The 72089-nt window shown below is 33.8% G+C and overlaps 1 protein-coding gene, 1 long non-coding RNA gene and 1 other non-coding gene across 3 annotated transcripts in view; 1 reads left to right on the forward strand and 2 right to left on the reverse strand.

Annotated features, from left to right (window-relative positions):
• LOC107951115 (uncharacterized) overlaps positions 1 to 3672 on the forward strand; it is an 8954-nt gene extending 5282 nt beyond the window's left edge. The window contains exons 16-23 of the mRNA XM_041083414.1: positions 22 to 189; positions 267 to 372; positions 626 to 763; positions 996 to 1157; positions 1249 to 1449; positions 2018 to 2212; positions 2310 to 2381; positions 3265 to 3672. Of these exons, the coding sequence (XP_040939348.1) occupies positions 22 to 189; positions 267 to 372; positions 626 to 763; positions 996 to 1157; positions 1249 to 1449; positions 2018 to 2212; positions 2310 to 2381; positions 3265 to 3393 (1171 nt within the window). The 3' untranslated portion in view covers positions 3394 to 3672. The remainder of the gene's footprint in view (positions 1 to 21; positions 190 to 266; positions 373 to 625; positions 764 to 995; positions 1158 to 1248; positions 1450 to 2017; positions 2213 to 2309; positions 2382 to 3264) is intronic.
• A 26337-nt stretch (positions 3673 to 30009) lies between these two features.
• Positions 30010 to 35286, reverse strand: LOC107951114 (uncharacterized). Its single transcript, XR_001698327.2, has 3 exons — positions 34408 to 35286; positions 34076 to 34202; positions 30010 to 30328 (listed from the first exon to the last, which is right to left on the reverse strand). It is a non-coding gene; the product is annotated as an uncharacterized lncRNA (long non-coding RNA).
• Positions 35287 to 44039: 8753 nt separating this feature from the next.
• Positions 44040 to 44146, reverse strand: LOC121216849 (small nucleolar RNA R71). The gene has a single exon (XR_005913059.1). It is a non-coding gene; the product is annotated as a small nucleolar RNA R71 (small nucleolar RNA).
• Between the last annotated feature and the right edge of the window lie 27943 nt (positions 44147 to 72089).

Genomic DNA, 72089 nt, shown 5'->3' on the forward strand with positions numbered 1-72089 from the left:
TTGTCTTCCTTCTTTGTGCAGTTTTATAGACTTACCAAATCTGTCAGCATCTATATACAGCACCGAACTTTGCAACAGATTACGTGCATTCCTTCTTGCATGCCCACCACCTGGCCCTTCACCACCTATGGTAGAACTTGTTATCGAAACTGCTGATTTCCACCGAGATCTTGCCAGCTGGAACATAAGGTAACTTTTTGGTAACAACCATTCTTTTGAGTAATTTCTCTTTGCACTATCATGAACTTTATTTATTTTTCTTCTAGTCATGTGAAAGGTGGAGTTGATGCAAAGGAGTTGTTCCACTTGTACATCATGATATGGATTCAAGATAAGCAGCAGTCTCTACTTGAGTCATGTAAATTAGAAACGGTACATTCTTTAAACTAGATTTCCTGCTTTGTAACTCATTAATAATATGGGCCCTAATTGATTTTAGTCAGGAAGAGCATATCATCGTCACCTTCTCTAAGCATGTAATGATTCTCTTTATTCTTTTTATATGATTAAAATTGAAGTCTGCAAAATGAAGACAGTCCTAAAGTATTTTATTCTAGAAGAATCTTGTAGATTTTATCAAACTGGTCTCCACAGAATTGTTTTTTCATTGTCTGAATACTTGCAGGTTAAGTGGTCAGGAGTTAGAACACAACATTCTACAACTCCTTTTATTGATGAAATGTATGAACGACTCAAGGAGACATTGAGTGACTATGAAGTCATCATCTGCCGGTGGCCTGAGTATATTTTTGTGCTGGAAAATGTACATTATCTACTCATTATATTTCACCTTATAGGTTAACATGCATCAAATATTACAATGCTTCTCCTCCAAATACTAGCTTGTTTTTTTTATTTTTTATTTTTTTTTTGGGGGGGGGAGGGGGAGGAAGAGATTTGGAGTTTGCTCAAGTGATCTATTAATCCATGTCATGAATTGTTTAAACAGTTTTTGTTTAACAAGTAATACACTTTGGGCTATGTTTCTATACCAGGCTATTTCAGATGTTGAGAAAGCTATAGTGGAGGCTCTCAATAAGCAGTATGTAGATGTAGTATCTCCTTTGAAGGAAATTTTGACACCAAAGAAATTCGGCCTTAAGTACATGCAGAAACTTACTAAACGATCTGTATGCTCCTATACTGTTCCTGATGAGGTAAGCCATAGAATTTTAGCTAACAAGCATCTCTCTCGGATTTGCATACTCTATGGAGTCTTTTGATTAAAAGCTTGATTGCTACATTCAGCTGGGTATGCTGTTGAATTCTATGAAGAGGATGCTCGATGTCCTACGTCCCAAGATAGAGACCCAGTTCAAGTCATGGGGTTCTTGCATCCCTGAAGGTGGAAATACGGCTCCTGGAGAGCATCTTAGTGAGGTGACAGTGATGTTGAGAACCAAGTTTAGAGGATACCTGCAGGCTGTCGTTGAAAAACTTGCCAAGAATGTGAGTGTCATTTTCACAAAGTGGCCAAGAATTAGTGTCATACATGTCTAAATGCTGAAATGAATTGTTATATAAGCAAAAATCTTAGACTTCAACAAGAAATAACATCGATGGATAAATTTATTTGTGGGTGTCTATATTATCAGACTCAGGTTGTCTATCAAATTAAGTTTTGATGCATCAGCAACATCAATGGCTGCTTTTATTTTCCAAAGCAGAAATCACTGTTCCTTTCGGAATTTAATTTCCCCTGAAGGGAAAATAGATGAGGATATAGTTCCCCACCCCCCCAACCTTTCGTTCACACACAGACATATCTTTCATTCTATGCAGACTGTATGCATCTGTGTATATTATATGTTCTCAAAGTTTCAATTTCAATCCGAACATGTGTTGATCTATCATTTTATTTGAAGATTGTATCAGTCAGTCAAATTTTATCATTATAGAAGCAGTACAGTCAATAGTATATACTCGATGTTTCTCATTCAATCATTATGAACTTCTTTGAGAAATATTTTGGTTATGCTGTGAAATTAATTTTCTTTTATTTCCTTCTTTTCTCCAGACCAAATTACAGAACTCGACAAAATTGAAAAAGATTCTCCAAGATTCTCAAGAAACTATGGGAGAGTCTGATATTCGAGGCAGAATGCAGATGTTAAAAGAACTGCTGAGAAGTACAATAAATCACCTTCATACAGTTTTTGAGACTCAAGTTTTCATTGCAATCTGCCGATGGTACTGGGATCGGATGGCACAAGTAAGTTATAGGTGAATGATGCTGTAAATTGTTTGAAATTTTCAATTCAAGCAAATATTTTGCACAAATTACATGATTTTTTTTTTCGCCATTGCAGGATGTTCTTGGCTTCTTGGAAAACCGGAAAGAAAATAGATCATGGTACAAAGTTTCCCAAATTGCTGTATCCGTAAGTAAAGGCCTAACATTCCTTGTTGAAAATAAGATCCTGAATTCGTTACTATAATGTTTAACCAATGGGACACTTACTGAGCTTTGCATCTCTTAGATGAACATGATTACAAATATTTGCATCATCTTAGTGAACAACAAACAGATCATACACAAACAGATTAAAAATAAAAATGATTCAAATGATATAATAAATTTAGGAGTATTATTACTTTACTATTGTCGAACACTAATGATGTTTAAACGAGCTTTAAACGATTGATTAATCTTGTAAATAAGCTTATACATGAGCATCGGCAAACTAAGCAAACTAATGTTTGAGATCATCTTGTTCAGGAAAACGAGTCCTAAAATTTTATCTCTAATCATTTGTGTAGCTTAATAAATGATTAACTGAATTAGTTTTGAAGAGCCAAAATGAAAGGGGAAGACTTTTTTCGTTTCAGTTAGAGAAGTAAGAAGTGACGAATTACGTTTACGGTCTGATTAGTCGGTTCTCGGTTAGGTTAGTTTGTTTTCTGATATTTGTGATCTTACCCATAAAGCATGAAACTTTTTTTGGGAACATGCTACTGCTGTTCTTTTATAAGCCATCATTAGTGTTAAAACATTGGATTGATGAGACAATATAGATGGGTTGAAATCATAATATCAGAATGAAAATTCTAAAGGATTAGGTAAGAAGCTATATTGTTTACTTCAAAAGGCTGATGCAAGGTTTTTCAAAACACGGCATCATAAAGGTATTTTGACTCGGATTATTGGGATATTAAAATGTTTGATGTTGGTTATTTCGTTTCTTGATTTTACCAGTGACATCCTCAAGACAGCTTCTTCAGTTTAGCCTGTTTTTAACATTGTACCCTGTTGTTAATTCGCAGATTCTGGATGATACTTTCACATCACAGATGCAACAGCTCGTCGGCAATGCACTCCCAGCAAAAGACCTTGAGCCACCAAGGTCTATCTTGGAAGTGCGGTCAATGCTTGGTAAGGATGCTTACTACTAGACCATTATTTGTGCAGATTACAATGAGGTACTGGCACACACACACATTAGAACAAATAAAAACCTTAGCTAAGGTTGAAAAAAAATGGAAGATGAAAGTTGCCACCAACATAAGATCATCTCAATGACCTTCTAACCCAATAAAAAAGAAGAAAAAAAAATGAAAAGAAAAGAAAAGAGATGACTGAATTTGCTCTATATGTATATGATAATTCCTTTGGGGCTATTAGCTCTTACAGTTTTGAATATTTATATATAATTGAAATTCTTTGCCCGCAAATTTTTTTTCCTATATGTATGCATGTGTCTACTCTTGAATCTTTTCTTTTCTTTCCTCGCCCCTCTGCATTTTCTCTTGCTCAACATGTTTACAGACTTTCCTTTGTAATCCTAACTTTTCATTTTTTCTATATTGCCCGCGTGTGACATTTGTATCCGAAATACTTTCGGATATGGGTGTAGGTGTATAATGACTTAAAAATATGGCATATATCCATGTCGGACACTTATGGCTTACGGCTATGCGCTTCTCCCATAACAAAGGAATAAAGTGAAAGAGATGCGTTTTAAAAATCTTATAAACTTTATGTGGTACCATATGAATAGACTTAAGGCTTGTAATTCTGAATCTTTGACGTTTGCACCACTGATGAATTATGAGTAAAAACACTCGTACATATAAATTTGGCAAATTATTTACTCTCCAGTTTTTAGCTTTCTCGAACCTGTTAAATGTTTTTGGCCCAGGAAACATGTTAAAACTGTTATTCGTATGAAACCTTGAATCTGATAATAAAGAGAACGATTCAAATCTTAGTAGAATATCATTATAATCTTACAAGAAAATCTCATTTTAAATGTAGGATTAATTCCTACGTGGTAATTACCATTGCCATTTGGCGAGAGGTTGTCACGTGTTATCGCTAAATTGATTATCAATTTAACATTAGTACAAATTAACATTGGTAGAATATTAGTTCAAGTATCAACTAAATTAAAAAAAAAATTGGGTATTAACTAAATACTTTAAGACAAGATATTAACTAAATACTTTAAGACAAGATAGGGGCAAATTACATATTAATTCAAAATTTTAAACACCAAAATGGAAAAAAGAACGTATAGTTGGGGGCAAAAGGGAATTATTATTTTTCATGCCACACTCTTTCTTACCAAATTTTAGTTATATTTTCTGCATTGTGATCATGTTATTTGATCTAAGGTTCTTAGAACTTGATCGGTGGTTAAACTAGTTAGGCTATTGGTTTGTAGTTTACTCTGCCCGATCGGTTTAATCAAATAAATTAATAAAAATTTCGTAAAAATAAAAAAAATATTAAAAAATATAGAAAGTTGATTCAATTGCCTGTTAAACCATATTTTTTTAGCATGATTTATCTAGTTAATATCGTTTTACAGGTCAATCTATTCAATCTCTCTCTAAATTAGTACTTCGATTGGTTTTCAATTTAACTGCCTAATCCAATCTGATTATGAAAATAATGATGTGGTGATGTGATCTTATCATACTTAGTATAGTCAAAATTTACTATAAATTTATATATTTTTTGAATTTGTTTTACTTTTTATTATAATTATCTTTAAAATAATAATATATATAAACCATGAGTTTAAAGAAACTTTTGAATTGATGAAAATGCTTTTTGTCATTTATTATATTATTAAATTGGTATTATATAAAAAATTATGTATTTTTTAAATAATAGAGTTGTTATAAGTTAAATTTAATGTATAAGAGTAACTAATATTAATTAACTATTAGTAATAGATAAAATCATAATACTAATTTTTATTAGTTTGAACTACATAATTGAGTATATCAGTTATTATTTATAAAAATATTATTTTAAATTAATTATCATTTAATTAGCCTTAAAGTTATAAACAAATTAAAATTAAGATTTACCATTATAACTAGCCTTTTACACTAAAATATTTTTAAACAAATAGCATCTAAATAATATAAAAAAATATTATTGGCATTATTGGCAAGTAAGTTTCAAGTAAAAATATATTATTAGCTTTAGAAGTTGGTCTAAAAAATAATGGAGTATTAAAGTATTAGTTTTTCGAGAGGAAATTTTAACTCATTCAAATGACAATTTCACATAAGAGATGAAAGATCATTTTCATAGATGGTGAGGCAAATTTATGATATTATTCCAACACACGTATATTTATTTATTATACATATTATATTAAATTTATTTTGAATTCATCCTTATTCACTTTCTCCTCTTGTTCTATTGTCCAATATGAAAGTTTTACTTTCTAATATCACGTTTTTTTATTAATTTTAATTTTATTTTATGCTATTTTTTAATTATTATTACAATTATAATTTTGTAAAATTCTCCAATTTGCATCAATAAATTCTTACTGTTTACTATTATAATTTTATAATTTTTTGGGTAATTTGCAACTCCAAATTAATTAATTACATCCGAAATTTAATTGTTAAACTAAGCTTTATTTGATAACATGTTTTGATATATCAAATCAAAGTGTTTTTGAGTAAAACTTAAAGTTGAACAAAATTGGGCAAAATTGATAAAATCAAGTTAAAATGATTTCAATTGAGTTAAACATTTTCAATCATGTTAAATTATTTTTAAACAAGTCAATATTGCTCTAGGCCAAAAAGTTTCGATAATTTTCAAGATATCGGTACTCATTCTAAAATTGATACCAAATTGACATTTTGTTTTCAATTTTCAAAAAAAAAAGTATTAATACTTTTACAATAAGTATCGATACCTTTTACCAGGTATCAATAATTTGTCTTTGATATTGTTGTAAACTAAATTTAACGGTCACTGAATCAGACATTAAATACTAATAGTATCGATACTCGTAGAAAAAGTATCGATACCTTTTGTTGCAGGTGAATTTAATGACCTGGTATTTTCATCCCCAACAACTTTATTCATGTTTGCGACAACCCCAATGGTTGGAAATGTATTAGAGGGTATAAATACCATCTTCCAAAGGTCCTACAACAGGAAGAGAGATTAGCAAGCTTAAAGATCAATCAATACAACCTAAATGCTTAACTCTTTAATACTTTTCTTGTACACACTTGAGAATTTTCATTGTTACTCTTTAGGTCAAGTGTTCTTCATTGTAATTGTACTTAATTGGCAAACATTTTGATCTTGTAAGGGTTATTTCTTGTTTGCTTCTTTGTTATACTCTTTGAGAGGGTTGAGTCTTAAGGTTTGGGTAGAAACCTTAAGGTAGTTGAAATTTTAAGATTTTAGGTAGAAATATTAAGAGAGTTGTAAGGTTAAACATTGTCCTTAAAGGTCGATCAAATTAGTGAATTTGATAAAATCCTTAGTTATGGAAAGCTAAGGTAGTGGAATAGGAAATTGGGGCTAAACCACTATAAATCGTTGTGTTCATTATTTCTTATTCATTTGTTACTTCCACAATTTTTTTAAGAAACCAATTCACCCCTCCCCTCTTGGTAATTTTGATTTGATCTTTCAAGCTAACAATTGGGTTCAGAGCTAGTCTCTAAAGACTGTTTAACAACTAAGAGAAGATCATCGAACAAGCTCAAATGATAATCAACATGACATCTACTTCCGGGTTAATTTTCTTTGGTGAGTCTCAATCTATCTCCAAATCTCCTTATTTCAATGGTGCTCACTATTCCTAGTAGAAGACAAAGATGATGTTGTTCATCCAAGTAAATAATCTTGTCGTAAGGTACATTATTATGGATGGTCCTTCAATTCCATCCAAACAAGAAGAAGAGCTTTTAGTTCCAAAAAGAAAGAAGGAATGGAATGAGAAAGATAGGAGAAACATTCAACTCAATGCCAAGGCAATGCACATTCTATTTTGTGCACTTGGTCTGGGTGAGTATAGTAGAGTTTTGTCTTGTTCAAATGCCAATAAGATTTAGGACAAGCTTGAAGTCGCCCATGAAGGCACTAGCCAAGTGAATAAGTTTAAACTTTAAATCCTTACTCTCAACTATGAAACTTTCAAGATGAAGCTCGAAGAGGATATCAAGAAGATGTCCTATCAGTTTACAATTATCATAAATAGATTGAAATCTTATGGGAAGACTTATCCAAATGAAGAGGTGGCAAGGAAGATGCTTCAAAGTTTACCTACATCATAGGAAGCCAAGGTGATTGCAATTGGATAAGCAAAGAATTTAGAAACTTTGACATTGGATGAGCTCATCAATTTTTTACTTACACATGAGATGAGACTTAACAAATAGGGTGAAAAAGAAAAAGTTATGAAGAAGAATGTTGGTATTGTTATAAAATCCACCACAAATGAAGATAGTGAGTCAAGTGAAGAGGTGGATGAAGACAAAAAGATAGAGATGTTTGTTAGGAGATTCAAGAGGTTCATGAAGTCTAATAAAGGAAAAAAATCCAAAAGATGGAGGAATTGAAGCTTGAATCTACCAAGGAGAAAGATCTCATTATTTGCTATGAGTGTAAGAAACCGGGACACATCAAGTTTCATTGTCTTCAATGGAAGAAGAAAGGGTCTAGCAAACAAAAACACAAGGCCTATGTTGTTGCTTGGAGTGATGAAGATTTATCCAATTATGAAGATCAAAAAGTAGCCAACCTATGCCTTACGGCCATTAATGATTCTAAAGTAACTTCTAACTCATCTATTTCAAATTCTTATTCTTTTCATGAGTTATAAAATGCCTATGATGAATTAGGCTTGGAATTTGAAACTATGGTTTCAAAATATAAGAAAACTATTTCTAAATTGAAAGATAGTTCACTCTCCAAAGTCAATCATGAACTTGAAAGTAAAATTCATGATATACAAGCTATTTTAAATGATTTAGCTAAAAATTACCAAGACTTACATAATTTGCTTTCTAAAATTCATGATGATCATTAAAAGCAACTTGAGTTGCTTAAGAGTGAAAACGCTCACTCTAACAAAGTTTTTGAAAAAGAGTTTGAAAGAGGAGAAAATTCAAAACAAAATTTTTTTTAAAAATAACTTTAATCTTTATTAGTAATGAGTCTCCTATCTTCCTTAGTGCTTAACTATTTCATACATTTCTTGTACACACTTGAGAGCTTTCATTGTTATTCTTTAGCTCAAGTGTTCTTCATTGTAATTGTGCTTAATTGGCAAACATTCTGATCTTATAAGAGTTATTTCTTGTTTTCTTCTTTGTTATAATCTTTGGGTGGAAACCTTACAGTAGTTCTTAAGATCTTGGGCAAAAATCTTAAGGAAGTTGTTGTAAGGTTAAACCTTATCCTTAAAGGTTGGTCAAAATAGTGAATTTGGAAAAATCCTTAGTTTTGGAAAGCTAAGGGGGTGGAGTAGGCAATTGGGGGCGAACTACTATAAATCGTTGTGTTCATTGTTGCTCATTCATTCGTCACTTCCACAATTTTTTTAAGAACCCAATTCACCCCCTCTTGGTGATTTCGAGTTGATTTTTCAAGCTAACATAAATTTTGATCGAAAATGATGACAATAATTGATAAATTAAAGAAGAAAATCAAGATAGAAGGTGATAACTAGAGGTGTTCATGGGTCGGGCTACCCGACCCAGCCCGAAGGCTCGCCCAAAATGTGGGAGGGTTTGGGCAAAAATATAGGCCCAAAAAATGAGTTTGGACAAAAAAATAAGGCCCGTTTAAAAAATGGGCCAGGCCTCGGGTAAGATATTTTTAGCCCGGGCCCGGACCAGCCCGACCCGAATTCACTAAGGACAAAAAAATAGCATTTTTTTTATTTTTGAATGTTATTTTCTTGTTGTTTTCTCCCTATTTTGCTACCATTTTACTATTATGTTGCTACTATTTTGTTGTTATTGTTTGGATATTGTATAAAACTTATTTTATTGTTAATTTTCTTATTATTTTCAAGGCATTTGTTAATTTTTTTATTATTTTAGAGGCATTTGCTTGTTAAGTTGCATTTATCTCAATGTTATTTAAGTCTACATATTTTTTAAAATTTATTTTCAATTTATTGAAAAATATTTATTTTGATATTTTTAGTATTTTTGATGTATTATATATATTTAAAAATAATATAAAAAAATTAATACGGGTGGGTAGGGCCCAGGTTTTAGTATTTTTATCCGCATTGGGCTTGGGAAAAAATTTTAGGCCCGTTTTTAGGGCCCGACCTGGCTCGATCCCTATAAATGGGCATGATTTTTTAGTTGAGCCCGACCCGAACCCGGCCTGACTCGGCCCATGAACACCTCTAGTGATAACAAGAATTAAAGATTGAAGCAATGATTAAAAATAGGTTAAATATATTTGTAATATGATTAGTATCATTATCTAATTAGATTTTATTTTAATTTTTAGGGGGTTGGATTTTTTTGTTTGTGTAAATATATTTTTATTTTAATTAGGAAGCTAAAGTTTTCTAAATAGTCTTTAATTTATTTCTTATTTTTTAAATAATACAATTAAATGATTTAATAATGTCAATAGTTGTTTTACTTATTAAAAAATATTAGAAATTTAGAAAATATATCATAATAATCTCATCCTAATTAGATATTTTGATCTTGAACAAAAATCATAAAATTTAATTTGATTACGTTTGATACAATTTGAGTTTGCATTTTAATCTGTAACATTTTTATTTGGTTTTAAATTAAAAATTACAAAATTTTAAAAATAGTTTCTAATATTAAAACTGTAGAAAATTGAATTTAATATTTTAACATTAAATTAATAGTTATTTTCATAATATTAATATAACTATTAGTTTATACATTCAAATTAAATCCACATCTAATCTTAATTTTCAAAATACTAAGTGAATGTCCATCAAGATCTAGATAAATTTTGGTATATTTTAAATTCTAATAGTCAGTAGAAGTGGAGTTCTATTTTATTTATATTTTCTATGTCTATAAATATAGACTTTAGAGAAGCATTGTAAATTATTCCTATTGATCAATAAAAACACGCTCTCTCTTTGCTATCCCATTCTCTTTGTTCTTTATTCTCTGTCTTTTATTTTATAACACGTTATCAACATGATTCGCTTTTATTTTATAATATGATCACTCCAAATTTGCTGCTCAAGTTGTTATCAATTGCCTTCTAGAGCTATTGCAATTTCAGTCTTCAATTGAGGCCTGCGCACTATGGGTAATTATTATCTAAAGAAATTTATATAATCCTTACGAGGGTGATGACGATAATGTTAAAGATCTTCAGGTATATTTTACTATGACTTATTTATTATATCATGTTTATTATAATTGGAGACTAATCATGACAACATGAATAGATAGATTCTAATTTGAAATCCATGTATGTTTATGATGGTCATTATGAAATAAAGAATCAATGGAGACATTTAGAAGTTTGTCCTACTAGATTTGTTGCATTCCTCAAAGTGAATGCAAAATAAAGAAAATAAAAGATATAATCGTGGACCACTAAAAGTGGGAACACACTAATAAATAAGAGAATAATGAGAGTTATCAAGATAATTCTTCAAAGGGTAAAGATAATTTATGTTATCAATGTGATATGAAAGATTATTGGCCACATATGTAACATATGCCCAAATATTTTGTTTCTGTTAATATTCTTTAAGGAAAGATATGAGAATGTAGTACTGAATTCTATCATTACAAATAGAAAATATTTATCTTATTTGGTACTGAAACAAACAAATATTATTTCAATATTTAATAGTACAAAATTAGTTGAAAGCTCCATAAGAGCTGATATATCAATATCTAAAAAAACACAAAATTTATGATGGTTAATGCATTAGTTTTAAAATATATTCATTATAATAGATATTATATTGAGATTGTGAATGAAGAAAAGCATATATTTCATATGAATCACTATATCTATAAATATTTATTTTGAAAGAATGAAAAAAAGGAGAGGATTGAGTTATTGATTATACTTGTTATTAAATTGAATTGATTGTGACTATCTTTCTGATCTTTTGTCATCATCCCAGCAAAATATTTGACTGTAAAATATCTACTTATGAGTAATAAAATATGGTAATTCTATCCAAAGCTTGTTATGGTTGGATGCACCTGAAGTTGCAAGTTTTTTTTACACTGCTAGTATAACTCTATAGTATTCAGAATAAGTTCTCAATTAAAATTACATGAAAAAATATTACTGATGAGAATTTGTAAGAGAGAAAACTTATATATGAAAAGTCATTGGTTATGTACCTGTTGTACACTTGGAAAATAAGATTCACTCTCAAAATTTGCTATTAATATATTTTGATTGGATTTAAAGTCTATTACTGGAGTTTGATTTGTTTACTTCTTGATAAAATCGTCAAGACTCAATGGAGAAAAAAAAAAGGTACATATTTAAATATTAAATCAACTTGATAAATGGTTTAAATATTTGAGATGGTCTTCTTTTTAAGTTTTGATTACATGAGTTACATATTATTTTAAGTATCTCATTTGTTCATGAAAATGAATATTAACTTATTTATTTATGCCGCTATAGTAGGTTTTATAATTAAATAATATATTTGATTGAAACATATAGTATGCAAATTTGTGTTAATAAACCAATGAATTTTATGATTATTTGATTTGATTTAGTTCAAATAATTGTTAAATTTAGTAGTTCATACGTTTTACATTATTTCATTTGTTAATTATTTAGAGAAATTATATGAGCAATTGTAAATAAAAAGTTTTATGAGCATGAATGGTTGGATTTTGAATTAAATTTAATACATGATTATGATGATGGTTATGAAAGAAAAAAAATTGCTAGTTTTTCATTATTGTCCATTTTTTTTTGCATATTCCTTGGAGTGAATGTCCACGATAAATCTTTTATAATCACTTTTGATCATTAAATTCAATTTAGGCATTTGAAGATTTTGACATATCTCTTGAAGTGAATATTGCATATAATTATTTGCAAATTATATTTCTTTTATTGAGTTAATGACATTATGGACTTCACATTGATTTAGATATTTCCAGTAGTAAATGTCGCAATAGTACTTACATGTGGTTACAAAGTAAAAGGAATGATAGTAAAATTATCAATTTGTTATAATTTATATTGACATTGTTAGTAAAATTGAAATGCATGTTAAAGTAAACCAGAAGTTTACTAATGCAAATACATTTACTACTTGGCGTGACCAGTTAGATCATCTTGGATCATATATGATGTGAAAATTAATTGAGAATTCATATGGACATTTATTAAAGAACCAGAAGATTCTTTAATTTAAAGAATTCTCATTTGTTGCTTGTCCTCAATGAAAATTGATTATTAGAAACTCACTAGCTAAAGTTGAGATTTAATCTCTTGCATTTCTAAAATGAATATGGGCTCATTCATCCACCATATGGATGGTTTTGATATTATATGATTTGGTAGATGCAACTACAAAATAATCACGTATGTGTTATCAACTTGCAACCTATCGCTTGCAAGATTACTTGTTTAAATAATTAATTTCAAATCATGCAATTAAGATAATTCATCTTGTTAATACCGATGAGTCTATATCTCAGTCTTTTATTGATTGAGTTTGAAAATTTTTTGTAAAATTTTGTTTTTTATGCGGATAATTGTTTAGAGAAATTATTGATTGAACGTTTTTGGTTAATATCTAAACCATTATTTATGAGAACTAAACTTCCTATTTCAACATGAGATTTTGTTGATTTGCGTGTTGTACACATCATAAGTTATAAATACTCCCCATTACAATTGAATTTTGGTCAAGAGCTAAATATCTCATCTTTGAATTTTTGTATGTGCGTACATGTTCCAATTGCTCCACCATAACGCACAAAGATTAGTGAATCCACAAAGAAAGTTGGAAATATATATTAATTATGAGTCTCCTTGTATTATTATATGTTTTAAATGTATTAGAGATTCAATTATGACATAATTTGTGATTACTATTTTGATTTGATAGTTTTCTCGAAATTAGGGGGAGAGTAATTTGAATCAAAAGTTCAACAAGGGTAACTCATTACAAGTTCCAAATATGAAAATTATCATAAAAGAAAATAATAAATCTAGATGGTTATATAGTGAAGGCGAGTGCTCTAGAAAAGACCCAAGACATAATTAATAAGTAAAACTCTAGAAGAGATTCAAGTACTTGAAACTGAATATTAAAATAATAAAAATAAGATATTTTAATAAGTTATGCCAATTTGAGAAATGTTGAACCGATAATAAAAGTGGTCGACAATGGTTTTGCATGCAATATTATTGTTGAAATAATAAAATAAAAGGAGAATCTTGAATAAATCTAGTGAGAAATATAGATATTAAATAAATTGGTCAAAATAGAAAATGCAATTCAAGTGCAATTAAATTTGTGGAGTTTTTGGACCAATAGTCCAAATATCTAATGGTATAAAGCCAGTGAGGGTACAAATGAAGTAGTTTTGCAAAACGGAATAAAATATGGAGTTTTTGCTAAGTTTTAGAATTGGTTATGAAAAGATATAATAACTTTTTTGGTAGATGCAATATCCTTTACATATATTATTAAACTAACGGTTCATAAAAGGTTTAACTTGCATCTAATTGTTGTGGTTACAACCTTTTATGAATCACTATATAGTAAAGTTTATATTTAAATCCTTGAAGGATTTAGAATGTCAGAAGCATATTGAAATTCTAGAGAAATTGTTCATTTATATGAATTGAAATAATTTGAACATATGTGGTAAATTTGACACAGTGAATAGTAGTTGAGAGAGGATTATAAAATGATCCAAAATACGTATTTGTGTTTTTATAGAAGAACCATGATAAAAGTTTGCTAAGATTATTGTGAAACTCTTGAAGAAATTAAAATATATTTCCCCAAAATTTTCCCTCACTCATGACTTTTAAAAGAATGGTGGTATAAATGTTTAGCAAATACATTCAAGTAGCCATTTGAAAAACTAGTATTCAAGATTGAATAAGTAGAATTTGAGAAAGTATGTGAAGTTTTCATAAGAGGGAGTAAATACGCACTATACTCTTTTTCCCTCAAATGAGGTTTTGTCCCATTAGGTTTTCCTGGTAAGGTTTTTAACAAGGCAGCATATTATACATATTATAGATATGTGTACTGTAACGCCCCAAATTTGATAAATTTGTTTCTATGAGTTTCTGACACAAATCTATATATATTTCAGTGGTTAAGTGTTCTAGGTGTGTGTGAGAGATTCCAGCTTCAAGTCTTGCATTTGGCAAATTTTGGGTTTTTATTAAATTAAGCCTTAACTCCTAGGTAGCAGGCTTATATTAAACTATTTGTAATTCTATATCAGAATGGGTCTACTGGTTTGGTGGTTAAGTGGTGGGACTGATTACTGAAGGTCTGGTGTTCGAATCCCTATGCGAGCGAGAAAGTAATTCTTTTTGCTTTGGGCGTGTGACGTCTAGGGAAGTTCGATAAGAATTGAAATTCTGAGAGGTTGTTGGTGTCACACCCCCTAACCCCAATCTGTCACCGGAATAGGGTTATAAGGTATTACCGAACTTATACCCTAACATTTATATAAAACCGAGTTACAAATTTGGATTTTAAAAATAAAAACCTTTCAAATTCCACCATAAAGACCCTGATATGGGCCTACGGGGCCCATTACATACTTTAGAAATAATTTGGAATTAACCGGTATCTTTAGAAAACTTTGAAAAATTTTGCTTTAAGTTAGGGGCACAGGCCCGTGTGGTTCCCATGGCCGTGTGGCCAGCCCGTGGGCAGATCTGACTTGCAATTTCTTAAGCATCAGAGGGGCACACGACCTAGGCACACTCCCATGTGGGTAGGTCGTGTGGTATACTAATTTTTCACCATTTTTAAGCCATTTTCACATGTTTTTGACATACGACCATGCTTAAAACCCGTGTCTTTCACACGGCCAAGACACACTGTGTAACACCCTAAACCCGGCCTAGACGTTATGGCCGAATCTGGTGCGTCACATCAAACCATTTTTCAAATTTGATCTTTCCGGTGAAAATCCATTACTGAATCTAAATTCCTTTATTATTATTAAACTAAAGTTCTCATCAAAACGTTTACCAATTTGTTTGCCTTTGGTATATTACCTCATTTAAAATCGAAGAAACAGAAAACTTTGTTGTTGGAAGCTCATGTTCCTTAGAAAAATCATGCCATTTTGAAATCTCGAGTTTTCCTAGACTAACAGTTTAGTATAAGAAATCACAATCCAAATTAAAACTTAAAACCCACCAACGGCCTTATTACATAAATTAAAAACCCAAAACAAAATCTAATTACAATTAAAAGAAACAGAAACAGTAGTGTGGCCATCTCCGAGTCACTCGCAGCTCCAAACCATTTAAGCTTAGGGATTACCTGCACAGTTAGAAATGGGGCGAGTTTACAAAAACTCAGTGTGTAATCCCAATAACAAACAAACGGTGAATAACACAATATCAGCACAATCTGGGCCAAAGCCCTATTCATTCTCGACATATACTGGGCTGAAGCCTTTAATTTAACGGTTAGTGGGCCGGAGCCTTTTCATAAATCAAATTACTGAGCCAGAGCCTTTACTTCAAATGGTATGGCCCATAGGCCCATTTCAAAATCACATGAAATACCAATGAATGTATGCAAGCCCATTTGGGGAGACTACTCAACCCACCATCCGCTACTCTCCACCCGTACCAACCAAGCTCTCCATGTGGGGAATAACTCAACCCACCCAACCAAACTCTCCACTGGCAGCATAGCTACTTTATCATATAACTGGAGGCCTAGCCTCTTTTAATAACTGGGGCAAAGCCCTTTTTGATAAACTGGGGCAAAGCCCTTTTCGGTAAACTGGGGCATAGCCTTTTTAGCACTTCCTCCATTTATAAAACGCAACCCATGCAACATGTCATGTATGCAGAATGTCATGCCCATATTTGAATCAAACAATCACAGTCAAGTCATTCATATCACCAACATATATATTCACAATCAAATCCATCAACCACACAGTCCAAGTCAGTCACTTGTCCACAAGGGCAAAACAGTCATTTTTCATATTATAAGGGTAATTTCATAATTTTACCAAATATCAGGGTTTTCCATGTTCATTAACAATTATCAATATTTTCGAGTGTTTAAACAATGATCTTTGACCCACTTTATCAAATTCGGGCTTTTGGGCCCAAAACCCCTAATGGGCCCTACGAATGCTGATTTAGCCCACTAAGCCTGCTTAATCCAAATTTTACAACAGTACTAACCATGTTAACATGCAACTTTTTTAGATTCCATTTTCTATCAGTTTTACCCAAATGGGCCCGAAAGCCCATTAGGCCCGATTCTAGCCAATTGAGGCCCAACTTACCATCGTGCACAAAATTGCGCTCTTACCTGCTCCATCGATCCAAACACCGATCATATCGTATCTATCACATCTTTAAGCAAAGACAAAATCACAAGTTCCCGAAATGCCAAAATTTTAGCATTTCGGCTTTTCGGCGAATATTAATCTAAGCTACTGCGAGGGTTATTACACACCTGTTATGGGTTGAAGTAGAAACGTTTCCAAAATCAATCACCTACGATAACCACCACCTATCACTCAAACTTAACTAATCCAATATCAATATATGTAAAACCTAAGCACATCAGTCATACGGAACATAAGGGCATATTCGTCATTTTACCATACAGGGGCTTTACGGTCTTTTTACCTATTAGGGGTATTTTAGTCATTTCATCCTACAAGGGTGTTTTGGTAAATTTACAAACCAAGGGTATTTCAGTAATTTTGTAAACCAAAGGTATTTCTATAATTTTTAGAAAGTCAAGGGTATTTCTATAATTTTGTAAATCAGGGGTATTTTGATAATTTTACAAATTGAGGGTATTTCGGTAATTTCACAAACCAGTGGTATTTTGGTAATTTTACAAACTAGGGGTATTTTGGTAATTCTATCCTACAGGGGTATTTTAGTAATTTCACAATCGAGGGTAAAACGGTAATTTTATAAATCAAGGGTAAAATGGTAATTCTATAAATCAAGGGTAAAATGGTAATTCTATAAATCGAGGGTAAAACGGTAATTCTGTAAATTGAGGGTACTTTGGTAATTTTACAAGTTGAGGGCATTTCAATAATTGGTAAACTAAAGTATTCTAAACAGGGATAACAATACAAATGGCCTTAAAGCCCATTCTCGGCCCAAATGGGCCCACACACTCGTGTGACCCTTTTAGCCCAAATCTAGCCATGAATATGAGATTCACCTAGCCTAGTCCAATATTTACTACACAATCAAACAACTTATCCAATTGGGCCCGTAGGCCCATTGGGCCCACATAGCCCATTTCGGCCCATCGCGGCCCGAAGTAGCCATCCAACAGCTAGAGTAGTGAGAAATACACACTTGATAGGAGACTGGAGTTAATCCACGCTCCGAGCACTCTTAGCTGATGCCCAACCCAAACGAGCACGCCATACAGCGAAAGGGATCAGCCAAGAAAGGTACATTTACTCTCCTCATGGTTCCCTCTATTTAAAGCCAGCTTCGCAACCACTCTTATGTTAGCTTCCCGATGTGGGATCCCTCCAACATTAGAGTTTAAATTCAACACCAACTATTGCCGCCCCCTGTTAGCAAAATAAATGCTCCTTGTTTGCCATGGGATTCGAACCCATGCCTCCCCTCAGATGCTCCACACGCTACTTGCCATTAAGCCACAAGGCTTTTTGCGTCATATTTTATCCCCAATTAATTATAAAGTCTAAAGGCCAAAGTCCAGGTTCCTTTAAAAAAACCCAAAATAAATTGCAAGAGCCAAGGCTTGAACCCAGGCTCCCATACAACCTTAATGACGCCATAACCACTAGACTACAAGCTTCCTTGTGTCATTTATTTAACACAATAATGTAAAAGGCCCTCATGCAAGCATCCAGATTTTTTTTTTCACTTAATACCAAAATTTTTGCTAAAACCCAGGTTTGAACCCAAGATTTCTCCAACACTTTTCAAGGCCATTAACCACTAAAGCAGACATTTAATTGTGTCATTTCATTGCACAATTAAATACCTATATACAACCTCCTTACGAACCCACACTCAAGGTTCAATACTTCTAGGCCCAAATTCGGGGTGTTACACACTGCCTTGTCTTTTGCCCGTTTACTATCCTGACTTTACATTTAAGGATGCAGGGGACACAAGGGATAACAACACGCCTATGTGCAAGCCGTGTGTCTCACACGGTCTGGACACATACTCGTGTGTCAAACCGTGTTGTTTTGGTCACACGCCCGTGTGTCAAACCGTGTGGGCTCTAAATAAACTTTAAAATTCAAATTTACCAACCCTGCAAACTTTACACAACAAGCAATCTAATATTCAAACTTTCAACCAATCCAAAATATGATAAACACATTTAATACTCATTAACCATCATACCATAGACTAACTCTTATATTTAATAACCCTTAAACAACCTACTTCAAAATTTGCACTTAAATACCATTCAATTCAATTCAAAAAGGACTATATTATAACACACACATTACATTAATTAACTATCTATTAACATTCTTCACCAACATCACTTATAAACAAAATAACTTCAAAAATAACCTAGGTACATGCCATTTCTCAAGATACGATACATCACCAAGTATTTGAGTTCGGGAGTTGGCTTGGGTGCTGAAACGATATCTACTCTGTACCTACCTGCGCACGGAAACAAACCGTACGCTGAGTATACACTCAGTGGTATTTCTATAAACTAAGACTTAAAGTAATAAATAGCCATATACATATTTGGACTTGAAGTTTCTATTTCCACCATCTTAAAGGTTCTTTTACTTATCTTCATCTTATAGCACTTAAATCGTGTTAATCACTTTCAGTATACCTTTCATATCATTCGATAACAGTCAACATTTAGTAAAATCACTTAATTAGTAACAGTCAGTCTTTAGTGCCTTCATTTACCCCTATTAACATAACTCGGACTTGAACGGATACACGGATCCAACCCACACACCGAGATATCATATAATGTTTCATCGGTCGAAGCTGAAATACACCGTATATGTAGCAGTAACAGTAACAGTAGCGGTACACAGAGTACCTCATTGGAACAAATCTGAAACAGTAATAGTAATAGTAACAGTAAGGCCACACTTATAGTGTCTCATCGACACAAAGTCGAAATATCCCTTAACACTTCCAATCCTATGGCATGCCAACTATATCCGACTAGCCCGACTCTATTAATAGGGTTTTCATAATTCGATAATAAATGTACTTTCCTTTATGTTCAGATAATAATAATTATGCATTAAGTTTAGTTTATAGAAATACAAACCGTAATTGATCGGGTTTACTCAATATCCTCATTTGCTTTCTCCTTTCCTTTCTTTGATAATGTTTCTGGTGCTACATTAGCTACGAAAAAATTAACATTTAATTCCATCAATACATATCATTTAATAACACACTCTTCTATTTTTCCATGTAACTTTTACATAAATTCCAATTAGTCCTTCCACCATAACCATTCTTTCTCTTTAAATAAATCTCATATTTTCATTTAATACCTACTTTAAACAAGTTTCAACTCTTATTATTCAATATAAAACATCAATTCTACAATTTAAACAATTTAGTCCCTACTATAACAAAACTTATATCTCTTTTTACAATTTAATCCTTCTCCCACTTCTAAATTGAATTTTCTATCATTTTATCTCATAATTTACTCAATAATTCAACTTAATCAACATCTAAAAGTTCACTATCTTCCTAAATTTCAACATAATTCAAGTAGGGCTTTGTTCCAAGATTCCAAAAACATCAAAATTACAAGAAAAGGGATCAAATTGACTTACCAATCAAGCTTGAAATCTTAAAACCCTAATTTTCCCTTTTATTTTTCTTTGTTTTTATTTCTTTTATTCATTCTTTATTAAATTAATATATTATAATTGTATAATTTAATATAATTTACTTTTTATAATTATTTACTTATATAATAAGTAAATTCATATATATACATACATTTGTACCAATTAAAATATTACATATGTATTTTTACTTACCACCCACTTGTCTCTTAAGGTTTATTTGCTAACTTAGTCCCTTGGCTTTTCTATAGTTTATAATTAAACTTTCACGCTTTATTCAATCTAGTCCTTTCACTAAATTAACCTTAATTAAACTAAATTTGTTTAATTAAAATTTAATTAACCTCTCACTTATCTTCGTAAATATTTCTAATAAATATTTACGAAACTCATTTTCATAATCGAAGACCCAAAAATTCACTTTTTCGATGACCTTAAAATTTGGGTCATTACAGTTGGGTAGTGGGATAGTGGGGAGAATTAGGGGATACTCTATCAGTCTTGGAGTTTTCTCAGAAATCTTCTTCTCCCTCTTATGCTTTTCTCTGCTTTTCACTACCAATTTTTTTCGGCTTTCCATATTTTTGTTTCCATTAGTTTCGACTTCTTGCCGTCATCTTTTTCTATTTCTTCTTTGCTACTACGATTTTCAGTTTTACTATTCGTCAGAAAGGGAAGCATTATTCTTCCGTAATTTTTTTGGGGGGGTTGATATATCGTTATGCTAAGGGTTTCAGTTGGTGTTAGGAGGTATTCAAGGGATCGAGGGTCTGGAATAGACGCGCTAAGTGTGCGAAACTCCCTTTGTTCAAGTGAAGGTAATGATTTCCGTTGGTTTAGGAGTTGGCCATCTCTTTGTGTTTCTGTTTAAGAATCGTTTTAAATGGCTAATCGATGAATTATTGGTTAATTATAGGTTTTAAAGGTGTCGGAATTGCAATATCAGCGAAATTGAAACCAGGTGTGTACTCACTTGCACAGAAAATAAGAATCGACAAAAGTCGAAAAATGAATCCGTCGAAGCCACACGAGCATGTGGTCGGCCCTGTGATTGACAAATTAGGTCGTGCGCACGTGACACAGGAGCATGACACGGCCGTGTGATGGCTGAAGAGGCCGTGTGCTAGACACGGGCTTGATGAATTAGGCCGTGTGGGCCACACAGGTGAACCACACGGGCTTGTAGAATTTTGGGCCAGGTCGTGTAATCCACACGGCCATGGCCAAGTTAGGCCCTGTGGGCCACACAGGCGTGTGGCCCACACGGTTGGCCACATAGGCTTGTGGGCCCACACGGTTAGGCCACATAGGCGTGTGAGCCCACACGGTTAGGCCACATAGGCGTGTGGGCCCACACGGTTAGGCCACATAGGCGTGTGAGCCCATTATTTCTGAAATGCTTTGAAAGGTTACTCGGGTCGCATAAGTTGACTGGGACCTACTGTAGGGTCGGTAAGAGATACTTGACCCTTGATTATGTGATCTAACTATGTGATATATATGCTCTTAACATGTAGACCGATATGTATGTATGATCTGTTAATTGTATAATTGCATTTCATGTATTGTATGTTGCATTGCATCGAAGATGGGTTAATGTATATGGAGGAAGTATTCTAAAAAGCTCCTAAGCCTGATATCTTGTAACTCAATTGCAACTATCTGACTATGTACCGCTTTCGGTACAGCATGGTGTGTAGGGATGGGTGGGTCAATTTTATCCCCACATGGTGTGTAGGGTTGGACGGAGTTGGTGTGTAGAGGCTAACGAGTAGGACTCTCTTTAATCTGTACTATTCTGCATACTGCATCTGATGTAGGCCAAGGGCCTAATATATACCTGATTCTGCATCTGAATGGGCTAAGGCCTACACTGATTTCTATAAGGGGTTACGGCCCAGATTGATTACGATTACATTTAATATATGCTTGCATGCATGATTTTTTTAGGGATTACACACTAAGTTGCCAAAACTCACCCTTTTTATCTTGTTTAATCTGTGTAGGAAATCCTCAGACTTGACGGATCGGTGAAGCGAAGGACTTAAGGGTGGCCAAATGTAAATGTAACTCCCTAAACCTGGCCTGGATGTTATGGCCGAATCTGGCGATGTTACATGAAAGTGTTTTTGGTAACGCATTGACCTTAAAATCGTTCCAATAATTAATTTTACTTAGTTCGAGAAAACGTCTTCTATTTGATTTGATTCAAACATCTTTCTTTTTTTCGCGAAAGCTTTAGAAACCCAAGTAATTAATTTTAGGTAAAATAGTTTTATTTACGAATATCTTAGTTTTTAGGAAAACCGTGTTTTGGTGAGTTGCAATTTCAATTAATCACAAAATCGTAATAAGTTCCAAATTAAACCAAACAGTCTAAGTCCAAAATTACATCAAAAACCTAAATAAGTAATAAAAATTGGATGTAATCGAAAAGAAAACAATCTAAAAATTTACATGTGGCCAACCTGAAGTCCTCCGCTTCACCGATCCGACAAGTTTGAGGATTTCCTACACAAATTAAACAGAATAAAATGGATGAGTTTTCACAACTCAGTGTGTAATCCCCACAGAAAACATGCATACAGGCATATATTAGATCATAATCGTAATCAATCTGGGCCAGAGCCCCTTACAGAAATCAGTGTAGGCCTTAGCCCACTTAGATGCAGAATCAAGTATATATTAAGCCTTTGGCGCACATCAGATGCAGTATGTAGAACAGTACAAATTAAATAGAGTCCTACCCGCCAGTCTTTACACACTAACTCCGTTCAACTCTACACACCATGTGGGGATAAAATCGACTCACCCATCCCACACACCATGCTGTATCGAAAGCGACACATAGTCAGATAGTTGCAACTGTGCTGCCAGATATAAGGCTTAGGAGCCTTTCAGAATACTTCCTCCATATACATTAACCTAAACCCGATGCAATGCAGCATGCAATACATGACATGCAATTATGCAATTAACACATCATACATACATATCAGTCTACATGTTAAAAGCATATATATCACATAGTCAAATCACGTAATCATGGGTCTAATATCTCTTACCGACCCTACAGTACCCCAAACGACTTGGGCGACCCGAGCTACCTTTTAAAGTATTTCATAAATAATGGGCTCACACGCCCATATGGCCTACCCGTGTGGGGCCCACACGCCGGTGTGGCCCACACTGCCCAAATTGGCTTTGGCCCCACACGGCATGGCTTAGAATTTCACATGCCCATGTGGTTCACCCGTGTAGCCCACACAGCCCAATTGATCAAATCGGTGTCTAGCACACGGCCTCTTCTGCTATCACACAAATGTGTCATGCGCCAGTGTCACACGCACACAGCCTGATTCGTCAATCCCACGGCTATGTACTGCTACACGGCCTACCACACGGGCGACCACATGCTCGTGTGGCTTCGATAGATTTATTTTTCGACTTTGTCGATTCTCGTTTTCTGTGCAATTGAGTACACCTGGTTCGATTTCGCTGATATTGCAATCCCAACACCTCCAAAACCTATAATTAACCAATAATTCATCGATTTAGCCATTTAAAATGATTCTTAAACGAAAACACAAAAAGACGACCAACTCCTAAACCAACGAAAATAGTTACCTTCACTTGAACAAAAGGAGTTTCGCACACTTAGCGCATTTATTCCAGACCCTCGACCCCTTGAATACCTCCTAACATCAAACGAAACCCTTAGCATAATGATACATCAACCCCCAAAAATAAAAATTATGATAGAACAATGCTTCTCGTACTAAAAAATAGCAAAATCAAAAATCGTAGCTGCAATGAGGAAATAGAAAAAGATGACGATAAGAAGTTGAAACTGATGGAAACAAAAATATGGAAAGCCGAAAAAAATGGGTAATAAAAAGAAGAAAAAAACGTTAGAGGAAAAAGAAGATTTTTGAGAAAACTCCAAGACTGATAGAGTATCCCCTAATTCTTTCCACTATCCCACTACCCAACAACCTCTCAGAATTTCAATTCTAATCGAACTCCCCTAGACGTCACACGCCTAGAGCAAAAAGAATTACTCTCACTCGCACGGGGATTCAAACACCAGACCTTCAATAATCAATCACACCACTTAACCACCAGACCAGCAGGCACATTCTGATATGGAATTACAAATAGTTTAATATAAGCCTGCTGCCTAGAAGTTAAGGCTTAATTTAAGAAAAAGCTAAAATTTACCAAATGCAAGGCTTGAACTTGAGACCCCTCATACACACCCAGAACAATTAACCACTAAAGTAGATACACAGTAGTGTGTCAGAAACTCATAGAAACAAACTTATCTAATTTGGGGCGTTACAATTCTACCCCTTAAAAGAAAATTTTTAGCCTCGAAATTTACCTGATCAGAATAGGTGAGGATACTGCTGATGCATCACATCTTCAAGCTTCCACGTAACCTCTTTAGTGCTATGATTCCGCCATAGCACCTTTACTAAAGGAATAGATTTCCTTTGTAGTACTTTAATGTCACGGTCCAGAATCTTAACCGGCTCCTCCTCAAATGTTAGGTCTTGCCTAACCTCAATTTCCTTCACAGGAACTGTGTGCGCGGGATCAGAGCGATAGCACCTCAACATAGAGATTTAGAACACATCGTGAATGTCATCCAACTCCGGAGGTAGCTCCAACTGATATGCGATTGGCCCCACTCGCTTCAAAATCTAGTACGGCCTAATAACCCGAGGGCTCAGCTTGCCCTTACGACTAAACTTAAAATTTTTTTCCATGGCGTGACCTTGAAAAAAACTAAGTCCCCCACAGAATACTCTATCTCTCGACATTTTAGATCCACATAAGATTTCTACCTATCAAAAGCCATTTTCAGTTAATCTCGAATCAAACAGACCTTGTCCTCAGTCCCAAAAACCATATCTAAACCCAGAATGCGTCACTCACCTAACTCAGTTCAGCATAAGGGAGTGCGAAACTTACGACCATACAATGCCTTGTAAGGTGCCATCTGTATATTAGAATGGTAGGTGTTATTATAAGCGAACTCTGATAATGGCAAATACTCCTCCCAACTACCTCGAAAGTCAATCAGACAACTCCTCAACATGTCCTCCAGTATCTGAATCACCCTCTTCGACTGACCATCTGTCTGGGGATGGAAAGCAGTACTGAAGTCTAACCTTGAACCTAGAGCTTCATGAAGCTTCTTCTAGAATCAAGACGTGAAACGTGGATCCCTATCAGAGATGATTGACATGGGTACCCCATGAAGTCTCAATATTTCTGATATGTAGAGCTTAGCCAATTTCTACAGAGAGAAGTCTGTCCTGACCGAAATGAAGTGAGTAGACTTGGTTAATCAATCCACGATCACCCATACAGAATCTTTCTTAATAGGTGTTAGAGGCAACCCACTAACGAAGTCAATCGTTACTCGCTCTCATTTCCACATTGGTATCTTAACCAGTTATAGCAAACTTGAAGGTAACTGATACTCAGCCTTAACCTGCTGACAAGTCAAACAGCGAGCCACGAAGTCAATAACCTCTCGCTTTAACCCTGGCCACTAATATACATCTTGCAGATCTCGATACATTTTATTTTCGCTGGGATGCATAACATAGAGGCTATTATGTGCCTCTCTCAGAATCGACTATCTCAAATCATCATCATTCGGTACACAAATTCGACCACGAAAACACAGTACCACATCCTTATTAATCCCAAAATCTAAAGTAATACCATTCTCAACCGGACGGAACCGCAACTTAAGAGACTTATCCCCCATTTGTTTATTTCTGATCTAGTCAATCCACGTTGGTTTCACTTGAAGTTATGCCAAAAGTCTCCCATCGTTGAAAAGACTCAGTCAAGCGAACATTGCTCTCAGATCGGTCATAGCCCTACAGCTTAAGCATCGGCCACTACATTAGTCTTACCAGAATGATACTCGATAGTGCAGTCGTAATCCTTAAGCAGTTCAACCCATCTATGCTGCCTAAGGTTCAAATTCTTCTGAGTGAGGAGATACTTGAGGTTTTTGTGGTCAGTGTAGACGGTACATTTCTCACCGTGCAGGTAATGCCTCTAGATCTTCAGAGCAAAGACAACCGCCACTAATTTCAAATTGTGCGTCGGGTAATTAGCCTCATGAATCTTGAGCTATTGAGACACATAAGCAATTACCTTCCCATCTTGCATCAAAACACAACCCAAACCCACATGCGATGCATAGCTGTAAACCACGAAGTTTTTATTGGGCTCAAGCTGTATCAGAACAGAAGCCTGAGTTAAAACCGTCTTGAACTTATCAAAGCTCTCCTACTGTGTATCAGTCCAAACGAAAAGAAGTCTCTTACGCAATAGCTTAGTCATCGGAGCTGCGATCAAAGAGAACTCTTCTACGAAACATCGATAATATCCTACCAGCCCTAGAAAGCTACGGATCTCAGACACGTTCTTCGGCTGTTTCCAACTAACACTGCCTCAATCTTACGAGGATCAACTCGTATTCCCCAGAAAAAACTACATGCCCAAGAAATGTCACTTCCCGAAGCCAGAAGTCACACTTGCTGAACTTCTCATACAACTGTTTCTCACAAAGAATCTGTAGAACCACTCTGAGATGCTCATCGTGCTCATCCTCTGTCTTAGAATATACCAAGATGTCGCCGATGAACACTACTACAAATTGATCTAGGTAAGGCTGAAATACTCTGTTTATTAAATCTATAAATGCTGCCAGTACATTAGTCAAACCAAAGGGCATAGCTAGGAACTCATAATGTCCATATCGAGTCCTAAATATCGTCTTATGCACATCGGCACAACTGTAACTATCTATGTGCCGCTTTCGGTACAGCATGCTGTGTAGGGATGGGTGGGTCGATTTTATCCCCACATGGTATGTAGGGTTGGACGGAGTTAGTGTGTAGAGGCTGGCGAGTAGGACTCTATTTAATCTGTAATGTTCTGCATACTGCATCTGAGGTGAGCCAAGGGCCTAATATATACCTGATTCTGCATCTGAGTGGGCTAAGGCCTACACTGATTTCTGTAAAGGGCTCCGACCGAGATTGATTATGATTATAATCTAATATATGCCTATATGCATGTTTTCTGTGGGGATTACACACTGAGTTGTGAAAACTCACTTTTTTTATTCTGTTTAATCTGTATAAGAAATCCCCAGACTTGACAGATCAGTGAAGCGGAGGACTTGAGGGTAGCCACATGTAAATTTTTAGATTGTTTTCTTTCCGATTACATCCAGTTTGTATTACTTATGTAGGTTTTTGATGTAATTCTGGACTTAGACTGTTTGGTTTAATTCGGGACTTATTACAGTTTTGTGATTAATTGAAACTGCAACTCACCAAAACAAGATTTTCCTAAAAACTAGGGTTTTCGTAAATAAAACGATTTTACCTAAAATTAATTATTTGGTTTTCTAAAGCTTCCGCAAAAAAAAGGATGTTTGAATCAAATCAAATAGAACACGTTTTCCTAAACTAAGTAAAATTAATTATTGGGACGATTTTAAGGTCAATGCGCTTTTAAAAACACTATTATGTGACATCGCCAGATCGGCCATAACGTCCAAGCCAGGTTTAGGGTGTTACATGTACTCTTTTTCCTTCAATAGGAATTTTTTTTCTCATAGGATTTTTATCTTAGTAAGGTTTTAATGAGACACATTATCTACCAAAGGACATTCAATGGGGAATGTTATGAATATCTTATTAAGTGGATGTCCATCAAGATCTAGATAAGTTTTGATATACTTTATATTCTAATAGTCATTAGAAGTAGAGTTATATTTCATTTATACTTTCTATGTCTATAAATATAAACTTTGGAGAAGTATTATAAATTATTCCTATTGATCAATAAAAATGCGCTCTCTTTGCTCTTCTATTCTCCTTGTTATTTATTCTGTCTTTTATTTTATAACAAATTTAATATTTTAACATTAAATTAATGGTTATTTTCATAATTTTAATATAACTATTAGTTTACACATTCAAATTAAATCCAAATCTAATCTTAATTTTCAAAATATTTTTTTGAAATTTAATCTTTAAAATATTAACATAAAATTTCAAGGTGGTGTTGTAATTTTACCAATATATAAGCTCATAATAAATGTTAAAAATAATCCATCTTCAACTACACTTTTATTATAATTTGAATCATAATGAATAAGCAATTTCTTTTTATTTTAAATTATTTTTATTTAAACAAAAATTAATTCTAAACTAAAGGATCTTAAAAGCCCCAACTTTTTTCAAAAATTCAATTAAACTTCATATTCCTTTTTTCATTCAATTAAGTCATTAAATGTTAGAAACACAACTAATAAAGCCCTTTTAACTGTTAAATGGTCAATGTTACAAAGCAAAGGACAATATCATTTTTACTATTTTTGCCATGTGGCACGTTAAGATTGTGCCACATGGCAAAAAATATTTTATATATAAAATAATTTAAAAAATCATATAAATTATAGAAATCATAGAAACTTATATAAAATATATAAAAATTATAAAAATATTTTTAAAAATTAAAAATATTAAAGTGCAAAAAATAAAATATATAGAAAATTATAAAAGAAATTATTATAATGAAAAAAGTACATAAATTTTTAAAAAATTAAAAAATTTATTAAAATTTGTTAACATAATAAAAAAATTACAAATTGTATTAATTATATAAATTATGAAAAAATAAAAAAAATATGGAAAATGTTTCAAATACAAAAAATATATATAGAGATGTGAAAAAATTAGAAAAAAATATAAAGATTATTATAAATGAAAAAAATTATATAAAATTTTAAAAATTACAGAAAATATCAAAAAGTTAACATAATAATATTTTTGAAAATTGTATAAATTTTATATATTATGAAAAGAATAAAAAATTGTAAAAATTATGAGAAAACCGTTTAAAATACATAATAATATTAAAAATATAAAAAAAATTAAATGTTATACACACTTCGAACCAAGTATCTCTTGTAAATTTGTAGTCGAGTTGTATGTCTAGCTTCTCTCGAATATATCCTAACCCTGAGCAGGGCAATATTTAGTGCTTCAAAACCCCATTACTTGCAAAATCCCTTAGATATTATATATAATATTCGCTAACTGTTGTCATTTGAGGGCACCAGGATGGCTTATTGAGCCTTGAATTTATAGTAGAACCTAACACTGGCAGACAATGTTTGCCCCATCAAAATATCTAAACCAGATATTGATACTCAGTGGATCCCATCCAATGCATTTTCTTTAATAAAAATGGATACTCTTTTGCAATAATATTTTTAATAACTTTTATATTTTTTCTGTAGTTCTATATTATTTTTTGAATAATTTTTTTGTAATTTTCTATATCTTTATAAAATTTTCACGTTTCTATATTTTTTATAACACCCCGAACCCGGCTCAGACGTTATGGCCGGATCTGACATGCCACATCGAAGCGTTCAAAACATTTTATATTGTTGATCCAGAAAAAAACCTACTTAGTGTTTTAAAAGATAATTTCATTATAGGTTAAAGTGAATGGAAGCTTTGCATCAGGTAAGAAACCAGAAAAGAAGAGGTGAGTCTATCGGACTACTTAAGTACCAAGCTCCCTTCGGATCCAATCCTAGACATGCACACCGCCATTGCCACACCTTAACGTCATGTATATTTCTAGAAAACTGATTTGATTAAGTCATTTTTAGAAAAAGTGATTAATTTTGGAAAATATTTTCATTGCGGAAGCTTTGCTTGTTGTCGTGTTATTTTGAAATCAATTGTTTTTTTTTTTTGAAAACGCGCTCTAAAGCTATCCAATTTCAACAGTTAAAATAAGTAATACCTATCTTAGTAATACATATTAAAACCATCAAAAGTAATTAAGCGGTCTTATTACATTTAAAAACCCAAACCTCAACGTAAATAATAGAATGTCCAGTTCACCAGAAGAAAACCAAACTTTCAGAACGGGTGGCCACTCCGAATTCCCTCACAGCTCCAAGCCCACTATGGTTGGGGATTTCCTGCATGGATGAAAATAAAAAGGGTGAGTTTGGGGAAACTCAATGTGTAAGGAAAACACATTCAAAGCCAAGTCAGCTCAAGTCTATTGGGCCTAAGCCCATTCAGGTAACAGTGGCACTGGACCAGAACCCTTTTCAAATTACAATAAACTAAGCCTTAGCCCATTATTCAGATAACTGTATAGCCCATAGGCCCATTTCAAAATATATGCAACATCAATAACATATGCAAGCCCATTTGGGGAGACTACTCAACCCACCAACCACTACACTCCACCCGTACCAACCCTACACTCCATGTGGGGAATAGCTCAACCCACCCAGCCCAACACTCCACAGTTACAGCCTTGCTGCTCAGTTAACAGTAACTTGAGGCAAAGCCTCCAGTACGTGGACAAGCCACTTTCAGTACTTCCTCCGTCAATATCCCAATCCCATGCATCAGATAATAACATAGCATGCAGTAAATAACAACAGTCAAACATGCATTTAGGTCAATTTAACCCTAGGGGTATTTCGGTAATTTATCTACTAGGGGTAAAACTGTAAATTTTTCACTTTTAAAGGTATTTCAGTAATTTATCTATTTTAGAGTTTTTTATGCATATTCCTACTTTTCACGTACTAACAGAACCACGTACCGAAGGTTCTTACCGAATTGGGCCCGTTGGCCCATCATTCCAATTTTGGCCCATTAAGCCCAAAAATATCGAGAGCATAGAAATCATGCACTTTGTAGTTCAAATTTTGCAGCTTACCAAAAACATTAATCGATTTACCTCACGAGCATTTGCACACTCGCAAATCTACAAAATACCGATTTTCGACATTTCGGCTTTTTGACTTTTGCCGATCCAGACTAAGAAACAGGGTGTTAGTTACACACCTATTTGCGATGATATGCTGACGAGATCCACACACGAACTGCCTACAATTGGATTACTAACACGTTAATCTAACTATTCAAATACGAACTACGTATTAACCCCTTACAATATTCGACCAACCATACCTACAGATCATAGTAAGCTTATAAGAAATCAATAAGCAACTCATTAACAAATTTTTGTCAATGCTTACCACATAATCATAATCTCACTGCAAGCTATCTTCCTGAACAACAGTCACTAAATCATTTATAACTGGAACTACGAAACTCCAAATCAAGTGCCGTTAATTTTCTCTAAAAAGAAACTCATATATCTTATATCCATAAAATTTTCAGAATTTTTGGTTTAGCCAATTAATACCAGATTTTTCTCAAAGTTTCGCATGTTTCACTGTTTGACTAATCTGACCACTCTTCATTACGAATCAAATTTCTCATTGTACAGAATTCAAAATATGTTCTCGTTTATTCCATTTGAAACTAGACTCATTAAGATTTAATTACATAATTTATGCAGCTTCTAACTCATCTCCCACAATTTATGGTGATTTTTCAAAGTCACGTTACTGCTGCTGTCCCAAACAGATTTATTACCAAATCACTCTTTCACACCTAACTTGCATACTTGTTATTTAAACATGTATATCACCAATCAATTATCAAATATCTATGATTTTACTTAAGTATAATCTCCATTTCATCATTTTAAAGCACAACATGTTAGCCGATTTTTCCCTTTAGCATCTAAGGCATATGCATGCTCATTTGTTTGGCTCAACTTCACCTATCTTCCATTTTTCATCAAAAGAATATGAAACAACAACCATTTCCTTCATTTTAATTCATGACTAAATGCTTACAACACAACTAAAAACCAAAATATGCTTCAAGAGTTAAGGTAGAATCAAGAAGAACTCATGAACATTAAGATAGAAGTAAACTACCATGAACTTACATTCAATTTTCTTCCCCAAGTGACCGAACATTCAAGAGCTTTCTCCTCTCCTTTCTCTTCTCTAACTTTCGGCTATGATGAACAAAGATGGACAAAACTTTGTTCTTTTCACCCCTTTTTCTTTTAATAAAATTTCATATTTTATCCATTTAATTCTTTAATACAAAAGACATGAAATGCCCATCATGGAACATTTACCTAAACCATTATCATGGAATATTTACCTAACCCATTATCATGGAATATTTACCTAATCCATTATCATGGAACATTTACCTAGCCCATTATCAATTTGTACCATGAATTATGGATATCAAGTGCTCATATTGTCTACAACAACATGATGGCTGTCCACTTCATGTAAAATGGGAGGTTTGACATGCAAATCCTCCTATTTTGCACTACTATTTATTTGGCCACTACAAATTAGCCTATAGCATTTTCAAACATTTTCACATAGGTCCTATTTTTTAATTTCACTCACAAATGACAAAATCAAAGCATGAAATTTTGCCAACATTCACAGAATTCCCGAAAATTGGGGCGTTACATTTTTAATATTTTTAATAAATTTTTTATATTCTAAAAATTTTCCCATAATTCTTACAAATATTTTCTTTCATAATCTATATAATTTATAAAATTTTTAAAATTATTTTATCAGGTTAACGATTTTTAGTATTTTTAAAATTTATATAATTTTTTTGCACTTTAATATTTTTTAATTATATAATTTTGAAAATATTTTTATAATATATATTTTTACATTTTTTATGCTTTTTAATGATTTTTATAAAATTTTAATAATTATATATATAATTTTAATTTTAATTGTCATTTGCTTTGTAACATTGATGGTTAATTTTTACTGTTAAAGAACTTAATTGATTATAATTTAAAATTTTGAGGGTTCAATTGAGAAGACTCTTTAACCTTAATTCTATCATATCTCAGAAATACAAAAAAAAAGAACGCATAAATAAATAATGCAATATACAAAGAGGCATCACTGTAAGAAAGACACATATGAAATATTTATTTTATAATTGAAAATAACATTAAAAGAGACATACACAAAGAATGCAATACAAAAAGAGTTTTTTTTTTTTTCCAAACACAGAGCTGTCATTACAAAAAAATACATATAAAACATTTATTTTATAATTGAAAATAATAATATTATTTAATATATATGGATAAAATCACTAATTCTCTATTTGGTTGAAGTATTATTTTTCCACATATTTTAGTCTTTGATTAGCTATAAACTATAACATTTCACATATTTTAAATAATTTATATTTTGTACACTATATGTTTATATTTGTACTAATTATAAATGTCATAACGTCGCCTACATAAGAGTACGGGGCCTAATAAGCAAAGCTAGACACGGAGGGACTAAATTACATAGAGTCGCCACTAACCAATTAGGGCTAGGTTGGTTAGCCACTTATCGTCTAAACATCTAGAATTAATACTACAAAAAAAAATCCTAAAAATCTAGACTCAATCTCATCACTAAATTTCGGGTTCGGGAGTACGGTTATGTGTGGGGAAGGTTATGCCATCCCCATAATGCCTATCCGAGGATAGTCCTGCGAGGTTTTAAGAGCTAAATTTTTTTATTTATTTAAGCATATTAATGTCTTAATTTAAGCTAAAATCTTATGGAAATCTTAAATAAAAACTCTAAAGTAAACGCCTCTAGATTGTAACTCGATTAAAATGTGTTCACCAAATTTTATCTAATTTGAAACTTAAATTAGAGATTTTTAATTTTAAGGGGACCCTAAAGGATACCTAAATAATTCTAATAAAATACCTTCAACTCCTAAAATTAATTCTATTTTAGAATTTTTTTATTGTATTAAGAATAATGGATGTGGCAAATGGGTATTACCTTGTCCAATTTCAGAGCAAGGTTGATTATGACACAGCGTTGACCTAAGGTCCAACCGTGGACGATAGACTTTGACCCATCAAGACCATTCCCAAGTGGGGTGTTAGCCTGGATCCGCTTCTCAAATCTACCGAGGTTTTTGTAAAAAAAAAAAAAGGTATTAGAGGAGATTAGAAGCTTAGTTGGGAAAGTGGCAAAACTTGATATTAAAATGAACAATAGAGCAAAAGGGCAATTTTCCAAAACGGTTGTGTTTGTAGATCTGGGAAAACCTCTTACCCAACAAGTTCTTATCAATGGCCAAGTACAACGAGTGGAGTTCGAGGCATTACCTGAGGTGTGGTAAATATGGTCATCTTAAAAGTTGATGTCCTTCTTCTTTGACAGATCGGAGCAGTCACGGTGGTGGAGAGAATTTTACAAGCTTAACGATCAATGAATCAGTGCCAGTGAAGACGGTTGAAGTTCCGGTGACGATGGGCAAAGCCTTTGGCCCGTGGATGGTGGTTGAGTGCAAATCTAAGCGCAATCAGAACAGGAATCGTATTTTAAAAGCTAAAATTTCGAAAAAAAAATTGGAGGGTTCTAGATTTGCAGCTTTATCCTCACTGGATATGGAGGCGTAAGTTACAGATATGGAGGTGTCATTCGGTTTAAAAAGGGTGTTTTTATTGGAAATTTAAAAGACAAGGGACTGGGGTTGCAGAATGGGTCGATGATTGGGAAAATTTTTGCCGAAGGAATTTCGGGCCACGGTGGTGCTACTGGGGCTGAGAAACAGACTAGGTCATTGAGGGATAAAAATGCTGGATAGATGCTGGAGACTTGAGAGCAAGATTCGACGCAGGCTGGGGCCTTTCGTAGGAGCGCCTTTGTCACAGCAGGCAGTGGGTCTTTCACAAGAGTGCCTTTGGTCAGAGTAGGCAGTGGGCATTTCGCAAGAGTGCCTTGGGTCATAGTAGGCAGTGGGCCAAAACAAAATTTTTTTTAGCTTAGGCTCCAATGAGGCAATGAGCTTTGACCAAACAGTCCGAGCTGCTCCTATCTCCTTTACTAATGACAAGGCAACCTCCTTTCATGTGAATCCCACCTTCGAGGGGCCCCATGAATTAAGGGTTGATTTAATTTCTAATGTCCTAGATCCTAAAAGGCATACTGCCATTACTTTCAAGGAAAATTTGGAGCACAATTCCAAATCAAAAATGGGGAAAGAATAGTAATGGCACGTGAAAATTCCTCTAGTATTTCTAGAGGGCATGGTGTTGAAAACAGAAAAAGGAATGATAATAGTGGTAAAACTTTAAATAAAACTATTCGTGGGTGTGGGAGAAGGTTCAAACACGAGTCTCATTTTTGTAAGCCATGAGTTCTATGGCAAAGCTTATTAGCACTCAAGTGGAAATTTCTTCAGATAAATCGGATGCCAAAAACGACAGTGTCAATGTTTCTACTACTTTCTAAAAGGGTTAGTCTTTTTTCTCATATTTATTTTATTTATGAATTTTACTATTTTTCTCTTGGAATTGTTAGGGATGTGCGAGTTTGAAGTTTACTCATCAGAATTGTAGTCCCAGAACCACTGTTCTGATATCACTAAAAACGGGCAGTTACAACTCTCCCTCTCTAAAAGAATTTTTGTCCCCGAAAATCTTACTAGAAAATAAGTTCAAGTATTGCACTTTCATAGCTTCTTCCGGTACCCCGGTAGCCTCTTCAATTCTATAACGTTGCTAGATAACTTTAACTAAAGCTACTTTTGTTTCTCTTTTCTTTAACATCCCGACCTAAATTTCTAATTGGTTCTTCATTGTACGACATATCTGACTCAATCTCAACATCTACAGGTGAAATTATGTGTGGAGGATCTTATCAATACTGTCGTAACATTGGCACATGAAATACATTATGTATCTATTCTAACTCTAACAGCAATGCCAATCAATAAGTTATTGGTCCAATCCTCTCAATGACCTCATATGGCCTGATAAATTGTGGACTAAGCTTTTTTTCTTTCTGGCCAAATCGAAGAACTTTCCTCCAATGAGAAACTTTTAGAAATACCTTGTCACCAACTTGAAATTCAATATCTTTTCTTTTCAAATCTACGAAAGATTCCTGACGATCAAAAGTAGCTTTCAAACTGTCATGAATCACTTTGACCTTTTCTTCGGTTTCTCGAATCAAATCAATGTCGAATAACTTTTTCATACCCATCCTAGTCCAATACAATGACTTTCGACATTTCCAACCATATGAAGCTTTATATGGTGCCATTCTAATGCTTGTCTGATAATTATTATTGTATGAAAATTCAACCAAAAACATAAATTTATCCCAGATACCTTCGAATTCCAAAACACAACATCGTTGCATATATTTGAGTATTTGAAATGCTTGCTCAGACTGACCATTGGTCTGTGGGTGAAACAATGTACTAAAATACAATCGAGTACCTAGAGAATCATGTAACTTACTTCAAAATCGAGACGTAAGCAGTGGACCTCTGTCAGAAATAATAGAAACCGGCACACCGTATAGTCTAACAATCTCAGAAATATACAGTTATCCTAATTTCTCAAGTGAATAATCTATACGTACTAGAATGAAATGTGAAAATTTCGTCAAATGATCTACAATAACCCATACATCACCTTTCTTTCTCAGAGACAGAGGCAATCCTGATATAAAATCCATCATCACACATTTCCATTTTCACTCTGGAATTATCAAAGGTTGTAACAAACCAGAAGGTACTTGATGTTCGACTTTAACTTGCTGACAGATAAAACATTTTGATACGAACTCCGATATCCCTCATTTCATACCTTGCCACTAGTATATCTGTTTCAAATAATCATACATTTTATTGCTACCAGGATGTATCGACAATCTATTGCTGTGAGCTTCCTGTAAAATCTTTTGAATGAGTTCAGAATATTTTGGAACACATATGTGATTTCTTAAATACAAATTGTTGTCAGAACCAACATGAAAATCTGACTCAGATGTCGATCAAATCTGTTCTCGTTTTGTGACAAATTCAGCATGAGCTTCACAAATCTGTTGCAAAAACGCCGGTCTTCCTTTCAATTCAGCTAAGATTAAACCATCTTCAATCAACGTCAATCGTGTTTTCAGAGCTCACAAAGCAAATAAAGGTTTTCTACTTAGAGCATCAGCGACGATATTAACCTTTCTCGGATGATAGTTAATGATCAAATCGTAATCTTTTAGCAATTCAAGCCATTTCTGTTGCCTCAAGTTCAGATCCTTCATGACATCAAATACTTTAAGCTTTTGTGATTCGTGAAGATATGACATTTTTCTCCGTACAAGTGGCGTCGCTAAATCTTTAAAGCAAACACAATAGCTGCAAGTTCTAAATCATGAGTCAGATAATTCTTTTCATGCAGTTTCAATTGTCAAGAAGCATACGCTATCACTTTGCCTTCCTGCATCAAAACATAGCCTAATCCATTCAATGAAGCATCACTATAAATTACAAATTCTTTACAAGACTCTAGTTCAACCAACATAGGTGCCTCTATTAATAACGATTTTAATTGATTAAAACTTTGCTGACACTTTTCAGATCATTCAAACTTGACATATTTTTAAGAAATTTCATCAATGACATAACAATCATCGAAAATCCTTTGGCAAATCCTCTATAATATCTGGCTAAGCCCAGAAAAATTTTGACCTCTGAAACATTTCTCGAAGGTTTCCTGTCTACTATAGCTAAGATTTTACTCGGATTAACTCTAATATTGTCTGCCGATACCACATGTCCAAGAATCCAACTTCTCAGAGTCAAAACTCACATTTGCTAAACTTAGCGAACAAATTTTTTTTGCGTAAAGTTTACAAACCAATTCTCAAATGTTGGGCATGCTCTGTCTTATCTCATGAATAGATCAAAATGTCATCAATGAACACCACAATAAATCTGTCTAGTACAGTTTGAATATTATGTTCATCAAGTCCATAAACACAGTAGGTACATTGGTCAAACCAAATGGCATAACAAGAAATTCATAATGTCCATACCTGATTCTGAAAGCTATCTTCGGTACATCCGAGTCTTTAACCCGTAGCTGCTAATACCTAGAATGGAGGTTAACCTTTGAAAATATTATCGCACCTTTCAGTTGATCAAACAAATCATCTATACATGGCAAAGGATATTTGTTCTTGATTGAAACTTTATTGAGTTGTCGGTAGTCGATACACAATCGCATAGACCCATCCTTTTTCTTACAGACAACATCGGAGCACCCCAAGGAGAAAAGCTAGGCCGAGCAAAGCCCCTATCTGTCAACCCTTGCAACTGTGCTTTGAACTCTTTTAATTTTGTAGGTGTTATTCTATACGAAGCTATCGATATCAAAGATGTTCCTAGAACTAGTTCAATAGCAAACTCAACCTCTCTGATCAGCGGTAACCCTGGTAATTCATCTGGAATACATTTGAAAACTCACACACAATTAGAATAGATTTTAGTTTCAATTTTGAAACCTTGGAATCAAATATGTAAGTGAGATACACTTCACAACCCTTTCTAACATATTTCTGTGCTATCATAGCTGAAATAACATTAGAAGTACCATCTAATTTATCTAAATCAATACGAATCCTTTCACCATTCTGACATTTTAATACAATATGCTTTCGTCTACAGTTTACAATAGCATCATGCAGAGTTAACTAGTCCATACCTAAAATCACATCAAACTTATCAAAAGGTAACAACATCAAATCAGCCGAAAAGTTGCAACTCTGAATCATCAAAGGACAGTTTTTACAAACTTTATCAACTAATATATACCGACCTAAATGGTTTGTTACTTTAACCAAAAATTCTGTAGACTCTAAAGGTATTTTCTTATCCGACACTAAAGTTGTGCATACACATGAGTGCGTTGACCCTGGGTCAATCAAAGCATTAACATTAGTATCAAAGATAAAAAAGGTACCAGTGATCACACCAAGTGCTTAAGCTTCCTCTCGAGTACGAATCGCATAAACCCTAGCTGGTGCCCATGCCTCAAATCTAATAGCAAAATCTTTCATTCCACCTCAATTGTTACTTATATTTCAAGTGTTTCAGGGTGGTCTCTCTCTCTCGCAGCCGTATTACTCGAATGAGTATTCTGAGTCTTTTCTTTATCATACCTTTCTGGGTAATCTCTGAGGAAATGATCGTAGGAACTACATTTAACATACGACCCATCTTTCAATCTGTATTTTCTGAAGTGTCGTCTATTGCATTGTTGACATTCATGTTTGTTGTTCCTGACACTACCCACACTTGCTACAGATGCAGCCTGATGTTTTGAACTCGAATGCTGCTTTTCTTTATCTCATCCAAAATAACCTATCAAAGCTGATGAATGACTATGAAATTCTTTTATTTTCTTTGATGGAGATGAGAATGATTTTCCCATAGGTCGTTTACTTGCATCACCAGCCTCAGAATCTGCTATTCTTTTTGCTTTGCTAAGTTCATTGGCCTTGTGTGCTCTATCAACCGAAACTAAAAATTCTTTCAACTCGAGAGTCCCGATTAGCAACTTAATATCTTCATTTATATCGTTTTTAAACCGTGTACACATGATAACTTAAGATGGTATGCATTGCTGAGCATATTTGCTAAGTCACATAAATTATCATTCGTACTCAACCATTGTCATTCGGCCCTGTATCAATTCAAGAAACACTTTGCGTTTCTTGTCGAGAAATCGTTGGCTAACATATTTCTTCCTAAACTCTGTCTGAAAGAATTCCTAGTTTACACGATACTTCATCAAAAACCCTAACAATGTTTTCTAACCAAAACTCAACTTTCTCTAGATCCTCTCCAATTGTACCACGAAAATTTTTAGCCCTATATTTTTAGATTTTATCAACTAGAGGCTTGCTTGTACGTATTTGATCCAAACCCTGATGAACTACGGGGACCAGTTGGAGTACGGGTGGGGGTAGAGATCGTTGAGCCAATGGGTTCATTTTCACGAACTTTATAAACTATTCAGATATCATCTGGAAGAAGGCTTCTTTAGCCTCTCCTCCATGACCCTCATTCTCGGGCCTACCACCACTAGAAGTTACTCCGAGAATGGACACTTACACATTACTTTCAACTTCATCAGAATTGGCCTGGTTGGATGACATTTTATCCATATGAAAAAATAATTCAATTTGAGTCAGGAGTTATCACACTATCACAAGTTATATAATGACATGTATTTTTAAGCTCCATACATGCTATGTTCAACCCGAGAACCAACTAAACCGTAGCTATGATACAACAAATATAACACTCTTAGCGCATATCCGTCGCCGAATTAGGGTTACAGAGCATTATCGTACAATCAAAAACATTTAAACTTATATCATTCAATAATATAATCACATCATAAACCAATCATATACATACATACCATCCTTAAAACAAGCTCTGGAGACCCTAAAAATAACTTAGAAGCAAATTGGGACAAATTTGGAAAGTTTAGGAAAAATTCACAAAAATTTGGAAATAGGGGTCACACGGCCATGTGTTTCACACGGCTGAGACACACACCCATGTCTCAGGCTGTGTAACTTTCAAACTAGGGAAGCATGGCCTCACCCATGTAACTCTCTGAGTAGGGTCACACGATCGTGTCACACACTTGTGTACCAGCCTGTGCAATTCTCTGAGTTACCCCACATGCCCATGTGCTAGACCGTGTGTTAAGCCGTGTAACTCACTAACTTGCAACCTAAGATAGTCATCAGATGACACATGGCTGTATGTCTCACACGGCTGAGTCACACGCCCGTATCTCAGGCCGTGTGGACCCAAATTTACCTAATATCAAGCCATTTCCAAGACCGTTTCATGCATAAACATTTAAACCAATATAGCACACTTTTAAAACACCAAAACCTTATCTAAACATATATATATTTTCTATTTCAGGAATCTTAATTCAACTAACCAATATGCCATTTAAAGGCACCATAAAAAACAAACAAACATCACCTACCTAGACATGTTTATATGCCTAATTACATGATACAATTCTATACAATTTAGGTATTAAAACATACCTCATTTAGCCATTTCCAAAACATACAAAACATACCATAAAATACCATTATCAAGCCACTACAAACTTACCAAAAGAACCTTATATACATCCACTTATAAGTGACAAAAATGACCTACTTAAGCAAGCATTACAAGCCCATCAACAATCCATAAACACCCACGCACAAACATACCAAGTTACCATTTTACATATTCATCAAAAACACAATTATAAACCACCCTATACATGCCATTATAAACCTTGGTCAAAATATACAAAAACTATTGAATTTACTCTTGGATAGTGTGATAGATCTCTAACGAACTTCTAAACCGATTGAGCTTCTGATAATCTATAAGACATAGGAAAGAAACTACGTAAGCAATTAATGCTTAATAAGCTTGAATAATCTAAACACAGCTTACCGATGCATGTGCATAATATAAAGCATAAGTATAATATAATCCAAACCATAAGCTTGGTATAAGCCTATACATCACCATCAATACACAAGTTAGCAAACTTGTACATAATTCAAATGAACTAACCGTAAGATAATTCATTTTCCATGTGAAATACATCATTTAGTTCAAGCATTATTTCCATAAGGTTGTGCTTAATTCTGTTTGAAAAATTACCATTTCAATCCCTTTTCTTTCTCGTTTTGATCATTTAGAATTTCATCGTATACTCGTGAAAGCTTACACGAAGTGTGCCTTTACATATAGCCGTAATCTTTCATTTACATCATTGCTCACATGAGCTATGAAATGGGCCTGCTCACACGAGTTGTGGGTCAAAATGTAAGCTACACGATATTGCTACATGAGTTGTAGAGTATCTGTAACAAATGCAGGACCTCAACCATTGATAAACAGTAATCTATACATATTTTTACCCCATGCTCGGCATATTTATGAATGATCTTTCCTTGTTTTTAGTGAATTTGATGCTACTAATCCTTTAATTTAATGTTTTATACTTAGGTGAGCATAGAAGAGTAAAAAGAGTGAGAAACGGGCCAAAGACAGAGAAAATGGGTTAACGTGGGAAATCAACACAGCCTGGACTTCCTCACACGGGTAGATACACATCCGTGTCTATTTAGCATACTTTGACACGGCCTAAGCCACCCCACGCGGGCGTGGCACACGGCCGTGTCCCTGTAGAGCCCAAGTCTAGTTCTACTCAGAAAAGGCCACTTTTAAGGGTTGGGAAGCATTCTAAAGCCTATATAAACACCCGATGAGGCACCTAAAAAAAACACACGGAGTAGGAGGCAAGGAATTACTCGAAGAGAGCCGATTGATCCATCCCAGAAGTCGGATTCTCCTTCAAGACTGAAGATCTCCCTTCAATTTCCTTCAGGGATTTTTGGGTTTCTTTATGTTTTGTTATTATTATTATTATAAAATGTTTTCTTTTATACATATGAACTAAACTACCTAAATACCTAAGGGGGATGAAACCTAAGACGAATCTTGTTACTATTTTCTGAATTATATGATAAATACTTGATTTGTTTTTAATTATGTGTTCTTAATTCTTGCTTTAATATTCCAGGATATTAATTCAAGTATTGATGTGCTTATTTAGAGGAGAAAAGTCCCTGTCTAAGAGTAGACCTAGCATAATTAAGTGGAGTTGATTGCACCCCTAGACATAGGGTGACATAAATCTGCCGGATTAGGGTCAAACCTAATAAGGGAATCTATAGATCGAGTTAATGCAACACTAAGGTTTTTAATTAGAAAGAGATTTCAATTAATCAACCTAGGGCTAGACGTTGTTAGTCTCGAGAGAGATAATAATATAAATTAGGGATTTCTATGGATTTAGTCAAGTGAATAAATCGTCTAGTTCGGAGTCAAATAACAAGTAAAGTTTAGGTGGATTCTTCCTTAGGTATTGTTTAAATCAATCAGTTTTCCCAAAAGTATTTCCCCAATTTACTTCCTATGCATTCTTACTTTAGTTAATTAGTTTAGATAAAGCAAATCCCCTTAGTTTTAGGCTAGATAATAAAAAGAAGGTTAATTCTAGTGCTTTTAGTTCCTGCAGGTTCGACATTCTAGTCTTGCTATAAGCTATACTACTGTTCGATAGATGCGCTTGCCTTTATCATAATAATAGTTAGTTTTCAAGTACGATCAATCATAAATATAAAAATTATCACGCACATCAAGTTTTTGGAGTCATTGCCGGGGAATTAAGATATTACGAACGCCTAATTTTTATTACTTTAGCCATTTATTTTATTGCAATTTAAATTTTATTTTGTTTATATTACTAAATTTTCTTTTATTTACTTCTGGCAGGTTTTTATAGTTTATGACTAGAAGAAATTTGTTAGGACCTCTACTTTTTGATAGTGAGATCTATAGCACAGCTCGCAGAAACCGAAGAGAAATAAGGCAAAGCCTATGATACATAGAGGAAGGGCAAGAGGAAGATAGTCAAACTACAATTGAGGGGATGGCTGAAAATCAGAATAATCAGCTACCTCCTGTGGTTGCCGCAGATCCAATAAATCAGAATTCTGCTCCTCCTACTATGTGTGATTATGCTAAACCTAATTTAGACCTGCTGTTGCTGCAAACAATTTTGAACTAAAACCCAATACGATTCAAATGATACAACAGTTTGTTCAGTTTGATGGTTTGCAGGATGAGGATCCAAACACTCATTTAGCGAATTTTCTGGAACTCTGCGACACATTTAAAATCAATGGCATTTCTGATGATGCCATTCGCCTTCGGTTGTTTCCCTTTTCATTGAGGAATAAGGCTAAACAGTGGTTAAACTCGTTACCACGAGGGTCAATCATTACTTGGGAACAAATGACCGAAAAATTTTTACTTAAACATTTTCTACTGGCTAAAATGGCTAAATTGAGGAATGATATCTCTTCTTTTGTGCAGATGGATCTAGAAACTCTTTATGATGCATGGGAGAGATATAAGGACCTATTGAGAAGGTGCCCTTACCATGGGTTACCTTTATGGTTACAGGTTCAGACTTTTTACAACGGTGTGAACCCCTCAACAAGGTAACTTATCGACGCAGCCGCTGGTGGAACTTTGAACAATAAGACACTTGAAGAGGCTTATGAATTTATTGAGTAGATGTCACTGAATAATTATTAGTGGCAAGTCATAAGAACAAAGCCGACGAAAGCGGCCGGCGCTTTCAACCTCGACGCGGTTACTATGTTGTCTAATCAGGTAGAACTTTTAAATAAAAAGATTGACAGTTTGTATGGTTCTACTTAGGTACATCCAGTGATGAGGTACAATTCAAATGGAGGAGGAGTACACACAGAATATCAATCTTTCAACCCTAGCACCGAGGAGAAACAAGTTCAATAAATGGGTAACAATAATTGTAGACCTCAAAATAACCCATACAGTAACACTTATAATGCAAGTTGAAGGAACCATCCCAACTTCTCGTGGGGTGGCCAAGGAAATCAAAGGCCACAACATCCCGCAGGTTTTCAACAACCACCTTACCAGCAGGAAAAAAAGCTGAACCTTAAAGAGATGCTAACGAAATTCATCTCGGTGACAGAAACTCATTTTTAGAATATCGAAACAGTATTTAAGAATCAACAAGTGTCGATCCAAGGGCTCGAAACTTAGATAAGTGAACTTGCTAAACTGATTTCTGAACGACCACAAGGCAGCTTGCCAAGTAACATTGAATCTAACCCAAGGGAACAGCTTAATGCGATTACCATTCAAAATAAAGAAGGGTTAGTTGAACCTGAACTAGAACCGATGCAAGGAATTGTGGTAAGTAAAGGTAAGGATGAGGTGGACCACAGTGAGTGAAAATTGGTATGTAAAGAGTACAAATCTCGTGTGCCATACCCCAGAGCGATAAGGAAAAACCACACAGACGAACAATTTGGTAAATTCCTTAAATTATTAAAGAAATTACATATTAACTTACCATTTATTGAAGCTCTTTCGCAGATGCCAAACGCAGTTAAATTTTTAAAGGAGTTTTTAGTAAATAAACGAAAGTTGGATGAGGCGTCGCATGTGGAGTTAAGCGTAGTTTCTTCAGCCATTCTGCAGAATAAGCTGCCCAACAAATTGAAAGATTCAGAGAGTTTTAAGATTCCTTGTTTAATTGGTAGCTTAGATGTTAATAATGCATTGGCTGATTTAGGGGCAAGCATTAATGTCATGCCCTATAAACTGTTTAAGCAACTAGGTCTTGGGAAACCCAAATAAACTAGGATGAGCGTTCAGTTAGCAGATAAAACCATTAGATTTCCTAGGGGTATCATTGAAGACGTACTTGTCAAAATCGATAAATTCATATTCCCAATTGATTTTGTTGTTCTAGATATGGAAGAGGATAGTAACATACCTTTAATTTTAGGAAGACCCTTTTTAGCATCTGCTAGAACTATTATTGATGTTGGTACAGGTGAACTCACACTTCGTGTGGGTGACGAAATAATCACTCTTCAAGCTCATAATTTGAGTAACATATCGAATATTAATGGTGGTTGTATAAATCATATTACTAATACTGATCATGTGGTGCAACCTTCTTTGTAGGAAACATGTTCGAAGAGCATACATGAGCGATGTTTAAGTAACAACAAAAAACCCATCTATGAAGAGCAAAGACTGCAGGTCGAGGAACTAGATGAATGGCAGACACAGAAATCGAGAACACACGATAAACCAAAACCACGCCAAGACGGACTCAATGTTTTATCAAATCAACTTAAGGTTGGAGAAAAAGTACTACTAGATGCAGCAGACCCTCGTATTGCCATTTCTAAACCCAATGGAGCAATCCCTTTTACGGTACTTAACATTTTCCCATACGGTACAGTTGAGGTAACTCATTCCAAATTTGACACTGTTAAGGTAAATAGTTTTCGTCTAAACCTTATTTTGATGAGATTGATAGCAAGAATGAGGAGTGTAAACTCCTCGAACCACCATGACCACGCAACAGAGAGGTAAGTCGAGCTTAGACTCTAAATAAGTGCTTCTCGGGAGGCAACTCGAGCACTAACAGTGTTGAGTTCTTTAAATTTTAGTTTGTAACATCTAAATCATTAACTGAGTCCTTGAACACAGGTTTTCCAAATTCACACGGCCAGGCACACGGGCGTGCCTTAGGCCGTGCTCATACCACGGGCGGTGACACGACCGTGCGATACGGCTGTGTGAAAACAGAGAAAAATTTTTCCCAAAACACGAGATTCGATACATTGCCACGGTCGTGCGACATGGCCGTGGGCAATCCTGCCAAATCAAGGCACGCCCATGTCTATAAGCCGTGGTAGAAACTGAGAAATTAAAACGGGCGTGCGACATTGATAAACCGTAATTTATACATATTTTACCCCATGTTTAATGCATTTTATGGATGATTTCCTATTAGAATTGGTGAATTCGATGCTCCTAATGCTTTAATTTCATGTTTTATACTTAGGAGAGCATAGGTGAGCGAAAGGAACAAGAAACGGGCCAAAACAGGAAAAAATGGGCCAAAGTATGAAATTGACACGCCTGGACCTCCTCACACGGGTAGACCACACGGCCGTATCAATTTGGCAGGCTCGAACACGGCCTGAAGTTATCGCACACGGGCGTGTCCCTGCCGAGCCCAAGTTGAGTCCAATTCGGAAAAGGCTAATTTTGAGGGCTCTTAGGCATTCCAAAGCTTATAAATACACCCTAGAGGAGGAAGAAAATGGAGGCACAGAATAGGGAATCAGGAATTACTCCAAGAAAGCTGATTGATCCATCTCAGAAGCCGGATTCACCATCAAGACTGAAGATCTCTCCTCAATTTCCCCTTCAGGAGTTTTGGGTTTTCTTAATGTTTTGTATTCTTTATTATTCTGAGATGTTTTCCTTTTTAGTTATGAACTAAATCCCCTAAATACCTAAGGGGAATGAAACCTTAGACGAATCTTGTTATTATTTTCTAAATTGTGTGATAAATATTTAACTTGTTCTTAATTATGTGTTCTTAATTCTTGTTTTGAAATCTCAGGATACTGATTCAAGATAAGCTCTTATTCAGAGGAGGAATAGACCCTGTCTAAGAGTACATTTGTCATAATTAAGTAGAGTTGATTGCGCGCCTAGACATAGGGTGACAAGATTTTTCCAAATTAGGGTGAAACCTAATAAGGGGATCCATAGATCGAGTTAATGCAACCCTAGGGTGTTAATTAGAGAAAGGTCTCAATTATTCAATCTAGGGATTAGACGTTATTATTCTTGAATAGGGATAATAATATAACTTAGGGATCTCTACCGAACAAGTTAAATGAATAAATCGTCCGATTCGAAGCCAGAATAACAAATACAGTCTAGGTGGATTTTTCCTTAGGTATTGTCTTAATTCAATCGATTTTCCCAAAAGCAATTCCCCAATTCCATTCTTTGTGAATTCTTAGTTTAGATAATTAGTTAGTTAAAACAAAAACCTCTTTATTCTTAGGCTAGATAATAAAAAGACAGTCATTACTAGTACTTTTAGTTCCTTTGGGTTCGACAATCCGGTCTTGCTAAAACTATACTATCGTTTGATAGGTACACTTGCTTACATCGCGATAATAGTTAGTTTCAAGAAAGATTAATTATAAATATTTAAAACCTATCAAGAAATAACGTCATCAGACACGACCGTGCCTGCCACCCGTGGTTGAAACTGTCAAAATAACACGGGTGTACGCAAAGATATACGGATGTGGGAGAAGCGAACGAAACAGGCACGGCTGTGTGCACCAACACGCCCAAAGAACACGGGCGTGGACCAAATTCTAGATGTGCCTAAATTTGAAAACCACGAAACACACGGGCTGAAATAAGGGCACACGGGCGTGCCCCATGGCCGTATGCCCTAATATCTATATAAACCCCCACTATTCATCATCCCCTTCCCCAATACCCTAACCCTAGCTGCCGCTCACTCCGCCTCCGTCGCCACCTAATCTCCGACCATCACCCTAACATCCACCCTTTCTTTTCCCTTTTCCTCCATACGCATCAAAATCTTCTTTCTTCTCTCTTTCTCCACTCCATTTAATTATTTTATTTTTATTTTTATTTTTCTTTTTAATTTTATATTTCTTTTAATTATTTTTGAAGACTTCTATTTTTATATTTTGAACTATGTTTATCCTAATGGTTATTATCGAGTAAGCCTTAATTCTCTTCCACAGTGGGTTTATTTTCTTATTAGCAACTCCGAAACATGCCTTTCATTGGCCGTATCTACAAATCCAGCCTTCGTTATTCCAAGTATTTCATTCAAAAAATTTAGGGAAGTTTCACTTCTATCCCTCTCTTTTGATATTATGCTTATATGATTATTACATATCTTTGTACATTGAGGAAAATGTAGATTTTAAGTGTGGGGAGGTTTTTTATGTGATTATCAGAAATCCCTGAATCTTTATCTTGTTCTCAAACAAATTTCTTATATCATTATTAGAGTGAATTCTGATTGATTTATGATTTTTATTGATATGTTTTTGAAGTAAATCATAGGTAATTGTGCATTGATTGTTTAAACTTTAAAGACATTAGAGAATCAAGCATGATAAGTTAAATTTTGAGAATTAAAAATTGCTATGTTATTTCCCTAAATTGAGGTATTATCTTGAAGTTTTGAATTTACAAGATTGACATTAAATACCCATATATTTCGTGAGATTTTGAGCCTTTTAGAGCATATATCTTTCTTGCTCATTATTTTTATTGGTTATGAGTGAGTCAACATTGACATATTATTCTAGAACTTGCTTCAATTATACATGTCAAGACCACACCTTTGATTCGATATACGAAAATGATAAAGGCATTTAGGTTTTAACCCATTTACCCCATAAAAGCCTACCCACATAATTGACCCCTAGTGAACCCCTTGGACCTTAACTTTTATTTCTTGATTTTACCCTTAATAATAACCTACAACTTAACCCTTTTTGATTCATTAAGAATTTCTTCCTTTTCATTGACTCCTTTTTATCGAGATTTGATTTATTTAGTTACCTAACTTTGTTCTTTCATTCCAATTGCTGAATTATTTCTTATTATGTATCTTCCATCATTGATTTGTTCTTAAAAAAAAGAAACCATATAATTACAATTATTTATTGAGCTTGGTTAAGTAAAGTTATTATAGTGAGAAAAAGCTCTCATCATTTACTTTAGATAGCCGAATTCTGGCACTTTCTTGTAATTTAGCAGTTTGCGTCATCCTTCTAAGTTTAGTAATTTATTAAATTAATCTCGATTCTAACCTTCTTTTGCAGCCTTTATCCACACCTTTAACCCAAGCCCCATTACAACCCTGCTTAAGACCTTTTGATTTGTGTATCATCTCATTCAATGTGGTGGAGATTTGATTTTCATGCAAGTTTATGGTAATAACTTTTCATGTTTGACTAATGAATGCTTAATCATTGAACCTTAAACACACTAAGTGATTTTAGAGAACCTTTAGTGAGGATGTCAATCAATGTCAATTTGGAATTAAAGATAATTATTTAGATAAAAGGGGATGCCTATAATTTTATGATTAAAATGCTCAACTTTGACTATTTGAAACCTTAATATTCTTTTAGTTAAATTTTCATTGTATAACTGCTTGTGGATTATTTTGAAACATTATTGATGAGAATTATAAGTTGAGAAGAATTTATTTTAATTATGAGTTGAGGATTTTGCTTGAGGACAAGCAAATGCTTAAGTGTGGGGATATTTGATAAACCGTAATCTATACATATTTTCACCCCATGCTTGGCATATTTATGAATGATCTTTCCTTGTTTTTAGTGAATTTGATGCTCCTAATCTTTTAATTTCATGTTTTATACTTAGGTGAGCATAGGAGAGTAAAAAGAGCGAGAAGCAGGCCAAAAACGTAGAAAATGGGTCAACGTGGGAAATCAATACGGCCTGGACTTCCTCACATGGGTAGACCACACGTCCGTGTCTATTTAGCAGACTTTAACACGGCCTAAGCCACCCCAAATGGGTGTGGCACACGACCGTGTCCCTGTCGAGCCCATGTCTAGTTTTGCTCAAAAGGCCACTTTTGAGGGTTGGAAAGCATTCTAAAGCCTATATAAACACCCGAAGAGGCACCTAAAAAAAACACACAGAGTAGGAGGCAAGGAATTACTGAAAGAGAGCCGATTGATTCATCTTAGAAGCCTGATTCTCCATCAAGACTGAAGATCTCCCTTCAATTTCCTTCAGAGGTTTTTGGGTTTCTTTATGTTTTGTTATTATTATTCTTCTGAGATGTTTTCTTTTACACATATGAACTAATTTCCCTAAATACCTAAGGGGGATGAAACCTAAGATGGATCTTGTTACTATTTTCTGAATTATATGATAAATACTTGATTTGTTTTTAATTATGTGTTCTTAATTCTTGCTTTAATATTCCAGGATATTGATTCAAGTATTGATGTGCTTAGGAGCAAAAGTCCCTGTCTAAGAGTAGCTCTAGCATAATTAAGCGGAGTTGATTGCACCCCTAGACATAGGGCGACATAAATCTGCCAGATTAGGGTCAAACCTAATAAGGGAATCCATAGATCGAATTAATGCAACACTAGGGGTTTTAATTAGAAAGAGATTTCAATTAATCAACCTAGGGTTAAACATTGTTAGTCTCGAGAGAGATAATAATATAAATTAGGGATTTCTACGGATCGAGTCAAGTGAATAAATCGTCTAGTTCTGAGTCAACTAACAAGTGAAGTCTAGGTGGATTCTTCCTTGGGTATTGTCTAAATCAATCAGTTTTCCCAAAAGTATTTCCCCAATTTACTTCCTGTGCATTCTTAGTTTAGTTAATTAGTTTAGATAAAACAAATCCCCTTATTTTTAGGCTAGATAACAAAAATAAGGTTAATACTAGTACTTTTAGTTCTTGTGGGTTTGACATTCCAGTCTTTCTATAAGCTATACTACTGTTCGATAGGTGTGCTTGCCTTTATCATGATAATAGTTAGTTTTCAAGCACGATCAATCATAAATATAAAACTTATCACGCACATCAACCATCGGTAGGATATTCAAGACCAACACCCAAAACATGAAACCCCTAATGACCGTATCCTAAGAATTCCTAAGGTTGAACCGGGACTCGATATTCGTCATAGCATTTATATGTTTATACATAAATCCATTCACATTATAAATAACACAATAACATTCAATTTAAATAACATTAATACGATAATCGTTCATACGTACTTACCTCGATGGCTTAGGGCATGAAGGTTAAATCGAGCTAATCCGAAGCTTTTGCTTTTCCTCGATCTAGGTCCGTATGTATTTTATCTTGATCTGAATAGATAATTATATTCAATTAATTACTTCAATTAACCTTAAACATTTAATTCAATCCACATTTCATATTTATACAAAGTTACCAATTTACCCCTAACATTTTAACTTTTTCACTGTTTAGTACTTAAGCTTATAACTTAAGATCTAACCATTTCAATCAAAATACATGTGAATCAAAAATGCCAGTGACCTTGAAACAAATCTTTTTTACCATCATTTCACAACAAAAACCTAGAATTTTTACCTTCAACAAATTAGTCCCTAATTCTAAAATTCATCAAAAATCACTTAACAAAACTTGTTTATTTTTCAACAAGGGTTCATAATCTATCATTTAACATCAAAAACCATTCAAGAACATTAATGGCATAACCCTCAAAATTTAATAATTTTACGAATTGACTCCCAGGCTAGTTAGAATAAGCTAAAGCGAACTTAAAAACATAAAAAATCATTAAAAACAGAGCTTGAATGTATAGCATTCAATAAGAAATAGAAACTGAAGCTCTTTCCCCTTCAAATGGTGATTTTGGCACAAAAAAGGTGAAAAGAAAAAGATGATAGCTTTGCTTCATCTTTTCTTAACTTAATTTTTCTTTTAATTACTAATTTACCATTTTAACCTTTAAAACTATCATAATTACATTAATACCTTGCCATGCACATCCACTATCCCATACGAATGGTATATTTACCATTCAAGTCCTTTAGTTTAAAATATTATAGTCATTTAACCCTTTTTACTAATAGAACTCAACTTTTGCATCTTTTACGATTTAGTCCTTTTTACTTAATTCACTCTGTAAACTTCAAAATTTTTAACGAAATTTTAATATGACCTTGCTATAATCCCATAAAAATTAAAATAATAATAAATAATAATTTACTAGTCAATATTGTGGTTGTGAAACCACTATTCCGATATCACTGAAAAGGGGCTGTTAAAATAATGGTGAATAGGTCATTGGGTTCTCCAGATATTTGGGTAACTGTATAGTGTTGGAGGCAGAGCTTTTGGGGGATCGTGGATGGGTTGAACCTTATTTTGGATAGACGCTTAGAGAGGATTCTAATCCAAACAGATAGCATTGAAGCTATTAACGCCATCGTGGAAGGCTCTTCGGGAAACTCTAATTTGGCCATAGTCAGAAGAATTCATCATACTCTAAAAAGGGTAAAGCAACGGGAAATTCAGTGTAACGACCCGTTTTCAGTAAAATCAAAACAATAGTTTCGGGACCACAAATATGATTCCAAAAAGGAAATTATTCTAATATTATTTTATGATCTACAGTATGATAATAATGTCATATAAAAAATTTTGTAAAGAAATTTTACCAATTACATGTTTAATTTGAGAAAGGACCAAATTGCATAAAGTGAAAAAGTTGAGTTCTAATAGCTAAAGGGATTAAATAGCTATGGAATTCAAAATTTGAGGTCCTTATATGGTAAATAGACCTTTAAAAATACTTAGCTGTTAAGGATGATGAATCATGCAACAACCCATTTTTCAGTGAAATCGGAATAGTAGTTTCGGGACCATAAATCTAATCCGAAAATAACATTTATTTTTATTTTATTACATGGTCCATAATATGTTAGATATGCCATGTGAAAATTTTGATAATAAAATTTTACCGATTTTGTGTTTAATTACGGAAAAAACCAAATCGCATGAAATATAAAAGTTGAATTCTAGTAGCTAGAAGGATTAAATAGCTATGGAATTCAAAACTTGAAATCCTTATATGGTATTAGATCATTAACAAAAAGCTAGTAGATATTTTTGGATGATTCATCAATGGAAAATTAGAAAAAGGCTAAGGACTAAATTGGGAATCAAAATTATTCAAGATGATAAATTAATTAAATAGAAATAAAAATCATTTATATCATCTTCTTCCCCAAAATATTCCATGTAAACCCTAGGATAGAGGGAAGACATTTTCTTGGCCAAATTGGGTAAGTTTTCTTGTCTTGTTTTTAGTAATTTTGATATTTTTGAAACGGGGATAGGTTAATCTATCTATTTCGGGGATCAGTTTGAAGAGTTATCAAAGCATGGAAATTAGGTCATGGATGTATATGCTGAAAATTAGAAATTTATGGTAGAAAATGAAAGGTTGTTGATAGATAAACAACTTCTACAAAGTGATTTTTGATGACAACATGATTTAGGGACTAAAATGTAAAGTTGTGAAAATTGATGAAAAATTCTGATTTTTATAGAAAATATGTGCTGTAAATTCTATATTAAAATTTTGGTTAGGCTTGGAATAGGGAGTAAATTGCATAAATTTCATTTTTCGAACCTAAGGACGAAATGAGAATTTATGGAGAAGTTAGGGGCAAAATGGTAATTTTTCCTAGGACATAAATTGAGTCCACTTGAATATGAAATGTGATAAATTGATGTAAAGTTTACTCGTAGATCCGGATAGACCATATTCGAAGCTAGAACGAGGAAATAGGAAAATGTCGGATTAGTAGATTTTACGTACACGAACATTGTCGAGGTAAGTTCATGTAACTAAATTGTGTATATTTATATGCTTGAATTAAATGTTGTGTTTGTGAATTTATAATTATCATATATATATGACATCGAAAATATATCTGACAAAGCCCGATCAATAATAATGTCCAATAAATGATAAATGATAAAAAAAAGTTACTTATATGCTTGAAATAAATGTGGAATGTGTTTACTTGAATTATATGAATGTTATGGATATATGAAATAATCACATGCCTGATAATGCTTGAAAAGCGTTTAAATCCATGTTGAATAAATGGAAAATCGATAGATATCTGATTTCCCGAAATGAATTAGGTCCTGCATTTGCTCTTAACGGGATTTAGCTCGGACGAGTAATCCTATTGACCTCATTACAGAAAGGATTTAGCCAGATGGGTAATCCTAATATGAGTCCTCGAGCATATGTTATGGATTAGATTTAGCTTGGACAGGTAATCCAGATCAAGCTCCTTAGAGCATATGTCAAAAAAAGGATTTAGCCTGGATTGGTAATCCTGTTGTAAATATGTGTGGCTCGAGAGTGTACTCTCTGAAATAGTATCTTATGGGTACCATTGAATATGAATTGACGAATCCTGATTTGTACACCTTGAGTGTACTACATGTGTATCCATCGATATTTCAAATAAATTCAACTGATGACAATTCAAAACATGAGAAGATACTAATAATAAAATGAGTTATTAAACGTATCCGTCTGAAATACAAGAAAATGATGATACATGACAAGTGATATATGAAAGTATGAGATGATGATATTTGTACATGGAAATTGTTTGATAAGAATGTTCATCCTTGATTATAGACTTGTACACCTTGAGTGTACTACTACTTGTGTGACCTTAATATTTCGAATGATATGAGTGAAGTTCTGACATGAAATAATCTGAACTCGAGATGAACTATTTGAAATTATACTTATAATATAAAGAGATGATTTATACATGTTAAATGAATAACATGTTGCAAAAATCACATGCATGGAAACTTGATTGTTGTTGAGCCCATATATGTTTTGATGTTATTAAGGAATATACGACTAACAAGGGCAATAAGGATGTGTGTAGGGCTTGAGGTCAAATTGATTGAGTATGCCTTACATAGTTACCTCAAAATAGAATGATGGTAAGTTAAGTACCATGTTATATGAACTTACTAAGCATTTTATGCTTACTTAGTTTTATTTCCCTATTTTAGAGTAAATCGGAAGCTCGTTAGATTTGAAGCTTTGCGGAGATCACTCACACTATCCATCGACCTATGTCGGTACAATATAGTAAAGCAATTATGGTTACAATGGCATGTATAGGTTGTGTTGGTCATATTGGTATGTAAATGTAAATGATTATTTTAATCTAGCCATTGGAATGGCTAGTGATGATTATGTATTGGTACATGTATATATATGTATTTAAGTTTACTTTATAGAGATAACATAAGTGTTTCTTGTTGATTGATTGAGAAAGGTAAGATTTAAGCATGAATGCATGTAACAATATATCATGTTAGATGTTATAAATTGCTTGAATTCAATGCTTGGGCTGGTTGGTATTTGGATGTAAGTTTGGTGCAGGAATTTGGTATGAATTTGGGTGAGAAATAAAGCTAGGAATGACTTTATTTTGTCCACATGGAGCAGACACACGGAATGTGTCTACTCCTGATATGTGGCTAGAGAGTGTGCTCCTTGATTATGAGCCCTAATGGGTACCTCGAAATATGAATTGACAGATTATAGTTTTGTACACTTCAAGTGTACTACATGTGTATCCATTGATATTGCAAATAAATTCAACGGGCAAAATCCTAACATGAGAAAATATGAACACGAAATGAATTATTACATGTATTTGCTTGAAATTCATGAAAATGATTATACATGATATATGGAAGTATGAGATGGTGAAATATGAACATGAAACTTGTTTGATGAATATGTTCATCTATGATTATAAATTTATACACTTAAAGTGTATTTTCCCGGGTTTCTATTGATATTTTAATTGATTTAATGAGTAAAATCTCGATATGAAATAATCTGAACTTGAGACGAAATATTATGAAAATGTAATTGAAATACAGGGATATGGATTGTATATGTTATTTGAATTCATGATGTTTATAGTACATGTATATGGGAATTTGGTTATTATTGAGCCCATACATGTTTCTGGATGTATATACAATATAGTATGACTTAGAAACGAACTATTACCCGTATGTACATGAAGTACATAAAAATGATATTCTTAATATAATAATGCATGAATTGGTTGTTACATGAATGTAGATCATGCTTGATGACTTTGTTCATTCATGATTAAGGATTATTATATGTGATTACTTGGCTAACATGATAAGGATATGTATTTAGGGCTTGTGACCAAAATAGTTGATAGTACCTTACATGTTTATTTTGAACATAAATATATGGTAAGTTATTTACCATGTTATACGAACTTATTAAGCATTTCATGCTTACTATGTTTTACGTTCCCGTTTCATATAGTAACTTCGAAAGCTTATTAGATTTGAAGCACCGGCGGAGATCACTCACACTAATCATCGGCCTATCTTGCTACATATATATATAGTAAATTAATTATGGTTATAATGACATGTATAGGTTACTTAGCCAATGTTGGCATGTAAATGTTTGTGATAAATATGTTTTGATATATATAAATGAGGCTATAACATGTTTGTTGTGTGCTTAAATGATTGATTAGTAGAAATCATGTTGGCATATTGAAAATTAATTTTAGCATATTTGGTAAAATATGCATATAGCTTAATTTGAAAATTTAAGTAAGTTTGCATATTTAATTACATGATGGTAAAGTGTCATTTGAGATGTTTAAGAACACATTAGTTGTATGTGATGATATGGCATGCATAAGACTCGGTTTTGAATTGAGTTAATTGTTTTAAAATTGCTTATGAATATATTTAAGTATTGGTGTAAGAGGAAGACAAATAGGTGAGAAATGTGGCTTGGAAAATAACCTATTTTTGTTTACACGGGCAGAGACACGGGCGTGTGTCTCAGTCGTGTGTGACACACGGCCTAGCACATGGGCATGTGATCTAGCCCTGTGTTCCCTGCATCTTTAAAATTTCAAAACAGAATGCTCGAAATTGATCACACAGCCTAGCACACGGGCGTGTGACTTGGTCGTGTGACATCTGTACCTACACATGGTCTAGTACACGGGTGTGTGATCTGACCGTGAGACCCAAGTCAGAGAGTTACAAGGCCTGAGACACGGGTGTGCCCTTGGCCATGTAAGCCACACGGCCTGACCACACGGGCGTGTATCCCCTGCACCTAAGAAAATTTTGAGATTTTGCAAAAAATTCTCTGAGCACCAAGTTTAGTCCCGACATGATTCTCATGCATGATTTGGGCCTCGAGGGCTCATGTAAGGGACTATATGATTAAATTTGATTGAAATCTGATATGAACACTAAATGTTTATGAAATGTCTGTTACTTGACCTCTAAACTTCATTAATACTCTGTAACCCTTTTTCGACGATGGATTAGGGTTAGGAGTGTTACATTTATTAGTATCAGAGCTACGGTTTAGTCAGTTCTCGGACTGAATGTAGTATATGTGAAGTCTAGAAATACATGCCAATATATAACCAGTGATAATGTGATATCCCCAACTTTGATGAGAAATAGCTTATTAATAGACAGAGATGCTTCCCAACCGAGCTAATTCTGATAATGCTGAAAGTAATGCTCAAGTGTCTGAGTAAAAATGTTACTTATGATGAAACGAAACTTATAAAGGTATGAAATAAATGTGTTCTAATAAACATATCGATGATAAATGTTATGTTATATGCGTGTATTTATGAAAGTTAAAATTTGAGGCTTTACGATCTCCACCCCCTCACCAGTATAGTTTTATACAACGAAGTTCACAAGATTTATATTGATTAATTTCACGAGTGTGAAACTGAAGAGTTCAGTGACTAAAAGATTAATAATGTAGTTAGAGATGAAAATGGGTTAGTAAGTAAAGACGGCTTTAAAAGAGATATTAGATCTTTCTGAAGATTATTCGGGATACGCAATGTTATTGTTAAGGAAGAAGTTATTTATGAGTAATCAATTTATTTAGATATGGTATCTATAGAACGAATTAACCGGAAATTTTTTCTGAATTGGTTCCTTTAGTGAACTGAATAATGTGAGATTATTGATGACTTTATTAGTCAATGAAATAATGATGAAATTGCAAAAATATCTAAATGCAGCCGTTATAACCGGGTATTTTACATCTATTTCCTCTGGATATTTTATATATTTTGTGATGCTCAGAAATATATGTAACTATTCATTTTCATATGTGATTCTTATCACATAGAAAGGTTGGTAATCATGATATTAGATGGAATTATTGTTTGTCTGATTGATTCATGAGCAGTATTGCTCTATCTTCCCCTAGTCTTCTAAACTATTATGTTTGAGAGAAGACTTGATGATAAGATTCATATGATACTATTTTCTACTTCTACTGGTTGAAGTTCTGAATTCCAAATATGCAATTTACATTGTTTCTAGTACGTATGAGCAATATTATTCTTCTGGACTTTCTTTGGGATATCATCAATTTCATTACCATTTAATATGGGTTGTATTCTTGGAAATTCAGTATAGCTTCACATTTTGGATATCATTATCTCAGTTTTCTTATTATTCTAATGGCTTGATCTTATCTATCAAACATGGTTTAATTATAAAACATATTCATTGGCCAGAGGTAATTACATTTACTAATGTTATAAACCCTGACTCGATCATAAGAATTTGGTGATATGAATTTCAGATTATAGAAATTGTATTGTGGCACTGATTGTTATTGGGACTACTTTTGGTTTTCTTCTTCTATTTGCAGAATACTGTTGATGTTGAGATATTGTTCCATCTATACTATAACACCCTAACCCGTACCTGTCACTGGAACAAGGTTACAAAGCATTACCGGAGTTTACAGAGTAATTTCATATAATTCATGTCATTTACTATTTATATCCAAAATTAATCGTATTGTTCCTTGAATAGACCCTCGAGGCTCAATTTAAACATTAGAAATAAGTTGAGATTAAATCGGGAACTCAGAAAATTTTTCGTAAAATTTCAAAATTTTTCTTATATATAAGGGTCACACGCCTCTGTGAGTAGGCCGTGTGGGCATTCGATGTGAGGCACAGGGTTGTGTCCTAGCCTGTGCCCTTACTCGTGTAACTCCCTGACATGTGCCACACGGCCTGCCACACACTTATGTGCTAGGTTGTGTGGTCAATTTAATTTTCACAGATTAGGTACAGTTTCACATGGCTAAGACACACGCCCGTGTTCTGGGTCATGTAGCACACACGACTGAGACACACGCCCGTGTCTCTACCCGTGTGCCAAATTCTAAGCATTCTGTTTCACAATTTTAAGATGCAAGGGACACACGGCCAAACCACATGCCCATGCGCCAAGCTGTGTGTCACACATGGTCAAGACACACACCCATGTGTCTAGCCGTGTGGAAAATATAAGGCCATTTCCAAGCCCTATTTCTCACCTAAATTTAACCTTCAACTTATAACAACATTTGCATATATTTTCTATACATGCCATTATGTCAAAGTAAGTTTTCTATTTATACCAAAACAAGCTGGAGGATAGTGTGATGACACTCCAACCGATCTCTAACCTTTACAAGCTCCCAAGCACTATAAAACAGAGAAAAGAAAACCTAGTAAGCATTTAATGCTTAGTAAGTTCATATAACAGGAATTTAACTTACCAGATATTTACATTTATGATAAACATACAATAATGCATCCAAGCAATTTGGCTTATAGCCTAAGACACAACTTCACAAATCATGTTAGTTAAGTAATTCATGTAATACCAAGAACATGGATGAGCTCATCATTTAACGTCTTTCATATACATATGCTTTCCATAACATTATTTCATATTACATGTAGATTTTAATGACAAATTATTTCAAGTTCAGTTTAGCCATATTAGAACTTTACCTGTTGAATTTTTTTGAAGTATTGATGGATACGCTCATATAGTACACTTTAGTGTACACTACTATAATTCATCAATTCCTTTCTAGGGGTACCCAATTAGGGCACATAATCGGGACGCACACTCTCGAGCCTTGTAAAGGGAAGCTCACACAGAGCCATTTCGGGAAGCTCATAAAGAGCCTATCGGGAAGCTTATCTGAGCTATATAACAGGAAGCTTATAGGAGCCATAATCGGGAAGTTCACAAAGAACCTTGTTGAGAAGTTCACAAAGAACAATATCGGGAAGCTCTGAATAGCCAGTATTAGGAAGTTCGAGCGAGCACTATTGGGAAGCTCACAAAGAGCCAATTTAACAGGAAGTTCACAAAGAACCTTTAATCAGGATTCTCATAAAAGCTAAGGTGTGTCCACAACAAATGTAGGATCACAACCTATCGGGACAATCCGAAGAGCTATAACACGAAGCTCGCTGAACCATATGATGGGAAGCTCGAGAGGATTAATAATGGGAATGCTCTTTCAAGTTATGGTGTTTCCGCAACATATGCTGGACTACAATCAATACGGGAAATCCTGTATCCATCGATTTTCATTTATTCAAACGAGACTTAGGGGATTTTCGAATATTCAATCAATTTCATATACATGAAAATTATATAATTCACATGTACAACATTTAATTCAAACATATAAATGTACATAATTTAGTTACATGAACTTACCTCGATACTTATTCGTACACGAAATCTACTAATCTGGAACTTTTTGTTTTCCTCGATCCAACTCAGTATTAGGTCTTTCAGGATCTATATAAATAAATTTAACATCAATTTCATCCATTTCATAGTCAATTTAATTCAATTCATATCCAAGGTAAATTTACTATTTTACCCCTATACTTTTCACAAATGACAATTTCGTCCCTCGGCTTGGAAAATGAAATTCATGCAATTTAATCCTTATTCCTAGCCTAACTGAAATTTTCATATAACTTTTATAGCACATGTATTTCACAAATTTTAGAATTTTTCCATAACTTTTACATCTTTACAATTTAATCCCTAAATCATATTTTCGTCAAAATTCACTTTGTAAAAGTTGTTTATCCATCAACAACCTTTCACTTTTTACCATAAATTTCAAATTTTTAGCATATTCATCCATGGAAAAGCTTCTATACTTTGATAACTTTTCAAATTAATCCCCAAAATAGATAGATTAAACTATCCCGATCTCAAAAATATAAAAATTACTAAAAACGGGATAAGAAAACATAACTAATTAAGCTTGATTAGTTTCCTTTCTCTCTCCTAGGGATTCCATAGAGTTTTTCGGGATGAAGATGATATAAAACGATATTTTTTCTTTTTAATTATTTATCATCCATTAATTTTTCAACTTTCCAATTTAGTCTTTGCCTTTTTCTAATTTTCCATGGATGATTCATCAAAAATATCTACTAACTTTTCTTTAATGGTCTAATTACCATATAAGGACCTCAAGTTTTGAATTCTATAGCTATTTGATTCTTCTAGCTATTAAAATTTAACTTTTACATTCTATGCAATTTGGTCCTTTCCCTAATTAAACACATAATCAAAAAAAATTTCTTATCAGAAATTTCATATAACATTCTTATCACAAAGCAGACCATGCAATAATATTAAAATAAATTTTATTTCTGACTCAGATTTTTGGTCCTGAAACCACTCTTTCGATTTCACTGAAAATGGGTTGTTACATATACTGTTGAAATGTCGGTCCTATTATAGCACTATGATTTTTAGTCTATCTGATGATTGTGGCTTCGGAATAATTCAGAACTTTGATTTTAATAATTGAAATAACTACAGTGATGACATTATTATTACAGAAAGATGAAGATTTTAATAGACCAATAAATGCCAGTAAAGTTTTGATCAGTTGAAAGCCCTGTTGACCAAAACATCAATTCTGGATCAGCCTAAATTGGGTAAGGAATTTTTTATTTACAGTGATGCATCATTGAATGGGTTAGACTGTGTTTTGATTAGTGAGGAAAAGTAATAGCTTATGTTTCCAGGCAGTTAAAACCACATGAAAAGAATTACCCGATACATGAATTAGAATTTGTAACCATTATATTTACACTGAAAACTAGCGACATTATCTGCTTGGTGAAAAATACCATATATTTACTGATCATAAAAGTTTAAATCATCTCAAGTTGGAAAAAGATTTGAAACTGAGACAGCGTAGATGGCTTGAACTGCTGAAAAATTATGACTTAGTAATTGACTATCATCCGAGAAAACAAAGGTAGTTGTGGATACTTTAAATAGAAGGTCTCTATTTTCCTTATTAATAATCAATATCCGATTATCATTGTTTAATAAAGGTTCAATTTTAGCTGAGCTTAAAGCTAAATCAATGTTTCTACAATAAATCTGTGAAGCTCAGAAAAGTGATAACGAGTTGCAAGTTAAACAGATACAAAGTGAGTCAACTTCTGATTTAGAATTTCAGAATGGATCTGGTAATAGTCTATTATTCAGAGGCAGAGCCTGTGTATTAAAAGATTTAGAGCTTGTACAAAAACATTTATACGAGTACTCACAGTCGTATTATGTCTGTTCATCTAGAAAATAATAAAATGCATAACAAATTGAAAATGTTGTACTGATGGTCTAGAATGAAATGTGATATTTCTGAATTTGTATTTAAATGTTTGATATGTCAGTAAGTTAAAGTTGAATATTAGGTATTGATACCTTCAGGACTGTTACAACCAGTGACGATGCCAAAATTGAGATAGGATAAAGTTACTATGAATTTTATATCGGGATTACCCCTGTCTCTGAAAAAGAAAGATGTTATTTGGGTAATCGTCGATCATTTGCCGAAGTGTAATGCCCTAAAATCTAAGCATTTAAATCTGTATGTTATGTTGCATTCATGCTTACTTGCTTTAGTGGTTAAATGGCTGAGAAATGTGGGAAGTCCGGGGTTCAAACCTGGGCTTTAGCAAAATTTTTGTTAAATTTGAATAAACTCTAGATTTTGGATAGTGGGTTTTTAAATAAGTGTAGGAATATCAAGTCATAACAAGCTTGCTGGTCCAAGGGATAATGGTATGTTACTAATGCTAAAGGACTTGAGTTCGAGTCCTACTACGCGCAAGGGGTGTCTAAAGCTAGTAGGTGGTTGGAGTGTTTGAGGGGGGAGAGTGTTGACCGAATTTTAGGAGGAGTTTGAAAGGGTTTGAATTGGTCAGTTGAGGGACTAGAGGAGAGATTTGGGGAGATATTCGAGGAGTGGGTCAAGGAGTAGGGGGTGGTGGTGCCGAAGTGGGATTCTCCTCAACCATTCTGCTTGTTGTGGATCCCTATTAGGCAAATTCAGTCATAGACTCTTAGTGCCGAAATTGTGTGGCTTTGCTCTCCTTTCTGCTCCTTTTTCTTTCTTTGGGTTAAGGTTTTGTTTGGTAGCCGAATTCTGAGTGTGACATTCAGGCATTTTTTTCCTTTTGCATTCTTTTCGGTTTTGCTTCCTTTTTTCGACCATTTCTCTACTATACCCATTTCTTTTTCATATTCTATTCTACCGAATGTGCTCATCCTTGTAACCCTAACCGAATACCATTCTTCCCTTCTCCACTGGTTCTGTGCTGTCATCATCATCTTCTTTTGTGCAGTGGCCGAACATTCCTTTCTCTTCTCTTTCGTTTTCTTTGTCTTTTATCGAGTGTCTTGTGTTGATTGAAACCAAATACTCTTCCTCTCTTCCTCTCAATATTTTTCCCTTTCACATTGTTACTTAGGCCAAATACCTCATCATCTCTCTCCATTTCCTTTGTTTCGGTTTTGGGTGAGTGGTCTTGATTTCTCTCTTCCCCTCATTTCTGTCTTCCGGCTTTCTTCTCTTTGTACTTATTGGGTTAGCCGAATATTCCATTTCAAGTTTAAGTGTACAGTTGTTGTTTTCTTTGTGCTCTATCAAATAGCTTTCCCCTCTAACAATTTCTATTCTCTATCGGTTATTATCAAGGGTGTTTGCACCATCTTGTGCCTCAAGTTTAGCGTGTACTTTTGTAGACCAATTACTGCTACCCTCTACTATTAGTTCTGCATTCCGGTAAGTTGTTCACTTGGTTCAAGTTATTTACTTTAGGGTTTTGGTTAACGAGATTAAGTTGTGATGTAGATATTTGCCAAGGTTCTTGAAGTCAATCTTGGTCAGCGATTTGAGTGGGTTAAATCGCATTTGTTCAATCAATGCAGGTAATAAATATCATGTTGGGATTAAGTGTGAATAAGAGGGTGTTTAACCATAGTGATTAAAAGACTAATCGAATGCCTTGAATGAATGTGGGCTTAGTGCTCGTGGACTTTTAGCACTCCTCACAAACAGGTGTGTAACCACACTGCTAGAAACGTAGATAGGCAAAAGCTGAAAAAGTATGACTATAGATGCCGCACGAGTGTGCGCTCGCTCGTGTGGTAATCTGAACGTGTAGAACGTGGGCGTTTGATTGTAGAGGCCACCATGAGCGATTTCATGGGTTTAGGCCGTTTTGGGCCACGTCAGGTCGAAATGGGCCGTGTGGGCCCCACGACTCGTGGGCCCCACACGGGTGAACCATACGGACGTGTGGAGATTATTGGGCCAGGCTGTGTAGTCCACACAGCCAAGGCCATTTTTAGGATATATGGGCCATACGGGTGTGTGGGCCTACATGGGCCGCATTATGGGCGTTGGGCCCATTATCACTGCTTGACTGTTAAGGTTGCACGGGTCGCCCAAGACAACTGTGGACCTACTGTTGGGTCGGTAAGTATACCTAGACCCCAATTTGATAAAAATGACCGTTATACTCCTATAAGGTAAATGACTGTAATACCCCTTTGATATGTATGACTGTAATCGAGCATGACATGATTTGTATTCACGTATGATATTATGACATGACATATTGCATGGGGTTGGGTTATTATATTTGGAGGAAGTGTACTGTACTGGCAGCTCTATTGCAACAACTATTTAGTGCCGCAACCGGTGCTATATTTTGGAGTGTAGGGATAGGTGGGTTGATTTTATCCCCACATGGAGTGTAGGGCTAGACGAAGTGGAGTGTAGAGGATGGATGGGTAGGATTTTTTATTGCATTACTGTTACTGTTATTGTATTGGGCTAAGGCCCACACTGATACTGATATTGTAATGGGCTACAACCCTAACTGATACTAGACTGTCACTAAAACAGGCTTAGGCCCAAACTGTATTTGCCTACGGTTTGACTGATTTTTGTAAAGGGATTACACACTAAGTTTTTCATAAACTCACCCTTCTATTTTACTGTGTAGGTAATCCTTAGGCGAGTCGGTGCTGCAAGGGACTCAATGGAGGCCACACAACTGCTTTTGCTACCATTTTAAACTTTTAACCTTTAAGCTATTTGATTTGGGTATTGTTATGTAATAAGGCCTTTTAAATTTTTACTTTAATTTGGAGTTTTCTTATTCTGATTTATATCTGCTAGTAGTAGGTCATGGATTTTCAAAAAATATAAACATTTTCAAAACACCACGCTATTATAACATATTTCAAAAGCCCCACAACAAACATGGTTTTTTTAAAGTGTAATAACAATCTTAAACGATTAAACTTTTGCTAAACCTACTTGAGTTTTTAACAACAATCAAGATACTTAAGAGTTTTGTAAAAGATCACTACGAGGGTTTGAATATAGCACGGACTTTTCAAACAGAACGATGGGTTTCAAAACACACTTCAATGTGACATCGCAGATTCGGCCATAACGTTTAGGCCGTGTTTGGGGTGTTACACGAAGTCTGCACATTTTATCTTGGTATGAAGGGATTTCTTTCTTAATAGATTGTCTGAATTATATGTTTTTGAGATTGTCAAATTATATGGTATGCTAGTTTCTATTATTTCTGATTGAGATCCACGATTCACATCCCTATTCTGGAACAAGTTACAAGAAGTTTTGGGTAAGTGATTATAATTTAGTATTGCATTTCATCCTTAGATGGATGGTTAATCTGAATGTGTGATTTGGAATCTTAACGATATGTCTAGAGTTTGAAGGCAATCAGAAAGGAAATAATCGCTGTTAGTCGAATTCACATATAATAACAGTTTCCAATCAAGTATTAAAATGGCACCGTATGAAACTCTGTATAATCATAAATGTAAAACTCCATAGTAATGGATTGAGTTTAGTGAAAAAAAAGAATACATAGAGTTGATCTGATCTGTGAAATCGAAGAAAAAGTGAAATGATCCGAGATAGTTTAAAGGCAACTTCTGATCGTCAGAGATCTTATATGGATCTTAAATGAAAAGAAATAGAGTTTCAAGTTAGCAAGAAAATTTCCTTGAAAATTATGTCATGGAAGAAAGTTCTCTTGTTTGGCTGTAAAGGCAAATTAAGTCCAAGGTTTACCAGGCCATATGAGATCATTGAAAAGAATCGGACTTATTACGTACCAATTGGCATTATTACCAGAGCTAGACGGAATTCACAATGTTATTTATGTGTATATGCTACGACAGTACTGATTAGATCTGTCACATGATATTTCGCTGATAGACATTGAAATTCAGCTTGACAATTACAGTGAGAGACTGATTAAAATTCTGGCATGTGAAATGAAAGAAATATCTAGACTTCTTTGCTGGTACAATTTTCGAAGACGAAAATTTTTAAAGGGGAGAATTATAACAGCCCATTTTCGGTAAAATCAGAACAGCGGTTCAGGGACCACAAATCGATTCTGGAAAGGAAATTATTTTAATATTATTTTATGATCTATAGTATGATAATAATGTCATATAAAAATTTTGTAAAAAATTTTTACCAATTACACGTTTAATTTGATAAAGGACCAAATTGCAGAAAGTGCAAAAGTTGAGTACTAATAGCTAAAGGGATTAAATAGATATGAATTCAAAATTTGAGGTCCTTAGATGGAAAATAAACCATTAAAAATACTTAGTTGTTAAGGATGATTCATCATCCATGGAAAATAAAATAAAATAAAGGACAAAATTGGAAAGACAAAAAATAAAGATGATAAATAATAAAATAAAGCAAATATCATCATTTTTATCATCATATTTCCCAAATAAATATGGCAAACCTAGCTATGGAGAATGGAAGAAAGAGAATACTTATTTGGCCAAATTAGGTAAGTATTCAAGTCACGTTTTTAGTAATTTTTATATTTTCGAGATCAGGATAACTTAATTTAGGTATTTTGGGGATCAATTTGTAAAGCTATCAAAGTTTCAAAGCTTTTCCATGGATGAATATGCTGAAATTTTGAAATTTATGGTAGAAAATAAAAGGTTGTTGATAGATAAACAACTTTTGTAAAGTGAATTTTGATAAAAATGTAATTTAGGGACTAAATTGTAAAGATGTCAAAGTCAAGGAAAATTCTGAATTTTTTTAAATATATGAGCTGTAAATTTACATGTAAAAATTGACTAGGCTTGGAACAAGTTTCATTTTCCGAGCCTAGGGACAAAATTATCATTAATTAAAAGTTTAGGGGAAGAATGATAATTTTGCCTAAGATGTAAATTGAATTGAAATGAACATGAATTGATGTTAAATTCATTCATTTATATCCGGATAGACCAAATTCGTAGTGAGAACAAGGAAGAGAGAAAATGTCGGAATAATAGATTTTACGTACATGAACATTTATCAAGGTAAGTTCGTGTAACTAAATTGTGTACATTTATATGTTTGAATTGAGTATGTTTATGTGAATTATATAATGTCATAAATATATGAAATGATCACATATCCGATAAAGCCCGATAAATGATTGAATTGAATATTATATGTATGAATTATCTAAATGTTATTGACATGAAATTAATTACATGTTTGATAATGCCAAAAAATGTTAAATCCCGTTTGAATAATGAAATTTGATGGATACAAGATTTCCCATACTGATTATAGTCCTGCATATGTTGCGGACATTATAACTCGAACGAGCAACATGTTAAAAACCTTCTTGAGCATCCTGTTATATAGTTCCTGTGAACATCCTGATCGGTAGTGATTCTGCATGTGTTGCACACTACCGCAGCTCTCTGTGAGGATCCTGTTACATGATTCGATCGGTTGTGATCCAGCATATAATGCGGACACAAACACAACTCTAAATGAGCGTCCTGATATAGGCTCTTGTGAGCTTCCTGACATGGCTTTCTTGAACTCCCTAATACCTTATACGATGCTCCATGATATTAGCTCTTCGGAGTTACCTGTTAAGCTCTATGAGCTCCATGATTAAAACTCTTATGAGTTTCCTGTTTAGCCCAGATAAACGTCATGTTACATGGCTTATCTGAGCATCCTGATATGTGGCTCGAGAGTGTATTCCCTGATTATGTGCCCTAATAGGTACCCCCGAATTTGAATTGACAGATTACAGTTTTGTGCACTTCAAGTGTACTACATGTGTATCCATTGATCTTTCAAATAAATTCAATGGGCAAAATCCTGACATGAGAAAATATGAACATGAAATGAATTATTACATGTATCTGCCTGAAGTTCATTAAAATGATGATACATGATATATGGAAGTATGAGATGGTGAAATATGAACATGAAACTTGTTTGATGAATATGTTCATCTATGATTATAAATTTATACACTTCGAGTGTATTTTCCCGGGTTTCCATTGATATTTTAATTGATTTAATGAGTAAAATCCTGATATGAAACAATCTGAACTTGAGACGAAATATTATGAAAATGTAATTGAAATACAGGTATATGAATTGTATATGTTATTTGAATGCATGATGTGGATAGTTTATGTATATGGGAATTTAGTTACTATTGAGCCCATACATGTTTCTTGATGTATATACAAGATAGTATGACTTAGAAACGAACTATTACCCCTATGTAAATGAAGTACATAAAAATGATATTTTCTGATATAATGATGCATGAATTGGTTGTTACATGAATGTAGATTATGCTTGATGACTTCGTTCATCCATGATTAAGTATTATTATATGTGATTACTTGGCTAACATGATGAGGATATGTACTTAGGGCTTGTGATCAAATTGGTTGATAGTACATTGCATGTTTATTTTGAACATAAATATATGGTAAGTTATTTACCATATTATACGAACCTATTAAGCATTTCATCCTTACTTTGTTTTATGTTCCCGTGTCAGATAGTAACTTCGGAAGCTTATTGGATTGGAAGCATCAGTGGAGATCACTCACACTAATCATCGGCCCATCTTTATATATATATATATGGTAAATTAATTATGGTTATAATGACATGTATAGGTTAATTAGCCATTGTTGGCATTTAAATGTTTTGGTTATAACTAGCCATTAGAATGGCTTTTGAGAAATATGTTTTGATATGTATAAATTAGGCTATAACATGTCTGTTGTATGCTTAAATGATTGATTGGTAGAAATCATGTTGGCATATTGAAAATTAATTTTAACATATTTGGTAAAATATGCATATAGGTGAATTTGATAAGTTAAGTAAGTTTGTAGATTTAATTATATGATGGTAAAGTGTCATTTGAGATGTTTAAGAACACATTAGTTGTATGTGATGATATGTCACGCATAAGACTCAGTTTTGACTTTAATTAATTGTTCTAAAATGCTTGTGAATATGTTTAAGTATTGGTGTAAAAGGAAGACAAATTGGGTGAGAAATGTGGCTTGGAAAATAGCCTATTTTTGTCCACACGGGTGTGTGTCTCAGTCATGTGTGATATACGGCCTAGCACATAGACGTGTGATCTATCCATGTGTCCCTTACATCTTTAAAATGTCAAAACAGAATACTCGAAATTGATCACATGCCCTAAGATACGGGTGTGTCCCTAGCCGTGTGAGCCGCACAGCCTGACCACACGGGTGTGTGTCCTCTGCACCTAGGAAAATTTTTGAGATTTTGCGAAAAATTCTCTAAGCACCCAGTTTAGTCTTGACATGATTCTAATGCATGATTTGGGCCTTGAGAGATCATGTAAGGGACTATATGATTAAATTTGATTGAAATTTGATATGAACACTAAACGTTTATGAAATGTCTGTTACTTGACCCGTAAACTTCGGTAATACTCCGTAACCCTATTTTCGGGACGGATTCGGGTCAGGGGTGTTACATTCAACATATTCCCAAAGAAAAGAACTTAATTACCAATAGTCTAGCCAAGACAATTCGTACTAGGAGACTAGGCTTAAGACTGGTTGAGGATCCTCCTTTAAAGATCTAGTTTATTTACTTCGTATCTTTATTTCTTTCACAAAAAAAGGTTGTACTAATCATTTTTATTCTATATATAATTTTCTTAAAACATATGCGTTAAATAAGTTTTTTTTTCATATTATTATACTAATAATCAAACATAGCATAATTTATTTATATTGATTTATTAAAATTGAAGAATAAAAAGTATAAATTCTATAATATGCCCAGATATATATTTGTTTAGATAAAAAATATATATAATCGCACATTATATAAAAATTCGGTAATTTATACTAAAAAAACAACATTATTATATCACACATTATATAAAAATTCAGTAATTTATATTAAAAAAACAACACCATTGTTATATTTCTAGGAGTTCCATTTATCCTCCTATTTTATCATCCTAACTTAATTTGAAATTTTTTTGAATTGAGTGAAATGAAATTCGAGTCGAGTCGAATCATGTGAAATTGTTCGAGTTAAATTAAACATATTAAATTAAAATCTTGCTATAGTATAACTAATTTAATGTTAGAGCACATAAATTTGAAACCATATATATTTGAAAACTTGTTCAAATCAAAATAATAAAAAGGATACTAGTATGATAAACTTGAATAATTAATAATTCTTTTATATATTTTTAAATTTTTTTGAATTTTTGAAAAATATAAAATTTGAAATTTATATAAATATTTGAATTTTTAAAAATTATTTTGAATTATTTTGTAATTTTTGTTGAGAGAGAAAATAATTTGCTTGTTTTCAAACTTGATAGAGACTAAAAGAATAATTATACTAATTTGTTATTCGAATTATTCAAATTTCCACTCAAATTATTTATTTCATTTGATTTAAATAACTCGAATAACTTAATTTCATTAACTTAACATTTAAATATATTTTTTATTTTTATAAGTTAGAGTTTCCCTTGAAAACCAAGAGTGCTCTCCATAGAGTCCTAGAGAGAGTGGTAATTGCTGCGGCTTGGGATGGAGGAGGGTGGTGGCGAGGAAAGGGAGAGTAGTGAGGAGATATCCTTGCTAGCAGAAGAACTCATTCAATTATCAGTAAAGAGTTCATAGTGGTGCCGAATGACAAACCGACTTTGATAAGTTCAGTTTGGACAAAAAAGCCTTTCAATCCAGAAAGTTTTAGGGTACAGATGAAAAGCATCTGGAAAACAAAGAAAAAGTGTGAGATTCAATTGGTAGGACAAAATATGTTCTTAATTGTCTTTGATTAATAAAAAGATTTGAAGACATAATGGAAGGAAGACCCTGGTTATTCCGTAAAAATTTTATATTATTTGATCGACTGAACAGACCTGTAACACCCCTTACCCGAGATCGTCGTCGGAGTCGAGCACGAGGCGTTACCTGACTTAACTTACTAATTCGGGGCATAAAATTTACTTTTAAAATTAATTTATTTACATTCATTCAATATATCCCTAAAAAGGGCCCTCGAGACCTTAAAACATGCAATTGAAACTATTCGGGACCAAACCGGGAACATTAAAAATTTTCCGAATACTTAGACAAATCAAAACAATTTATTTCATTATTCCTTATAAAACTATCCACCTGTGTCATATTCACTAAATAAATCATAACTCGAGTCACAAAACTCAAAATTTAAATTCATGAATTTTCCCTGAAACTAGACTCATATATCTTCTTAGTAATTTTTTTCCAGAATT

This window comes from Gossypium hirsutum, chromosome A02, assembly GCF_007990345.1.
Source record: "Gossypium hirsutum isolate 1008001.06 chromosome A02, Gossypium_hirsutum_v2.1, whole genome shotgun sequence".
NCBI classification, from domain to species: domain Eukaryota; kingdom Viridiplantae; phylum Streptophyta; class Magnoliopsida; order Malvales; family Malvaceae; genus Gossypium; species Gossypium hirsutum.